Below are 69,045 nucleotides of genomic sequence, written 5' to 3'. Positions count from 1 at the left end.
GACCCCAGTAATGGTCCATTATGCTAAAGTTCTATGGTCCCACATCACTATAATGAAACTAAGCTGTTTAACCTCTGGAGAAATCGGGACCAGAGTGATAAGGGCCCAATTTCCAAAAGACTGGATCTTTCTACTTTAATCCTTCCACTGAAATGGACTGATGCTTGTCGGTTCCTATCACCGCTTCCCGTCTCACATGGAAAATAACTCTGACTGACCAATCTGCTTCTGCCTTGTTTCTGTTTTCATCAGCTAGTGTGGACAAACCCACCTCCTTTGCTTGGCTCATTGGAGCACTCCTGTTATTGGGGTAGAGTCATCACTATACAGTATAATTATACTCTGGTCAATCTCATAGATTGGTTATCTATAGTCCTATATCTCATCTATATCTCATAGCTCTCCCTCACCTGAAAACTAGACACGCCCACCTCAGACTGTTTGAATAAGGTACTCTAAATTCACACAAATGCATTAGCAAAACAGCTAGCATACATAGTAGGACTTTTTCTGATACTTTTTAAATTACTCATTTTATTTATTTATATCTGGTGGTTTAGTCCCTGAGAGCTCTGGGAGGGGGTCCTGTTAGCTGATATTGTTCTTCCTATAGGGTTGCAATCCTCTTCAGCTCCTTCAGTCCTTCCCCTAGCCCGTCCATGCGGGTCCCTAGGCTCAGTTGGATGGTTGGCTGTATCTGCATCTGTATTAGTCAGGTGCTGGCAGAACCTCTTAGGGAACAGCCAAACCAGGCTCCTGTCAGCAAGCGCTTCTTGGCATCTGATTGTTACTTAATTAACCCTAAGGCTAAGCTTCTTAAGAAAGGACTTTTTGCCGGTAGGTGGTGGCGGAGCACATGCCTGTAGTCCCAGCACTCTGGGAGGCAGAGGTAGGCGGATTCCTGAGTTTGAGGCCAGCCTGGTCTACAGAGTGAGTTCCAGGACAGCCAGGGCTATACAGAGAAACCCTGTCTTGGAAAAATCAAATCCAAAAAACCCAAAAAACCAAAAACAAACAAAAAAGCAAGCTCACTCTTTTGGGTTCCCTCTAAATATTACACTATGCCCACAGATCATTAAAGAGCTAGTATCTTTGGAGGAGAGGTGATCAACAATTAAAGAATGTTTGGTATGATGTCAAGCTTAAAGTAAGGGCAAAACAAAGCAAGGCTGGGACAGAGTAATGGGGAAGCTAGTTTATAGGGGTGAGCAAGGAAGGCATCTTGTCTGATGACACAGGTCAGAGGCTTGAATGAAATGAGAGAAGCAATTATAGGGCTGTGTCACTCACAGTCAGGATGCCTCGTATCACCATCAGGATGCCTCCATCACCACCAGGAGGCCTCCACCAGCACCAGGAGGCCTCTACCAGCACCAGGATGCCTCCACCAGCACCAGGATGCCTCCATCAGCATCAGGATCTCTACATCAGCATCAGGATGCCTCCATCAACATCAGGATGCCTCCATCATCATCAGGATGCCTCCATCAACATCAGGATGCCTCCATCATCATCAGGATGCCTCCATCAGCATCAGGATGCCTCCATCAACATCAGGATGCCTCCATCATCATCAGGATGCCTCCATCAACATCAGGATGCCTCCATCAGCATCAGGATGCCTCCATCAACATCAGGATGCCTCCATCATCAACATCAGGATGCCTCCATCAACATCAGGATCCCGACATCAGCATCAGGATGCCTCCATCAGCATCAGGATGCCTCCATCATCATCAGGATGCCTCCATCAACATCAGGATGCCTCCATCATCATCAGGATGCCTCCATCAACATCAGGATGCCTCCATCATCATCAGGATGCCTCCATCAACATCAGGATGCCTCCATCATCAACATCAGGATGCCTCCATCAACATCAGGATCCCGACATCAGCATCAGGATGCCTCCATCAGCATCAGGATGCCTCCATCAGCACCAGGATGCCTCCATCAGCATCAGGATGCCTCCATCATCATCAGGATGCCTCCATCATCAACATCAGGATGCCTCCATCATCATCAGGATGCCTCCATCAGCATCAGGATCCCTCCATCAGCATCAGGATGCCTCCATCAGCATCAGGATGCCTCCATCAACATCAGGATGCCTCCATCAGCATCAGGATCCCTACATCAGCATCAGGATGCCTCCATCAGCATCAGGATGCCTCCATCAGCATCAGGATCCCTCCATCAGCATCAGGATGCCTCCATCATCATCAGGATGCCTCCATCAGCATCAGGATGCCTCCATCAGCACCAGGATGCCTCCATCAGCACCAGGATGCCTCCATCAGCATCAGGATGCCTCCATCAGCATCAGGATGCCTCCATCAGCACCAGGATGCCTCCATCATCAACATCAGGATGCCTCCATCATCAACATCAGGATCCCTCCATCAGCATCAGGATGCCTCCATCAGCATCAGGATGCCTCCATCAGCATCAGGATGCCTCCATCAGCATCAGGATGCCTCCATCAGCATCAGGATGCCTCCATCAGCATCAGGATGCCTCCATCAGCACCAGGATGCCTCCATCAGCACCAGGATGCCTCCATCAGCATCAGGATGCCTCCATCAGCATCAGGATGCCTCCATCAGCACCAGGATGCCTCCATCATCAACATCAGGATGCTTCCATCAGCACCAGGATGCCAGCAGTACTTGCTAGCTGCACTTACTTGGTTCTTAGTCACACTTCTTTTAAGGGCACTGAATTATTTATACTTCTGCAACCAGAAGTATACCAACCAGATTTTAAAATCCAGGAAGAGCCGGGTGGTGGTGGCGCACGCCTGTAATCCCAGCGCTCTGGGAGGCAGAGAAAGGTGGATTTCTGAGTTCCAGGCCAGCCTGGTCTACAGAGGGAGTTCCAGGACAGCCAGGGCTATACAGAGAAACCCTGTCTCGAAAAACCAAATCCAAAAAACCAAAAAACCAAAAAAAAAAAAAAAAAAAAAAAAATCCAGGAAGTGCCTATACTTCATGTGTCTTTAAGTAGCTTTTAGCTGATTACACAGCTCCTATTACTTAGTACCTCTTGGAGGCTTTCTTGTCAGGCCTGAAAATGAACTTGTAATGAGAAGGGCTTTGAGGAGAGCTGAGGAGATGGCTCAGTGGGTGAAGGAGCTTGCTGAGTGAGCCTGACAGCTCTGGGTTTGACTCCACGGTGTCTTCTGATCTCCACATTCACTTCCTGCCCCCAGGACTCCACCCGACTCCCACCCCAGGCTATCATATACAGATACATAAAAGATGAATTAAAATTTTTTCAAAGAATCATTGGCACCACCTGGAAGACCTAGTCGGAAGACAGCAACTACAGTGTAAAAGTAGGAATCTGGAAGTTGAGAAAAAGGATTTGATTGCATCACTGCCTGTGTGGGCTTCAACCTGTCACCCATTAATAGCACTCTGCACATATTTAAACACCAACAGACAAACGGGAATGACAATGCTTCATTCACACAGATTTTAAAATGTCACATGAGCTGGGCGGTGGTGGTATATGCCTTTAATCTCAGCACTTGTGAGGCAGAGGCAGGCTCTGAGTTCCAGGCCAGTCTGGTTTACAGAGTGAGTTCCAGGGCTACACAGAGAAACCCTGTCTGGAACCCCCCCAAAAACAAACAAACAAACAAAAAACCAAAAAACAAAACAGAACAAAAAACAAAAAAAAATCACATGAAATGATGCATATGAAAAATACTTGGTGTGGTGAGTCCAATCCACGTTAGCTGATCAACATACTACATTTAGCTAAAAGAAGAAATAAGAGATTTATGTTGCCATGTGTGCTGGCACACAGTCTCAGTACTCAAGAAACAGATGAAGGAGGACTAGGCTGTTCTGGGCCTGCCTGGGCTACACAGGGAGTGTGGCCTGGTGGCAAAGGTCTGTAATGCCACCTACGTGGGAGAGGCTGATACAGAGTAGTGCAAATTTAAGGCTGGCCTGGGCTACAGAATGAGTTCAGGGTCAGTCTGGGCAACTCAGTGAGACCCTTCTTAGAATAAAGAGTAGAAGGCGGGCTGTGGACAGCTTGGTGGTAGAACTCTTGTCTGGCATATTGTGAGGCTGGGGAACTGGGGAACCGGAGCCGACCCAGAGCCGGAGTGAGGGTTGAGTTGTGTCCAGACCTAGAAGTCCTGTCTCAAGAGTGATAGGAGTGGGACCTCCCTCCCTGCCCCACACCTTTGCCACACCAGAGGAAGTCACAGTCTCAGCCAGGTTTAACAACCCCTCCTGGAGCTCCTCCTTATGCAAATGAGGCGTCCTCAGCCTGCAGCCTGGCCCAGTCTGGCTTTTGTCTCCCCCTCCTCCCCGTCCCCCGTCCCTGTCCCCTGCAATTAAATGAGCTGTCTCATTGCAGCCTGTCTCTGGTGCCTCACAGTCACCTGAGGTCTGTCTGATTAATCCCAGATGACCCCTACCTCCCTCCCTGTCTTACTCTTCCTCTCAGGCCACCAATCATGCTCACAAGAAGACATCATGGGTGGGCGAGCAGAGCAGGAACAACAGCACATGACAAAGGAAAGTAAATGAAAAACGTTTATATCAATGCAAAATATATATATATGACATTGAAATGATATAATTACATAATATAATAAAATAATATAATTACATTATATTACATCAAAACCCTGTCTCCAAAACACAATATATATTGTTTTTTTCCATATATTGGTTTTTTCGAGACAGGGTTTCTCTGTATAGCCCTGGCTGTCCTGGAACTCACTCTGGCCTCGAACTCAGAAATCTGCCTGCCTCTGCCTCCCAAGTGCTGGGATTAAAGGAGTGGTCCACCTCCGCTCAGCTCAATCTAATATTTTATCACTCTAATGATCAGTAGTATTGAATGTTGTGTTGGGAATCTATTCAAACATGATACATAAACAGTCTGTATTCTCCATTGTAACCAGGTAAGACAATGCCATTTCTCCATCTGACTCATGGGAAACCCAAAGCATAAACTGACTGGAACATCTAGCCAAGACAGAGAGCAGCAGGTTTGTAGTGTGAGAACTGACTCCGCCCTAGATGTTCTTAGTTGCAGAAGTAATTTCTAAGACTTTTTTTTTTTTAATGTTGAAGACACTATCTTGAATCTTTCCTAAAGGAAAATTACCATCATAAAAGTAGGACATAAACTGTGTAGTACAGCCGGTCACATCTCAAGGGAGAGTGAACAGAGGGATGTAACTAGAAGTCAGTTTAGATTATTCCTAGATACTATTCAGCTTACAGCATTGAGGTCATTTATTTGGTTATACAACTTCATATCTTGTATCTCAAAGTCTGCTTAGCACTTCTCGGGAGCTATGGATGTCTAAAGTTTTGAAGCTTGCTTAAGTAAAAACAACAATGAAAACCCTAGACAGCAAGCAGAAATATTTTTATATAGTCCATAGCAGGTATGATTAGTTCCAACCACAGATGAAAAGTCTAGCAAAACAATGTTCAGTCATCTAAATCAGGAACTAAAACTCCAAAGATAAAGTATATGACGGAAACAATCGATGTGTTCTCTCAAGTTATTTGAAGTCTTAACATGAGTTAAAACTATAAAGAATGGCCAGGTGTTGGTGGCGCATGCCTTTAATCTTTAAACTTGGGAGGCAGAGGCAGGCAGATTTCTGAGTTTGAGGCCAGCCCCGTCTATAGAGTGCGTTCCAGGACAGCCAGGGCTACACAGAGAAACCCTGTCTGGGGGTGGGGGGGACAAAAACAAACAAACAAAAGAAACAGTGATTACATACAGACAGACATAAAATCTAGCCTCCATATATTTGATAAGATGAAATCTAAAGTGTTGACACTAGGCAAACACATCTGAAATGTTAAAAGTAGTCAATAAGCAGATATAGAGATCAAACTATAAAGAATGGTGTATACTATATGTACGGTAAAAGCACAAGTCTTTTTGCAGGGCACGGGACACTGGGAATTGGATCCTGATTCATAAGCAGACTAGGTAAACATTCTACCTGAGTTATACCATTAGCCCAAAATATGAGTCTTCACTGACAATAGAGGAGGAGGGTTGAAAAAGATACAAAAGAAAGTTACTTTAAAACAAAAATTTAATATTGGTGGCTTTCAGGCTCTTTAGGATATTTTCTTGCCAATGGATTGGTTTTTGCTATAATCTTGTAGCTCAAAACAGGATATTTGTGCTGTCTTTTTCCTTTGGATAGAGATTCACCTGTTTCCTTGGCTGGCCCGGAACTTGCCACGTCACTGAGTTTAAACTCCTGATCCTCCAGCATGCTGGGTTTATCTGGTGTTGGGGGGCTAAAACACCAGTCTAAAACAGGACTTCAGGCTGGATGAGTACTCTATAAACTGAGCTATAACCCAGCACCCTGCTGTCTTTACATAGAAATTAACCAGACATTACAGACGACAGAAAATAAGGGGTCAATTGTTACTATTTTGGCTAGTGTAACAGATTTGTACATAGAAATTCGCCAATGTGTTTAGTTTGTAGGACTCTGTCTACTTTAGAATCTACTCACAGAAGCTTTCGTTTAAATCACCTCGGCCATCCTGGTAAACAAAACCACGAGCGGGCACTGGCTTTGAGTTCTTCCACAGCCTCAATTATGTGTTAGTCAACCCAAGCATCCATTATGTACTCAATAATAGCTATGACACAGCTCTGGACAACAGCAGTACCAAGGAGAGGCAAGCGCAGAGACAGCCTGCTTACACTGCTTTTCCTGGTGGTAACATTTTTAAGCTGCATGGTAGCAGCGAGATCCTGTCTTCCTCATTAGGACCTTTACTCAACACTGTCTTGAGAAACGATGACCTAGTAACTTAGAAGAAAATGTAGCATGCCAGTATAGGGACAAATTTCTGTTTGTTAGAAGTTGTTATGAACATAATTTCATGAATGTGAAGTTTTTGTTGAGAGTGGCTACATTCACTTTAAAACTGCACTGGTGCACATAACGAAGTAAACAAGAGAAATTTAAAACAATGTTCAGGCTTGGGGGCATAGCTCCTTTGGTAGAGTGCTTTCCCCAGCACTCAGGAAGCCCTGAGTTCCATCCCTATCTCAGCAAAAAAAGCGCTCTCCCCACCCACCCCCAGCACATGCCAGCAATCCCAATACTTAGTGGGGGAGGTGGAGGCAGGAGGATCAACAGTTCAAGGCCATCCTCCCCTACACCTCAAGTTCAAGGCCACCCTGCGCTACAGGAGACCCAGAGTCAAGAAAAAAAAATGTTAAAATAGGAGCGGAGGCAGAGGCAGCTGGTCCTTAGGAAGGCACGCGCTTGCTTCTAGATTCCGAAGCGTTTTCAAAGCTGGTTACAGTCCTTACCACAGCACACCCTTGTGAGGTAAGTGTATTATCATCTTTGGTTCATAAATGAAAAAGTTGAGGCACTGGGTGATTAAGTCACTCGCCTAAGGAGTATGAGTCAACGTCAAGAGTCATAGTTGACCCGGTTTAACGACTCCTGACCTTCAGTCCAGGGCTGAGTCAGCGGAGCCCCGAGTGGCTTCCCTGGCTGGCACCTGGACGTAGGCTGTTTCCGTTCACGTCCAAGCAGAATACTGGAACCGATTGGACAGAACTTCCAAACTTTTACGTCCAGCAAGATTCACCCCTGACGCCTTCATCTCAGGACTGGGAACAGGAAAAGCCGACGCGTGCACTCCCCTTACCCAAGCGTTTGAGTGGGTATCGTGGGCAAGCCCGCCCACCCGCTTGGGCAGCGATGGTAGCAAGGGACCACCCGCGTTAGTGGACCGGGGACGGGGGAACGCAGACCGCATCAACGACTCTCCATCGCCGCCTCTTTCAGAAACCAAGAGAAAATGGTGGGAGGCGAAAAGAAAACTAAATAAAAACACAAGCAACTTGTCTTAGGACCTCAGCTAAGCAAATGAAGCCTTCTTGCATGTGCTGAGCCTGCAGTTCTCAACCTTCTAGGAAAGATGGGAGGACTGGGCGACAGAAGGCACAGCAGGAATGCCCCGCAGTGAGCGCAACCGGAGCTCTGCCCGCTGCACCGCAGAGGCCTAAAATCAACTCTGCAGGAAGCGCCCGCGGCGCCGGGAGCCGCGCACCCTCGCCAGCGACCACGTGATCACTTTTTTTTTTTTTGGGAGAAAAAACTTCTTTGCCTTAAGGAAAAAAAAAAAAAAAAAAAAGACTCCACTTCCCAGAAGCCTCTCGTTCCCCAAGCAGCTGCAGTCTTGCGCAGGCGCCGCCAGGGCCAAACGGACACGTCCGTCACGTGGGCAGGAGCCGGCCAATCCGGTTTGAATCTCATTTTTTTCCTCTCGCCCCCCCTTCAGGAGCGGTTGTGCGATCAGATCGATCTAAGATGGCGACTGTGGAACCGGTGAGTATTGCCTTCGGCCCCCACCCCCGAGGTCCCCGCGCTCTGGCTTCCTCCGGTCAGGGACTCCCGCAGGACGGCGTTCTCGGCGCGCACGGCGCCTCCGGCCGCGTCCGGCCCCTGTCCCCCCGGCCTGACCTTCCACGGGCAGCTTCGGCGCCGGGAGGCTGGCGGCGGCAGCGTGGAGCGCACACGCCGTGTGGGGGCCCGGGCACCGGGGCGGTGGGGGAGGGGCGCCGCGCGGCCCCGCGGTGCGGCCGGCGGAGGGCGGCTCGGGCCGCCGGCGCGGGGATCGGCCTAGGGTCCCGGGGGGGCGTGGGGCGGGCGGCTCCTAGCGGGCACCGGGGTTGGTGGGGCGGGTGGGCGGCGAGCCGGCCCGAAAGAGCCGGAGGGAGCCTGGGGCAGCGGCGCCTCGCAGTCGCCCGCGCCCGGCCGCCGGGGTCCTCGTGCTGGCCGCGCTCTGGAGCTGTGGAGGAGGGTGGGCTGGCGGAGCCGGTGGGCGCGCGGGGCCGGGCAGACGGGCGGGGCGCGGCAAGAGGGCGAGCGCGTCCCGCGGGGAGCCGGGGACCTGGGGGCTGTGGCGTTGAGTAGGGGGAGGCACGCTCGGGGGTCGTGTCGCGCACCTCCCGGGGCCGGGGAAGGGGGCCTGCCGAGGGGTGACCACATTGTCCTGGCCTCTCCACGCCGGGACTGGGCTGTCATGGAGGAGGGAAGGGGGAGGAGCGAGGCCTACAGATCGCGGCCGCGGGTCGGCTGGCCGTAGACCTGCCTTTCACACGCGCCGGGCTTCCATTCATTCATCCTCCGGGCGCGGCGCGCACGCCTGCGAGGACCGCGGACCTCGTAGATTCTTCTGCTCTTACGCGACGAAATCGTCTGGGAGATAGCCAACGAACACTAATTTTGGAAATAGTAACTCTGAGGATTGTCTTTTCCTAAGTTGAAAGGAAAAAAATTAAGCCTGGGGGGCAGCGGCGGGAGCCACAGCTTGCGTTTGGGGCAGCCTTTGGACTCCCGAGGATCGAAATTCAGGCGCTTTTTCCGAACCATCACTTAGGGTCCTCAACATTTGCTTTTCCATTTGATGTTTCCTTCTTACTTCGCACTGCTTCCCTCTTAATGAAAGCGCTATTTTGAAATTAATTGAAGCAAGATGCACATAGCACGTTGGTAACTCCAGTAACCAGAAGGAGGTGATTTTTTTGTTTTTGGCATGGTTTGGGTTTGCCAGCCCCTGGCTCACCGGTCATCCATCCCCGGTTTTTTAAGGAATGTCACACTATGTGATAAAGTCTCAGGTGCATAAAGGCATAGACTAGCAGTCAGAAACCTTTGTAGAACACCTTTGCCAGATAGTTTAAAAACTCACCGATAGACTGAATAATTATGGTTAGTTTGCAAAACGGACTTATCCATTGGCTGAATTCAAGACAACTTTTTTGGGGGGGTGTTGGAGGCATGATTTACTTGTTCTTTATTGACATCAGTTTTCCTGGCATTTTGCAAAACTGCCTCATAAGTTGTTAGTGAAATTAACTAACTTTAGAATATCAATGTAAGAACAAGAGGGGAAGCATTTAAATGTAACTTAAAGTTCTGCCATCTTCTTGTGACTGAATCTTCTATCTTTCTCTACCAGTGTTAGAGGAAAATATTACAGGTAATAATAGAGGCAAAACTAAAAAGACTAAAGCAATAAGACAGCAATGTGTTCGATGACATTTCAGTTCCATTTAAGTCTTGGATTGTGCTAAAGCCACAATGTAGTCATTAGATTTTGTTCTGAGTCAGTACTTAAGAGTTGCTGATAGTTTTGGGTGGGTACCGAGTGATATTTAGAATGCAAAGTTATATAAAATGTGGTTTGTGCTTTGTTCATTGTAAGCTCTTATGGAGCCGAACTGCCAGTGTCCAGGTCAGAGGTGAAATGCTCTTCCCAGTGATGACCTCTTTGGATATTGATATGGATAGTGTGTGTAAATTTAAAGACTAGAGAAACCTAGAAACCTAAAATGTGTGAAGGATGAAACTTGGATTGAAACTAATTGGAGACAGAATGCAAATGACATTGTGGTGCTTATTTTCTTTTTACTGTTATAAACACCCTTGCTTATAGGCTGGTCACACAGTATTCTCTTTAGTATTTGTAAGGTTTAGTTTTGGAGTTGAGTGGTGGCTGAGGCCTTCTTTAATCCCAGCACCCAGGAGGTAGAGGCAGCCGGATCTCTTTGAATTTGAACACAGCCTGTTCTACAGAGCTAGTTCCAGGATTTCCTCCAAACTAAAAGATTTGGTTTGGGTGCTTGATTTTACCTCGGGCCTGGTGCATTTATTCAGGTCATTCTACCACTAAACTATACTAGTGCTTTTTCAGTTTTAAGTAATTAAAAAAAAAAACAAAACAAAACAGATGACTTATTCTACTATTGGATTACAATTGAAGCTTGTTAAAATTAAAAATCTTATTTGGTTATTGCTCTTTTCATTTAGCTTGTGAGCTTTTGTGTGTTTGTTTTGTGTTTGTGTATTTCTGCTTAATTGTAAGCACTGACAGCGGAGGCTCTCAACCAGTAGGGTGAGCCCCTTTTGGGGTTTAAAAACCCTTTGATAAGAGCTACCTAAGACCATCAGAAAACACAGATGTTTGCATTATGATTAATAACTATAGCAAAATTAGTTAGGAAGTAGCAATGAAAATGATTTTATGGTATGGGCCACCACAACATGAGGAACTGCATTAAAGGGTCACAGCATTAGGAGGGTTGAAAACCACTGACATTGAGAGTTATGAGCTGTTGGTTTTTCTCCCCCACATATCCAACCTTTGATAAGCATTTGCCTTTTAGTCTATGGAATTTCGTAGTCATTTTCATTTTGATGTCTACATGGTTGTAAGTATTTGAGCTTAGTTATAAGTAATGGCTTGCAAATTGAGACGTTCAAAGGGGGAGCATTAGGGGAAGTGCATTGTTTCACAGAACTTGTGGACAAAGGGTACTTACTCTCCTGTTAAGCTTGGAATTGTGGCAAGGTCAAAATAAGACTGAGTAAAGACGGCAAGACTTTTTTCTTCTGCTGTACTTTTTCCTTGTTATTAAAGAATACTTTCATTAGGGACTAATTTCTTGTAGTTTACATTTTTGGTTTGTGTGTAGCCATTGTTGGCTTGGAACTTACTATTTAGACCAGACTGTTTAACCAAAAACTTGAGGTGGGGGTGGGTTCTTCCTGCCTTCCCAGTGTTGGGATTTACAAGTATACACCACCACACCTAGTCCAGTTCCTTTCTTTATGCTTAGAAATAAGACTTAAAAACACAGGAGGAGCCTGCTGTGGTGGTGTTCACCTGTAATCTGAGCACTCAGAAGTGGAGGTAACAGAATTTAGAATTTAGCTCGGCCTACATGTCAAGATCTTGTCTCAAAGCAAAATAAAATTCAAGGCAAAAAGGTCCAGTGAGATGACTTTCAGGGGAAAGGTGTTGGTGGCCAAGCCCGAGGATCTGAGTCGGAGTGCTAGAATGCTCATGGTACAAACCAGAGGACCTTTTGCAAAGTTGTTCTCTGACCTCCAGGTCCACACCAAAGCAAGCACATGCACATAGAAAAATGAACAAGTAAATATATACTTAAAAAGATTTAAAAGGGGCTAGAGAGGTGGCTCATCAGTTAAAAGTACCTCTAGAGGACCCGGGTTCAGTTCCTAGCACCCACATGGCAGCACATAGCTGTCTAACATGCGTTCCAGCTCCAAATTCCAGGAAAGCCCTCATGCCAGGCGTGCATGTGTTATACATAACTGTAGGCAGGCACCCTGCCCATACATATGGGGAAAAAGCTTTGAAAGAAAACAGGAAAAGAATAAAATTCTATAAAATGTAATGTTTATCAATGAAAAGCTCATGGTTTGGTAAGCAGACTTTGACAATTTTTTTCTTTAGTGAGGAACCTATTTTCTTAATTATTACTAAACAAATGTCATTTGGGTGTTTATCCCAAATTTCTCTTCATTTTATACTCTGAATCTGTATAATTGTTTGACTTAGGGAAATTAAACCTGAATGTACAGTTTACACAGTTACCTAGAATCACGTAAAATGAATCAGGTTGGCTTAATCCAGATTGACCATAGAAAGTCCTGAGCAGATAACATTTTTATGAAACACTTAAATTTCTAGAACAGCACTTCTCAAACTGAGGGTTGAACACAACCCTTTCACAGAGGTCACCTAAGACCATTGGAAACACTTCATAACAGTTGCAAAATCACAGGTATGAAGTAGCAATGAAATAATGTTATGGTTGGGGTCACCCGGGTCATGGGATCAGGAAGACTGTGAGGCGATGTAGAAGGTTAAGGAAGGACCAGCAACCCTGGACCTTTCTCCTTTTCATGCTCCACCACACTAGAGGTGGCTCTTCTGTGACATTGTGAGTTGTCCATCTTTCTCAGGGAGATGGCTGAGAACTGGAAATGAGCTCGGCTTATATAGTTTCATTCAAATTTCTCTGTGCTGGAGAACATGGAAATTTCTCAATCCTGAAAAATAGGAAGCAAATATCCTAAAGTGATCCTGATTTACAGATGATAGTTTTTATTTGTGTGGACCTAATGTTTATACTCAATCAAGGTTCTGCAAAATAGGCACCTCTGCATACACTCAACTGATCTATTCTACTGGAAAATTCTTGACTGTCTTGTAAGTCACTGGCTAATAATAAGCAATGGGAAGCCGGTGACCACCGCCTCAGGTGCTGTCTCCTTTTCTGTCCTTAACATAAAAATCACTTCTAAAGAGTCTAGTCACAGCCAAAGAAGAAAAGATGGCCTTTCATCTCAAAAACAATCATTTTTGTTTTATAGTCAGAAGCAAGTAGTTGTCGGTGTGTGTTTGTGTCTCTGTGTTTCTTTTCCATCTGTATTGTAATTTAAAAAATACATATCCATGGAAATTGATGGGAAGCTTAGTCACACTGTGTTGAGTGAATTTGTCAAATCATGACAAGCCTGACTACTATTTCCAGGAATATGGATTTAGTGTTCTAAACAAGTAACTTAAAGGGGGTGAGGGTTAATTACTGTTTGTAACAACTGTTTACTTTTATAGTAGCTTTTTTTTTTTTTTTTGGATTTTTTTTTTTTCCGAGACAGGGTTTCTCTGTATAGCTCTGGCTGTCCTGGAACTCACTCTGTAGACCAGGCTGGCCTCGAAGTCAGAAATCCGCCTGCCTCTGCCTCCCAGAGTACTGGGATTACAGGGTTGCGCCACTACCGCCCGGCTTGTAGTAGCTATTTTTAATGTAGGCAAATCTTTATTAGTGTGTGTCAGGCATCCCAGCAGGTACTGGAAGATAAGTGGAAGTGTTCTTATTTCACAGATGAGGAAACCAAGGGATCAGAATGACTTGACTTTTAAGGCAGCCACTTCCTGGGGTGTGAGTGTGTGTCCCTGTCCTTAAGCATCTGTCTCCTGGGGATGCAGGGTAACTTCTAAAAGGGAGCTTGATATCAACAAAGTTACAGGGACTTTGCTGCAACTGAAAGTTTGCTAAACTGAAAGTTGATTAGCCAACACAGCATGTTGAATCAAACAATAAAATAGAATTTTAAGAAAAGACATGGAGACAGCTCTGGCCTCATAAAGTCCTGTAACTGTACATAACCTGCATGTCCTGCTGTATACTTGGGATGCTATCTAATACAATACAGAATGCACAGATATGTCCTGTGTTATTTAGGGAATAATGACAAAAATCATGTGCAATTTTAGAATGGGTTTTACCTTAAATATCATCTGTGTAAAGTTTGTTGAATTTGTTGATACCAAACTCACAAATATGGAGAGCTCTTTGTATAATGGACATGGTTTTGGTACTTGGTCTAGAACTTTGTAGGTAGATTTTGAAAGACAGCAAGTGATTGTCTTCTGGCTTCTTGTTTGTCTCTTAGGATATTTTACTAGTGGAACCAATTTCACTGAATTTAAAAAGAGAAAAAAACCCCACAAACTGTTGTAAGCTAGGGTTTACTGGCTGTAAGCTAGGGTGAAACAGTCATATTTGGGAAAGTCTCAGCCATAGTGCAGTTTAGCATTTATTTGAGCTTGTTATTGCAATGTGCCTAGCAGAAATTGGCTACAATGCTCACTCCTTGCTTTGTCAGTGTCCTAATATTGCCATGTGAATTCTTAGGGACAGTAGCTTGCTACTGTGACGTTTGTTTCCAGTGTCATAGAAGGCAAGAATATCTGACCCTTAATAGAAAGGTGAAAAGAACATATTTCCTCCATGGTTTAGATAAGAAGTTTGTAGGTAAGGAATTTACACTTCTGTAAATTTTATCTTACTAAGGTTATATAGGTGCTGATTGAATTAGGACTCACACCAAAGCAAACTCTCAAGCTTTATTGATTTGCTATTAAGGAGAAATAAAAACTACACCAAAATTTAACCAAAATTATAATGTCTAACCTACTTTTCAACAAAGCTTGTATGTATTAAAATTGACGCTTAGGTCATTATTAAACATGAATTTGTTTTTGTTTTTTTTCAGAGACAGGGTTTCTCTGTGTAACCCTGGCTGTCCTGGAACTCACTCTGTAGACCAGCTCAAACTCAGAAATTCACCTGCCTCTGCCTCTCGCCTCCCAAGTGCTGGGATTAAAGGTGTGCGCCACCACTTCCCGGCTATGAATATGTTAATATAAAACCATTCCTCTGAAAGTCTGTACCGTATAGTTTGAATGGTAGGTTTATGAAGTATATATACATATAATGCATATATTACATATAGACATATATACACAAGTATATATTTTTCTTTTGACCTTGTATAGTTTTTTATCTTTCTGGCTTGTGAACTTTGTAAAATGGTATTTAGCTTTTATTTTGCTTTTATACTTTTTCTTATATTACTAATCTGTGTTCATGGTCCAAATTCAAATAAATTCCTTTAGCATTCTAATGAAGTCTGTGGTCATATTCTCTAGATTTTTTTTCTCTTTGTGTTGCTATGGATATAATCCATTTCAATATTTTCAAATGCATTATATAAAATGTTACAGAAAAAACCCCCAATTATTTCAATGTATAAGTTGCTGTAAAATGCCTAGGAGTACAAGGGGGAAATCCAATTATACTGATGTATGTTAAGATTGAGTTAATGTGAAACATTAAGTACATTGACAGCCTAAGTGCTGTCTTTTGTATCATTACTTTGATTTTTATTTTATTTATACCTTGTGCATGTGTCTCTGAATGTATGCCACGTATATGTTGGTACCTATGGAGGTCAGAAGGTGTTAGAATCTCTGTAATAGGAGTTAGGGATAGTTGTGTGCCACCTGGTTGGATGCTAGGAACCAGGTCCTCTACAGAGCAGCAAGTACTAAGACATCTCTTGAGCAAGTACCCCATCCTCCACACCCACATTTGTTGTTGTTGTTGTTGTTGTTTTGGTATTTTTCTAAGACAGGGTTTCTCTTCATAGCCCTTTGCTGCCCTAGAACTCATGCTATAGACCAGGTTGATTTTGATCTCAGAGATCCACTTGCCTCTGCTTCCTAAATGTTCTGATTAAAGCTGTAAACCATTACTTCCAGGCCTTATTTCTGTTATTGAGTCAAAGTCTCACTGTATCTCTGACTTACTCAGAATTTGAGATCCACCTGCCTTTGCCTGTTGAGTGCTGAGATTAAAAGTGTGTGGAAGATGATCGTTTAGTGTTGTATGAAAATGATATTGTTCTCTGAGTTAATATTTTTTCTTCTTTTTGTAACCAAATGGGTAGTTTAAAATTCAGATTTTGTACAGGGATGTAAAGTGGAATATCAAATTGAGCTGGAGTTAATCCATTCCATTCTGAACTGGTTTGCATGCTTACAAACCAGTACAATATCCTTAATAGATGTTAGTCACGTACACTCTTCTGGCCTATTGCATTTTTGTGTAGTAGTTATTGTGAAAGTTTTATTACATCATATTTATATTACATTACATATTTATTACATCGCATAGCTTTAAATTATTTTTGTATTGATCAACACTGAGGCTTTTTCCAATTATTTAGGATTTCAAATATTGCTGTGATGAGCAACCTTCCCTATATATGAGGTTTTATGTAAAATACATGTTTTAACAACAAATTGAAAAGTTAAAGTGGTGCTGGTTAACTATATTGTAGGTGCTGTTACCCTAAATCCTTCAGCTCTCCTTTAGAAAGTTAATGCTCAACATGGAAATGAAGGGCTAGAGAGGTGGCTCAGTGCTTGAGAACATTTGCTGTTTTTTCAGAGGACATGGATTTGGTTTCAAGCATGGCAACTCACCACAGTTAGGGCATATAACACCTGCTCCACAGGCACCAGACACTCATGTGGTGTGTCTCTCTCTCTCTCTCTCTCTCTCTCTCTCTCTCTCTCTCAGGCGCATATGTGGGGCAAAGCATTTATGCACATATTAATGGAATTTGTTTATACATAAATACTTAATGCATATGAACATATATGATTTAGAGTAATAAACCTGGAACCAAAGTACCTATCACTAAGAAAAATAACGTTATTTTTAATCTGTTGTCATATTCTAGTACTTTTTTAAGAAAAGCCGGTTTTGTGTATTTTATTTTTATTTATGTGTATGTGTGTGTATATGCGTGTGGGTACCAGAGGAGGCCAGAAAAAGGAAGGTATCTGATCCCCTGTAGCTGGACTTACAGGTTGTGAGCCACCATGTGCATGCTAGGAATTGAACGTGGATCCTCTGGAAGAGAGCAGCTGGTCTTAACTCCTGAGCCATCTCTCCAACCTCATATTGTTACTTTTTGTCTACCTACTGTCTTGACTAATGACAATTGTTCCCCTTTTCTCTTGCTGCACAGCTTTATTATTTTTGGTTTTTTGTTGTTGTTGTTGTTGTTGTTTTCAAGACAGGGTTTCTCTGTATAGCCCTGGCTGTCCTGGAACTCACTCTGTAGACCAGGCTGGCCTTGAAGTCAGAAATCCGCCTGCCTCTGCCTCCCAGAGTGCTGGGATTACAGGCACGCACCACCACCGCCCGGCTAGCTTTATTATTTTTAATTACAAGTCTTTATACAATGTTTTGATCATGTTTTTCCCCTCTTCTGACTTCTTGAAGATTACCCCCACTTCCCTGCCCACACTGCATATCTTTTCCTCTTTCAATAACTTACTTCCATTAAAATGAAAATCAAAACAAACAGAAGACTGACCTATAAAACAAACAAAAATGTCCAAACAAAGCACAACAAAACAAAAAATTCATGAAAATACCATTGAGTTTGTATTTGTGTTGGCCACTTTCCTGGGTGTGGGGCCTGCCCTGGAGTATGGAATATCTGTCTGTCTGTCTGTCTGTCTGTCTATCTATCTATGCTCTGGAGTATGGAATGTCCTTCTGTCTATCTAATCTAATCTAATCTATGTCCTTGACATTCTTTTGAAGAAAACCGATTTCCCATTGTCAGCCAGTATCGATTGTAGGTAGCTTCTTGGTTCGTGGTAGGAGCCCATGCCTGCTTCTCCATCTTAGTGCTGGGGGCACTCTGTCACTCTTGAACCCATGCAGGCCTAGTACTTGCTGCCTCAATCTTTGTGGGTTCATGTATGCATCGGTCCTGCTGAAGACACTCTTGGAATGTTTTCACCTCTGGCTCTTACAGTCTTTCTGCCTTTTCCACATAGATCCCTGAGCCTTTAATGAAGGAAGGCTTTAATGAAGACATCCCATTCAGGATTCTGCAAATTGTCCAGTTGTGGGTCTTTGTTAATTCCCATCTACTGCAAGAAGAAACTTCTCTGATATGGGTTGAGTAAGGTACTGATCTCTTGATAGCATGCAGTGTACCTTCCTGTACCCTGATGCTCCTCAGTAGGGGTAGGCTTCTAGTTAGGCACAGCCGGACCTGTGTTCAGTGGTTTGCAAGTGTTGTCTTCAGCAGTAGAGCAATCAGGTTGTGGAGAGCGACAAGGAGAGCCTTGGCAGTAGTCTGTGATATTTGGGGTGGGGGCTGGGTATCTTTAGGATCCCTTTGGCATCCCTTTGGCCAATGTCTCAGCAAGATGTAACCCATTCCTGTCACTGGAGGTTTTATTTGTTGAAATAAGGTCTGCCTGTTTCTGCCTTCTACGTTCCACTAAATTTGGGGATTAAAGGTATATGCTACCACTGGAGAGATGGCTCAGTGGTTAAGAGCACTGACTGCTATTCCAGAGGTCCTGACTTCAATTCCCGGCGACCACATGGTGGCTCACAACCATCTGTAATAGGATCTGATACCCTCTTCTGGTGTGTCTGAAGACAGCTACAGTGTACTCACATAAGTATTCCTTAAAAAAATAAAAGTATATACTACCACTGCCCAGTCCCTTAGGTTTTGTTTGTTTGTTTGTTTGTTTTTTGTTTTTTTGTTTTTTTGTTTTTTTGGATTTGGTTTTTTCGAAACAGGGTTTCTCTGTATAGCCCTGGCTGTCCTGGAACTCACTCTGTAGACCAGGCTGGCTTCAGAAATCTGCCTGCCTCTGCCTCCCATGGTGCTGGGATTACAGGCGTGCGCCACCACCGCCTGGCAGTTCGTTTTTTTTTAAATAGTAAACTCCATATTACATATATTTCTGCTTTTATTAGTAGTAATAAAAATGGAATTTAATCTAGGGTACTTGTTGAGTAGGCAAGTGGCCTACCACTAAGCTCTCATTTTTATTTTGAAACAGGATATGTGATGCCTCAGTCCGGCCTTGAACTCACTCTAGCCTAGGCAGGCCTTAAACTTGACATTTTTCCGTTTCTGGAATTGAAACTGAAAGGCCTGTAAGTCCAGGCCTGGCTTAGTTCTTTAGCTCTGGGGCTAAAAATCAAAACCCTGAAAACCTCTATGGTGTATAAGGAAAAGATGCTGCCATTGTTGGGTAGACATTCTGAAGGAAAAAAAGAAGAATGTGAGTATAATTTTGGGCTTTTAGTTTGGCTTCATTTTCTGGATGACTCTTGTGTTATCTGACTGGTCTGTCTTATTGGCCAGGCAGAGGGTCTTCAGTAAGAGAGTAGTCCGTAGGAATGGGCCACTCTTACCTTGTTTTAAGGTTACATTAAAGCTAGGTTCTTTTAGTCTAAACAGCAGGACTGAAAGAAAATGACTCCGTTGATGCAGTCAAAATGAGTGATGGGTAAATTGAGATCTGGGCCAGGCAGACCACAACAGTTGTGTGTTTCAGTTTTATTTTTATATTTTACACCACTTTTACCCGAATGTAGGGCCTTACAGATGCTAGGCTAGGGCTCTGTCATCGAACTGGTGTTTCGAGTGTGTTCATTGGATAAGGTTACATTATGATGGGTATCATTTGCCACTTTCACCTAAATTATTCGCTGCTTTCTTTCATCTAATGCACTGTGTTCCTGGTTCCCTTCCTTCTGACTTGGTGGGAGTTGCTCCAGTCTATTTGTCTTCTTCCTGTTTGGTTTCTTGTCTCACGTTGTTAGCATCTCCCTTTTTTTTTTTTTTTTTTAAAGAAAAGGTACATGAGCTGGTGGGGGTGAGGGTCCTGTGGTATAGCCTCTGAGATCCCAGTGTTCCAGCAGATAACCCCACCCACCTTCCATGATCATGCATACAATTCAGAGTGTCACGAAACATTAGACAGAAAATAGGCGATTGGGAAGAACTGCTTACTCACTGGGAGTGGGAGATAAGAGAGGGCAATGGGGTGGAAATGTCAGAGTAAGTGAATAAATGAGTGTACGGAAATGGCTTTGAGACTTGGTAACCGAGCAGTATTATACCTGTAGTTTGGTGTTTCTTGAGAAAGTGGAAGCCATTCTGTGGTCAGCTTGTATTGTAGCTATTCACAAGTCTTCATTCACTTACTGTGATGGCTTGTTTGCCCTTGCATGTTTTCATCCATTGTACTGGTACTTCCCGAGCTTTTTATAATTTCAGTTATTTGTGGTTGTCAGATAATTCTTTTTTTCCTTGTAATTCTCAACTATTTAACTATTCCACTATTACAGCCACAGAAAGAATAGCCACTACAGTCACTTAAATCCTTGTTCTGAAAAGGTTTTACACTACTAATTAAAATTAAAGGAATTGTCAAATAGGGACTACAGCCGGGTGGTGGTGGCGCATGCCTTTAATCCCAGCACTTGGGAGGCAGAGAAAAAAAAAACTACAACTGGATTCGGGCCATGGACTCCCTGTACACATACTTTGTAGTATTCTTTCCTAGTCCATCAGAAATTGGTAGATCTGAGATTGCATGTGATGTTATCAGGAAACTACTATAGTACTGAATGCAGAGCTTGGAAAACAAAAGTTGTTAGATGTAGCATTGCTTACAACCACATGATGATAGGTGAGCAAATACATCAGACCACAATTTATTTCTTTTTCTGTCTCTTTGGATGTTTAATTTGGTGCTTGACGTCAGTATCCATTATATTCCTCATTAATAAATAGTTCATCTCCATATTACTTTCTAGCCATTCATTAATTTATTAAAGCATAAAAATACAGAATGCAAGGTCAAAAGTATTAAAGCTGCAGAACAGGAAAGAAGGGAGCAAGACTACACAGTGAACGGATCCACTGTTGGGTTTTTGTCTTGTGGGGGGGGGGGGTGGATAAAGTGATTCCTTCTACTGGCTGGCAACCCAGAGGTATTAAGTAGACATGATTCGGAGAGGAGAGGAGAGCAGGATGTATACTATTTTTTTTTCCTCTTTTCAAAATCATAACATACTCGGTACAATCTCCACAACTATTTGCAGAATAGAAAGCCATGTATTTTCCTGCTGTGAAGAGACCATGATCGAGGCAACTCTTATAAGGACATTTCATTGGGGCTGGCTTACAGGTTCAGAGGTTCAGTCCATTATCATCAAGGTGAGAACATGGCAGCATCCAGGCATGGTAGAGGAGGAACTGAGAGTTCTACATCTTCATCTGAAGGCTGCTAGCAGAATACTGGCTTCCAGGCAGCCAGGACGAGGGTATTAAAGGCCACGCGCACAATGACACACCTACTCCAACAAGGCCACACCTCCTAATAGTGCCACTCCTTGGGCCAAGTGTATACAAACTATCACACCATGAAACCATACAATTAGTTTGGTTATTTATTTAAAAACTGTAAAGGAAGGGATGGAAAGGTGGCTTGGTGGTATAGACTGTTCTTTAATAGAGTACCTGAGTTCAGTTCCCACATTGATACCATTTGTAACGCCAGCTTCAGGAGGGATCCAGTGCCTCTGGCTTCGGTGGGCAGTGCATTCATGTGCACATAACCCACATTTTTTGTTTGTTTAGTTTTTAAAGAGGATTAAAGTTTATGATTCTGGAACCATTCCAGATACAAGGACATGCAAGGCCTGTAATAGAAATGCCCATAGGTTTGTCCCTGGTAAAGTCCGTGGACTGACAGTGGAAGGGAGACTTTGCCTCTTATCCATTCACCTAGGACCAGCAGTAATAGGCGCTGCAACCCATCTGATGAGGAAAGAAGGTTCAGAAAACGTTACATACTCAGAATTACACAAACTGAATGGCAAAGCTGGCAGTGTGCATAGCATGGCTGTGGGTATGGGTCGAGCCCAGCACACCACAGAGTCGTGAGAAACTTGTGTTGTTGATGGAAGTCAGGTTTAGTGAAGCACACCCGGCACGTGCACGGTCCAGACTCTTCTGACCTCAGCTGCCTAATCTTTTTGAGGCCAGCTTTTTGAGACCTTGGCTCCAAACAAAGGAACTGCTTTTCAAAATTACACATACTATGAAAAATGTATGTGATTGATTTTAGTAGATACACAGTTACTGCAAACTGCAGTAAGCATTTCCAAATGTTTGTTTTGCATTTCACTAGCTTAACCTCCCTGTAGACTGAGTATGTAGACCAGCAGTAAGTGTGCTGTGCAGGTCGAATCTTGATTAATGCCAGGAAAGCCATGTGCTTCTTGTACACGTCAAATGAAGATAAAGAGTTCCATGGTTTAAAAAACAGAGTTCCATGATCTTCCCTAGAATTAGAGAGCATCAGCTCTTCTGGGATGAAGGTGGTAGACACAGTAAGGGGCCTGGAGGGCTGGTACTCATTTCCTGTAGAGATGGTTTAAATGCATGTTCACATTTCGAGTTGGCAACCATGTGAATAGTTAAAATCTTATACCAGGTTTTAAGCATACCAGGATTTTGTGAACAGACATTGATGTGCTGAAAGTAAGACTTTAAAATTTCATCACATTTATTAGAGAAAACAGCTGCAGGAAACACTTAGCCAAATAACATTAGGGCTGTGACACATTGATAGTATTAACTTGTTGATGTGCTAGTTTTTACAGGATATTGAAAAAAGGCTTGAGGCTTTGCAGCTAGTTATTCGATTTGCCCTGCTCTGAAAGGCTTTTTCCTTTTTTTTTTTTTTTACAACTTTCTGCTGTTGGCACAGAGGCTTACTAAAGTACAATCAGCTGATTAAAGCCAGGTTTCCCTTTGTGTTTGAACTGACCACATTTTTCTCTTCCTTTACTTGCCATTGGTATTTAATCTCTTTGACCTGCTAGTTAGTGGTTCCACTGCTTACCCAACAACTGAGGTGTACTTTTAGCTTGCCGTCTGAGACCTTCCTAGTCACTGCAGTATGCCACCCAAACGCTACTTTTGCAAGCCACCCCCACTTTCAGGGACTTTGGTTATGATCTTCTAGATTGAATACAGCCCCATCCTATGGTATTATTCTTTCTTAAGGGCTGCCCTTGTGTAATACTTATGCATTCTGTGGCCTTTCAAGGGCAGGCTGTCCATTAGGCTAAAAATGTGTTAGATTATTTTGAGGGTAACTATCTATTAAGTTAGCCTTTATTTTTTTTTGTCCAGATTTTGTCCACTTTACTTGAAAAAAAAAAGACACTTCTTTTATGATTTACTTTTAAAATTTTATGTACATTGGTGTTTGCCTCCATGTATGTCTTTGTAAGGGTGTTGAATCTCCTGGAATTGGAGTTATAGATGGTTGTGGGAGCTGGGAGTTGAATCTAGGCCCTCTGGAAGAACAACCAGTGCAGTGCTTTTTACCCCTGAATCATCTCTCCAGCCGTGAATACATTTATTTTTGAGACAGGGTTTCACAGAAGGCTGAGCAGCAGAGGCTGGCTTGGAGCGTCAAGTCTTGGTTTAGCCTACTAAGTCTTTCAGTTACAGCTGTGAGCCACCATGAAGTTTGAAGTTTATTTTAAACATTATATAAGTGTAATACAGTTCTATCATCTGTACTCTGTAAGAAACAACCTTAAAAATAAGTTCGTATTTAGCTGCATGTTGTGACATATAATTTTAATCCCAGCATGCAGGGTGCAATAGTAGGCACATCTTCCAGTCCAACCAGGGCTACCCTGTCTCAAAAAGTAAAATTAAGGGCTGGAAAGATGATTTTTGTGGTTAGAAGCGCTGGCAGCTCTGGTTTGGTTCCCAGCACACACACTGCCATCTGTAATTTTAGTTCCAGGGGATCTGATGTGGCTAATGTGCACCTTGCACATACATATGTGCAGGCAGAACACTCATACACATAAAATAAATCTAAAAACTTTAGATTGGATAATTTGTATCTCAGTGCTAATTGTGGTTTAATCTTTGCCTGGTAACTGTTATCTGAATTGTCTTTAGACTTTAAAATCTTTTGAGTATTAGTCACCTAAATTCTTTACTATGTAATATTTGATTAATTGATGGATCTTGAGCTTAATACAGAGGCTCAAGATTGTATTCTCTTTGAAGAGTGAAGTTTTATTTTTGGAGGCTGTTAGTCTATAGATAGATGTCTCGACACTCTCAGGATTTGTTTTAGTATTTAAGACTTACACCTTAGGACATGGCTTTCTTCTGGTTTAGTCTGAAAGTTGAAAGGGACTCTGACTATATGGATTTGAGTTTCCCTAACACTGTGCCTGAGACTTTGACTGTGTTCTCTCTAAAGTACCCAAAGCTACACTATGAACACGCCTGCAGTCTCCATGGGGCCTAGGATTTATCTATACATGGCTATGTGTGGCTCACTTTTCTGCCACTCATTCTGTTTGGTGACTTGTTAGCAAGTCCATCACCACTATTCCTCTCTTTAAAACCATGAAGCCCCACTGTTTGTCTGCACAGCACTGTGATTCTAAGCTGGTCAGGGAGAACATGCTGGTTGGTGATTATGCTCTGAAGACTTAAATTGGCTAATGAGAACATCTTAAGAATGATTTTGTTTATTAAGGAGTTGACTACCTGTAAATTTTAGGGCCTTGGTTAGTCTATATAAATGTTTACATTTGTTCAGTTACTAAGTTCATAATTTATGAAGTGCCATGGCCCACTGGTAATCTAGTTGTGAGCAAAGTCAAACATAGTTGATGCCACATTCTTTCTCTATGTTTTATGTTCACTTCTGTGTAAGAGAGTGGGGTAAATGCCAAGGGAATTTAGGAGCCTTCTACCATGTGGGCTCAGGGCTTGAAATCAGGTGCACAGACTTGGCAGTGAACAGTTTTACCTGACCAGCCTCTTTATTTTTAAAATGAAGTCTGTCTTAGTGTGTTTGTTTATTGTGGTATATGCATGAGATGGTGTGTGTACCCTCAAAGCTAGCTGGCCCATAAGCTTTTGGGTGGTTCTTCTGTCTCTTTTAAGTGCTGTTTAAGACATACACGACAAGACTTTACATTTGATACCTAGAGCTGGAGTCCATAAATAAAAATATTAAAAGTGGAAGCTGAGAGATGACTGAGCATGTAAGGGCTCTGGCTGCTGCTCTTCCAGAGGACCCTGGTTCAATCCCCGGCTTTCACATGGCTGAAAATAACAGCCTGTTCTGGCCTTCAGTAAGCATTGCACTCTGGGAATGCACAGGTATACTACAGGCCAAGCACTCAAACATGTAAGGATAAATCTTTAAAAAGTGGTTTTTAGTCTGATAAACAAATACAGTTGATGTGTGTCTGGGAGTTGTGTGCCCTGTGTGTTCCAGCGTTTGCCTTAGCTTCTAATGCGTGTCTTTGGCTATTTGTTAAGATGAGTTTATAGCAGGCTGAGGAAATAGCAAGGGGAAGGTGGTAGGTACTTCAGTTATTCCCAGGCTCTTTTCCTAGTGTAGGTGACTTATGCTTTGCCTAAAAGAAGACTGAAGTTCAAGTCGGTGTCCACCTTCTGTCTTTATTGCCTGTTGAGAATTCCAAACAGTTGTTCTTTCAAGCAGTGAGTCTGACATGCTGTTACCAAGAACTTCTGCAATGCTGACTTGATTACTTGAAAAAATGACTTTTATTTTTCATCATTTCCATGTAGTTGTTAAGCTTGTCAGAGTATAGCTTTAAACCTTCCTCCACTCTACTGCAGTAACACAGAGTACTTGTTTACTTTTGGTGGACCTGGGAATAGAGCACGCTGCTCCATGCATGCTAGACATGCTCACTGTTGGCCTATGTCATCAGCCCGTATGCAATATTTTAACATCTGTTAAGAACGTCGGGTCATTAAACTTTATGCATACTCTCTGATGATTTTTAAATGTGCAAATAGGGGGGTGTGGTATACATTTTATAAAATCACTTAAATTTCAGAAACCTTTTTGTCATGAGGAGTGGAGCACCTGATTATCCTAGTGGTTGGTCTGTAGTTTGTCATAAGAGATCAGTTGTTCTCATCTGTTGGATATGGCATTGCTGTCGTGGTTATATTTAAAAACTTAAAATCCTACTTTATATTATCTTCTATTAGGAAACCACCCCTACCACTAATCCCCCACCTGCAGAAGAGGAAAAAACAGAGTCTAATCAGGAGGTTGCTAACCCAGAGCACTATATTAAACACCCTCTACAGAACAGGTAAGCTTTCTGCTGAGTAGTTTTCTGACTTAGGTAATAAGGGTGTGGTGAACAAGATAGGTTTACGGAGAAAAGTTAGGCATGGCTGGTTTTAGATAGGCTCGGTTGTCAGCCTGTTGTTAAAGGAGGAGTGCCTCTGGAGGATACAGTCACACACAGGGCAGAGTGGAGGGCTGTGAGAGCCAGGGCCACGGCTTAGTCACGGTGTCAGATGTAGGTTGCAAAATACAAATAGCAATTTAGCTTACCTTTTTGGTGTTATTTTTTAGATTTGTTTTTATGTGTATGGGTGGTGTTTAGCCTGCATCTGTGATTGTGCACCATATGTGTACAGTGGCTGTGAAGGCCAGAAGAGAGCATTAGAGCCTCTGTAACTAGTTACAGATAGTTGTCTGACCCACCGTGTAGGTACTGGGATTTGTATATGAATTCTCTGCAGAGTAGCCAGAGCTTTCAACCACTTAGTCATTGATCCGGCCCCTCTTTCTTTTATTAAAAACTTTACAGCTTAGTAATGTTCATTACATTTACATTGTTGTATAACGAAACCCTTTTCATCTTTAAAAAATGCATTTTAGAGCCTGGTGTGGCAGCACATGCCTTTAATCCTAGCACTGAGGGAGGTGATGGTCTTTAAAGTCCAGCCTGGTCTGTAAAGAGAGTTCCAGGATAGCCAGGACTACAAAGAGAAACTGTCTTGGAAGCCCCCCATCCCCAATGTACTTTATAAAAATATTAATTCCTGTGTATATGTGTATAAACACTGAAGATTTCATGTGCCATAGCACACATGTGAGGTCACAAGACAAACCAAAGCTGGCTTTTACATGGTTCTAGTTACCCAAATTCAAAGCCCCACCTCAAGTGCTTTTCCCTGTCCTGTGCTGTTTCCTTGGTACCATTTAATCTTTTAAGCTAAAATTAGTTTATTAAATAAATTGCCAGCACCACTTTTGCCTTCCAAATCTGATTATCTTAGGTACTTCATGTAAGTAGAACCATGTATGTGTGTGGGGTATTTCACATAGCCTCATGTTCTTGTTATACTGTGTCAGATTTCCTCTTTAAGGCTGGTTAATTTTCCATTGTATGTCAGTTTGACATTTTATACCATTTTCCTACTGATGGACACTATACTCTTTGATAATTAATTTAGCTACGAATATGGATAAACGATTTTTTGTGTACTGGCTTTTATTTTCAGGTGGGCACTCTGGTTTTTTAAAAATGATAAAAGCAAAACTTGGCAAGCAAACCTTCGATTGATCTCTAAGTTTGATACTGTTGAAGACTTTTGGGCGTAAGTAACTTTAAGATACTTATACTTTTAAGTTGTATAGTTTTTTATTTTATATCATCCATAAAATGAAAGATGAATATCTCTTCACAATGTTTGAATTGGTAATTATGCTTTATTTTACATTGTTGAGTACATACAAAAGCCCTGTTTGATCTCCAGCACCCTTACAAACAGCATACAAAGAAACACATTCATTATAGTCAGCCTTTAGGTTTGATTACTCTGTATTCCGTGAGAATCTTCTTTTATTGTCCTAGAATTTTTTTGATAGCTTTTTGGTTCTCCGTCTCCTTTGCAGTCATCTTACATATATTTATGTCATAACTGGGTGCTAGAGAGCCTTATTAAACACTCCCATTTCTGCAGACAGCTTTTAGTATAATATCTGGAATTTCCATGTTCAGGATATCAAAAGGTGAGGCTCATTAAACTTAACTTTCAGAGATATAAACTCAGAAGACTATCAAGACAAGGAGAGTGTCTGTAATCTTAGTTCCTTAATTTTATTGTAATTTATCAAAGAGTAATCAATTTTTTTTTAGGTTTAGTTTTTAAGAAGAAGATAACTTGGATCATAAACTTTTCAGGATTTACAAATAGAATATAAACTGAAAGTTTTTTTTCAAGAAGTGTGTGCTTGTTTGAGATGGATTGTAACTGAGTTTGAGGATGTCCTAGCATTCTAGATCCCCTGCTGCCTTTGCCTGCCAAGGCAGAGCAGATAAACCCTGCCTGTGCCTTAGACGTTTTGAAATTGTTTATCTTAAAACAATAGTTTTTTTTTTTTTTTTTTCTGAGTATCAAATTTAGGACAGTGAACATGATAGGCAAGTGCTGTGCCGGTGAGATGCATCCTAGCTCATCCAGAGGTGATTGGTCCTGATCTTTTCAGAACATATAGATAGGGAAATGTCTACTGTGAGAGTATGAGAGGCAAACGTTGAAGAAGAGTTACCCCGAAGTTACTATTCTATACGTTTATATTAGGCTCATACATGCTAAGCTCCGTAACTAACATTTTCATGTAACTCTGAGTCTATTTTGGTCATATAAAAGAATAGGTTGTAGTCATTAAATTCATAGCTGTATATTTTTTTAAGGGCACAATCAGTATTCAGTGTGTTTCCAATGTCTGTACTGATATTTGCCTGTAATAGATATTTGGTATTCATTGCATCTCTGAAAAAAGCAGCACATAGAATAATTAAAACTGTCAAATTCACTTTTTTCTAAGAATATTCTGGGTTTTTTTTTTTTTTTTTTTTTGGTTTTTGTTTTTAATGAAACAAGTAGATTTCAGCTCTTCTAATTAATACAGGTAGCTGTCTGATTACATTGTAGTTCTTGAAAGGTTCAAGTGGGTTTTGTACCGTCAGTGTATTTACTGCAAGACGTGAATAACTCTACAGCCTCCTTTACACACTCCCAAAGTTCTCCAGTTTCTTACTAAGGAAAAAGAAAGGGTTTGAATCCTTGTCCACTCACATGTACACTTGGACTGCGTTTCTGGCTTTACCTGTTTGTATAAGCCCGGCTTCCAGGACTCTAATGGAGTGCAGCCCCACAGGGTAGTTAGTGTAAGCAAGAGCACTGGGAACCGGAACTGAGAGATGGGAAGGAAAGGACCCTTCACCTTCTGGATGAATTAGGCCACTTCTTGATTCCTCACTCCTTTCTAGAAGATTTTATTATAGAAACAATTGTTCGGTCCTTTTGCTTTAGTCTGTGTAATCTTAAGATCTTAAAGTTGTAGTTTGGGAACATCAGTCATTAGATACTTAAGTTGTCGGATTCAAGGTGGATTATACTGTGGAATGTGGTAAGAAAGAAATAGACTTCTTAAAATTGTCTGAAATATTTCTAGACAACGTTAAAGTCAGCACAGGAGAACATGCCACATGTACTGTCATTCAAGGTTTGTAATTAAGATAAACTCTGCTGTCTATTGGAGGTGGGCAAATACAGTCACCAAAGTATAATTCAGTTTTACTACACAAGATCAGTGATACAGCCCTTCTGCCTTTCAGAAATGTATATCAAATATCTCAAAAACCTTTCTACGGTTTAAGTATTTGGGCAATAGCTCGACACTGCAGATCTACTGTTGGAATATGCCTGTGATCCTGGCCTGTGCCTGAGCTCCCCATACTCAGGGAGAACCACTGCTGTGTTTACACTGGGACACTTGCAGCGGTGATAAGCCATGCAGTACTGATGGTTTGTTTTAATGTTCTTAAGTGCACATGGCTGCATTGAGTTAACAAATGTATTGGAAATATTGTTGTTGGAATAGTCATTTGAGATAGTTGTTTATATTAGTTTACATTATAAATTTCTTTGAATGTAATCATTATTTAGACCTGTTTTGTCCATTTCAGAAATTAACTACAGAGTCAAAAAAGAAAAACAAATCTACATACTTTTATGTTTTTTCGTATTTTCCAAATGTGTGTGTGTCTGTGTAAGCACCCAAACCCTGCATTACATATTATGTTTTTAATTATTATTTTCTTTTACCTAGTCTATACAACCATATCCAGTTGTCTAGTAATTTAATGCCTGGCTGTGACTACTCACTTTTTAAGGTATGCCTAATCAATGATTGTTTATATTTATTTCAGGACCAGACCATTCAGGTATTTGTAAAAACTGGCCACAAATTCAGGCAGTTGGCTTTACCAGGCTTGAATACAGTGCTCTGTGGTATGACTTCGTTACTCATGGGAACCTCCTGGGATTGACTTTGAGCCTGCTAACTGTGCAGCCCTTCCTGGATATACTTGAATAGACTGACTTTGTCAGCTAATTTTAAACCCATGAGATATTTATAGACAGACCTTTGTCAGGTGCTAGGATAGGACATTAATTAGCTCATATTACATAGTTTTTTAATGTAGCTTCTACAAGGTTTCTGCTCGGAATTTCCAGAACCTTTAGGTGACATGAAGCCTTGCAGTTGGAGAGTTCAGCGAGGAGGTGGGACACTGTGCAGTTGCATGCCTCTGGCATGTAGTTCTTGTGTATGTTTAAAAGCTGTGCCAACGGCAGGGGTTCAGAGAATGAAAGAAAAGCTGTCATTGTTGCTTGCTGATTCTAATATTGACTCTCAGACTAAGTAACAGTGTTGTCTAATGCTGTTCTTATCCTGCAGGACGGTATTGAGCCTATGTGGGAAGATGAGAAAAACAAGCGAGGAGGACGATGGCTGATTACACTGAACAAGCAGCAGAGACGAAGTGACCTCGATCGCTTTTGGCTAGAGACAGTAAGGCTTTAGGATGGATTCTCCTCTCTTACTTAAGGCGCCTGTTCTAAAGAAGTCCTGTGCTCATGTGGCATCACAGGCACTAAAACCACAACGAAATAGGAATTAGGATGGCCCTTGTGCAAGGATGGCATGTAAATTCTTGAAGCGTTTTGGGTTTTGGACATGGCTGAGAAGTATGTTAAGGAAAATGAGCCAGACTTGGGACGAAGAATATGGTGTGTCTTATTTCATGTGGAACTAATACATATGTGTGTTTGTTACATAATCTGTATTTGTAGGACAGTGAAGAAGGAGATGGCCCAGATGGGATAAGACAGTGAAGCACCGGGGAGGTGGGGATCAGATCTGGGGGGGAGAGAACAGGCTAGAGGGGCAGAGTCTGGAAATGCCGTGAGGAAACCCACACCTTATGCTAACCTGACAGACTGTAGAACACAAATGCATTCATACTTATGAAGGGAGGTTCTTAGTGTGGTTAAGTGTGACCTTCCCTGTTGAATAAGTCACCAGCCCTTGTTCTTTAAAGACAGGGTTTTACTACCTAGCTAGGCTGGTATTGCAGCTCAGGATCCTGCTGCTGCCCCCCAGCCTTTTGATTGCTGGGATCTATAGGCATGTGCTGTTTGGCAAACAATTTTTATCCATCCTGTGCATATCATATACATGTGAGTCCAGTGAATGATTTCTATCATTCTACAAGTCAGATAAAAATATGATTCACAAACTAGGTGCAGTGATGCAGGACATTAATCCTAGCACTTGAGGGGCAGAGGCAGGTGGATCTGTGAATTTGAGGCCAGCCTGCTCTATAGAGAGTTTCAAGACAGCCAGGGATATATAGAGAAACCCTGTCTCAAAAACCAAAAAAAAAAAAAAAAGTGAAAGACATTAACTTTACAATCAGGTTTTTCCCCTCTAATTTCATTCATCAAAAATTAGGATTTTTTATTTTGTGATTAAAGGTTTTACAACCCATTTATAGCATTGCTATAATTGAAAATTATGAAAATTTGAAATTAGTAAGGCAAGTAATAAAATTATTGGTTAATATTATTTAAAACTAAAGAATGTGTTACAATATACTTTAGCCCTTTGGTTTTATGAGCTATACTAACTATAAAATCATAGACATTTTCTGTGGTCAGGTTCTAGATCATGATTTTGGGACCGAAGTTCATAGTAATGCTTTTTTTAAATTAAACCACTTAGACTCAGTATTGATTTACAGTTAGCACTTATTAAGTGAGTAAGTAACTTACCTTTTTTTTTTTTTTTTTTCCCCCTGGTTTTTCAAGAGAGGGTTTCTCTGTGTAGGCCTGGATGTTCTGGAACTCACTCTGTAGACCAGGCTGGCCTCGAACTCAGAAATCTGCCTGCCTCTGCCTGCCAAGTATTGGGGTTAAAGACAAGCACCACTACTGCCCCTCAGATCAGTATCATTTTAAAGCAGAGATTTAATCATGCTTTTGGAGAAAAATATGAATAAATACCATTTTGGAATGCCGTAAGACAATGGTTGTCAGCCTTTCTAATGAGTGACCCTTTAAGACAGTGCCTCCCTTATGTTGTGACCCTAGACCATAAAATCATTTTTGTTGCTACTTCGTTACATAAATTTTGCTACTGTAATGAACTGTAATGTAAATATTTGTGTTTTCTAAGGGTCCTAGGCAGCCCCTTTAAAAGGATCATTCAACCCATGACCTACAGGTTGGGTGCTGCCGCCATAGAAGGACATTTTAGTTTTGTAGGGTGAAAGAAGTGTGATGGGTTTGGTTACAGTTGCTCAGTGTATTTAATGCCACTGAACTCTACTCTGAAACTGTTAGAAAATGGCGATTAATGGAAACATTATATTTATTATATTTATAACTATTCAGTCATTGTGATAATTGTCAACAAACTAAGCATCTGAGCAGATGGATATTAATGAGATCACTTTTGTGTGTGCCTAACTTGCAGAAAGAGTTAAAACAGTTGAATTATTCTTTTTAAGCCAAGGGGAAAAACAATGTAAACAAGTAAGATATAGACATTTTAAAAATTGGTTCTTGGGGCTGTAGAGCTAGATGGCTCAATGTTTTAAGAGCATTGGCTGTTTTTAACTAAAGGAAATGATTAATGTTCAATTCTTAGTATCCACATGGCAGCTCACAACTGTCTGTAATTCCAGTTCCGGGTGACTGACACCCTCACAGAAATAAATGCAGGCAGAATACTAATATATATTAAATACATTGGGGTTTTTGTGTGTGTGTGTTGGTGTTTTTTTGTTGTTGTTTTGGCTTTTTAAATCAGTTCTTAAGCTGATCCGTGATTCCCAGGTAAGGGTGCTTGCTTCCCAGTCTGAGAACCTGAGTTTAATTCCTAGAACCCACCTGGTGAGAGGGAGAGAGCCGCTGCTGCGCCTTGTCCTCTTACTTCCTTGACCTGCCGCAGCATATGTGTCCTGTTTCCATTCACAACAAAACTGAGTCAGCTCTTACCCATTTGCTTTCTTTTTTTGTCTCTAGATCAGGAAGGCTTCAAACTTGGGAATGCCTGACCAACTTAAGATGTCAGTTCTTGATTTAGAATCTGTTTTAGTTTTATAACTATACATAGAAGAGTCTTGTGCTTTCTTCTAAATTAATGATGTATATATTCAATGTAATTTGTTATTTTTTTGTTTTATTTTTAGCTGCTGTGCCTTATTGGAGAATCTTTTGATGACTACAGTGATGATGTGTGTGGAGCTGTTGTTAATGTTAGAGCTAAAGGTGATAAGATAGCAATATGGACTACTGAGTGTGAAAACAGAGATGCAGTCACACACATAGGGTGCGTTGTGCTCTCCTCCCTGCTTCTTTGACTAGTAACTAAATCCTTTATGAAACTGTTATTCTCTTTGTAACTGTTTTCATGAACACTTACATGTTTGGATCCTGTTAATGTTGAATATGTTTTCATTTGTGTAAAATGGCTTTTGCAACAGTGGTGTATGCACTATCTGGAGCAGGGGAATTTCCACAAAAGTAGCATGTCTTAGTTTCTGTCCATATTTAGAGCCCATTTATAAGTCTCTGTATTTTGTTTTGGTAAATTTTACTTTTTACAATTCATACACACATCAGTTTTGCTAGAATTCTCTTTTGATTACATGCAAATTAGTAAGAAGAAAGTGCTGGAATTAGTAAGAATCCAAGTGCTGGATTAAAGGCATGTGCCACAATGCCCAGTCCCTTTTTGACCTTTTAAGGAGAGATTTCTCTAATATTGCAGATGAGCTTTTTAGATAAAGCCTCTGAATTGTAGTTGATAGTCATATACTTAAACCCTGTTTAGTATACATTTTATTTTTAAAGTAGTCACAATTAATTTGAGAATTTATTGGTGAAGTTAGTACATAAAGCAAAATAGAATCCATATGTAAATATAATTTTTATTTTATTTTTTTTGAGATAGGATCTTGGTATGTTAACCAAGCAATTGCTGTGAGCCCATGAACTGATCCAGATTTGCTCATTATTGATTTAGTAATTTTTAAAACAAATCTCGTGGGATTACAGGTGTCTGTAACATAATTAAAGTATGGTTGTGCAAGTAAAGACTAATTTTTAATTTTGCTACTTATACTGAAAGAAAATGATCACATTTTGATTTGCATTTTTAATGTAAAGATTAATATATGATGTATTTATAAAATACACTTAAAGACTTTTTTAAATAAATATTAATGTTTCTTGTCTCCTGTGTCTTGTAGGAGGGTATACAAGGAAAGGTTAGGACTTCCTCCGAAGATAGTAATTGGTTATCAGTCCCACGCAGACACAGCTACAAAGAGCGGCTCCACCACTAAAAATAGGTTTGTTGTTTAAGAAGACACCTTCTGAGTATTCTCACAGGAGACTGCGTCACGCAATCGAGATTGGGAGCTGAACCAAAGCCTCATCAAAGCAGAGCGGACTGCACCGAAGTTGATTCCATCCAAGTGTTGCTAAGATATAAGAGAAGTCTCATTCGCCTTTGTCTTGTACTTCTGTGTTCATTCTCCTCCCCCACCCCTAATTTTTTGCTAGTGTGTCCACTATCCCAATCAAAGAATTACAGTATACGTCACCCCAGAACCCGCAGATGTGTTCCTGACCTGCTCTGTAACAGCCGGTTAGAATTACCATGACACACACATTTGCCTTTCCACAGTATTCGAAAAAGAACTTGCATTTCTATTACCTTAGCAGGAAAGATCTGATTTTGTTCCACTCCAGGCAGGAGCGGACTTTGCTGGTGTGAGAGTCTGAGTACAGCTTTCTAGCAACCTTCTGTTTCCTGTCACAGCATTGCTCTTGCTGTCCTCTTGCTGAGGGCTGCTAGATTTAATTTATTTGCTTCCCTCCTTGATAACATTAGTGATTCTGATTTCAGTTTTTCATTTGTTTTGCTTTTGTTTTTTTCCTCATGTAACATTGGTGAAGGATCCAGGAATATGACAGAAAGGTGGAATAAACATTAAATTTGTGCATTCTTTGGTAATTTTTTTGTTTTTTGTAACTACAAAGCTTTGCTACAAATTTATCCATTTCATTCAAATCAGTGATCTATGTCTGTGTGATCCCTAAACATAATTGTGGACTATAAAAATGTAACACCATAATTACATTCCTAACTAGAATTAGTATGTCTGCTTTTGTATCTTTATGCTGTACTTTAACACTTTGTATTACTTAGGTTATTTTGCTTTGGTTACAATGGCTCAAGTAGAAAAGCGGTCCCATCCATATTAAGACAGTGTACAAAACTGTAAATAAAATGTGTACAGTGAATTGTCTTTTAGACAACTAGATTTGTCCTTTATTTCTCCATCTCTAGAAGGCATCTGTACTTCGTATTGCAAGGCAGTCTCTTGTGTCTCCTTAGAGTGTCTTCCCATGCACAGCCTCAGTTTGGAGCACTAGTTTATTATGTTTATTACAATTTTTAATAAATTGAATAGGTAGTATCACATATGTAATTAAACTGATGTGGCTATCTTTTTTTAATAAAGTTAAGGCACAGTTTTTCAGTCTTAGGTTAAATAATGTACTTTGAATATGTTAAAATTCATGAGAATTGGGATTTTGGTGTATCACCATTTGATAGGAACAGTGGCTGTAAACTGATTGTTGAGTTTAAGATGTTTTTACTTAATGGCCAGAAAATTAGCTTAAGGAAAGTATAGAGGAACATGCGTTAGGAACATTAGTGTTACTATCTGAATAAAATACAATAAACAAGTATTAAGAACTATTTATATTGGTCAATTGTTGCAGTATGGTTCTCTGTAAACTTGAAACCTTTATCTGTTCTTTGTATCATTTAAAGCAAACAGGAAGACATTTTGTCTGCAGTACATAGTTGTATAGTTCAGATCCTGTGAGAGGAGGTGTGGCAGTTTCACGGAAGGGTAAGCTGAGCTCTGGGTAACAGTGGGAGCCACTGGCTGAGAAAAATGCTCTGTAAGTGGTTCTTATGGATTCATCCTTTTCACACTGATAACTTGATAAAGATCCTTATAAAATAAATATGAAATTAATAGCATTGCTCTTATTATGTACTTCAAGAATGTACAACTGACTGCTCTTGCTGTTGCAAGTGTTCCCTGTTCAGTGCTTTGAAAATATTGATGATCACACTCTCAGCATTCTGTGTCTAATGTCTACTGTGTGGACCAGTCGGGGATGTTCCATCTTTTGACATTGCAACATGATGTGGTCTGTGTTGGGCTGCATTCCTGGCCGATTGATACAATGTATAGTCATTAAAGTGGCTGGTGGTGAGACTTTGTTACCAACAAGTAGGATTCTAGTAGTTGTATCTATTAGGGATTAATGCTCATATTCCTTTAACTCATTTGTAAGAAGTATCACCTTTAGAAGTGAAAAAAAATATAATACAGTTCTAAAGTTAAAAACTTTCAGTAGGATATATTTCTGTTATAGAAAGTTGAAATAGTTTGTAATGGATGAATAATTATAATGGAAAGATAAAAAACTGGACAGAAGGATTTAGTATATACTTTATAGGAATTAAATAACTACAGCACTTAATACGATAGGCAGTGTTCTAGTCATGTCACATGTACATAATATATGTAGATATGTCTCCTTATAAATGAACAAGGATTAAGATTTAAATAATATTACAGCGTCTTTCAGATACAGAGTATGAACTTGAGTCCTAGAATTTGCTTCCAATAACTCTTAATCACATACTTTCTGAAGATATAAGACCTAATAGGTTGTAGTAAATTACTTCCATTTTGTAAGCTAGGCATACAAATAACCAGTAAAGCTAGTCACAAATAACCATGGAGACCAAGGTGTAAACCATGGAGATAAAGGTATAAAGGAATAATTTTATTGGTGCTCTAAATCACCACCTAAGAGAAATGGTAGTGTTCAAATTGATAGGGATAGAAGTTCTTGAATGTTGGAGTTGCATTTAAAAGGTTAAATTTAGTAAATGGCCCGTATGGTTGGTACACATATAATTAGTCCTGAGATGGAATGACCACAACGCCAACCTGGTTACATAAACCCTTTATCAAAAGACAAGGGCTGGGAATGTGCCTCATCGAGAGTGTTTGCCAAGCATGTGCTATGTTGTGTATGTGACTGCCAACACTCTCAGGAAGATGAGGGGTAGTGTTGGGTCTCTGTGCTAACATGCATCCCATGTTTCTCATGACTGTCTTCAGTATGAAGTATTATGGGGCAAGTGGATGTTCTCATTTAGCACCAGTCCTCTAATCAACGTGAAGAATACACGTCAAATTGATAATTACACCCTGAGCTCCATAGTGCTAGTTCTAGGACAACTAAGGCTAGAACCCTGCCTAGAAACATTGAATGAATCTCCTGTGGGAGGATGCCTGAAAGCCAGCACATGCAAATGCCACTCTGTAACTCCTCCCTCCAGGTCTAAATTACTAAGCTCTGGTCATGCCGGTCATATGTTTGCTTTGGATTTTCTTGATGTGTATGCATGGTTTGTATTGTGCATGGTGTCTGAGGTCAGCAGAGGGCATGAAATCCCCTGCAACTGAAGTTAAATAAGCACAGTTGTGAGCCACCATGTGAGTGCTGGGAATCAACTGGATCTTATACAAAAACAGTAACTGCTCAGAACTTCAGAGCTATTACTCCAGGCCCATGGTTTTTGTTTATGTGACAGTATGTTTATTTGGTTGTTTTTCTGACACTCTATAGCCCTGGCTGTCCTGGAACTCACTGTAGACCAGGCTGGCCACTAGTCTTCTAAGTGCTGGGCTTAAAGGTGTGCCCCAGCACTGCCTGGTAGTACTTTGATTTTCTTTCTTTGCGGGGGTGGGGGTGGTGGTGGTAGGGGGGGTGGGGGGGTGGGGTGGGGGGAGGGAGGAGCTTGGTGTGGTGGTGGTGCATGCCTTTAATCCCAGCACTTAGGAGGTAGAAGCAGGCTAGCCTGATCTACAGAGCAATTTCCAGGAGAGCCAGGGCTACATAGAGTTTATTTATATATATTTGGTATTTTGAGATGGGGTTTCAATGCAGCTTTGGCTGTTCTGGAACTTATTCTGTAGACCAGGCTGGCCACCTGCCTCTGCCTCCAGACTGCTGGGATTAAAGATGTTCACCACCACCACCACCACCCAGTTTTGTGTTCTCAAATTAAGGCTCCCTGGTCCAGATGGTAACAAATATTTAAATCAGTGTTTCTGCCTAGCAACCCACTTGTAAGAAAATGAAAACACTATCTTAAAACTTAAAAAATTGATAGAACTTGCTTATTACCTGTTTGTTTGTTTGTTTATTTATTTATTTTTGTGGGTATTCTTTCTTTTCCTTTTTGAGTTTAGGTTCTACATAGCCTAGGATGGCTTTGAACCTGCCTTGGCCTCCCAGATGTTGGGCTTACACCTGTGTGCTAGCACACCTGCCTGCTTTGGCCTTCTGGTTTGTTCCTTTTGAGACCTAGTATCATTTCATGTCCCTGGCTGTCATGGAAGTCAGGTCATCTGATTGCAGAGTATTGAAGTTAAATGTATTCACTACTAACCTTGCTTGCTTTTTCTTTTTCTTTGGGTTGGGGGGTTCTCTAATTGACAAAATAGGGCTTTAATAAGATTTGCTGGAAATTTCAGGGAACAAATTGTACAGAAAATACTTGGTATGTGTGTGATCCCAGCACAGAAGAGACTCAGGCCAAAAGACTGACATTTCCAGCACATAGCTAACTCTACTGCATACTTACATAATACATAATGTATACTATACATAGCTCCTGTTTCAAATGGAGTTTAGGTTCAGATTCTTCAGAGGCTTCTTACATTCTACATTTCTCAGACAATACTTAAAATGCCATTTGTCTTTTTGCCATTTAATGTTCTGCATGGTTTTTCATTTCTAAAAAGAAAATTAGTCTACCAGTGACTTCTAATGAATCTGCCTTTTAGAGCTTAGCGTGGACACAAATCACCTGTAGCTTTGCCTGTGACTGTCCAGGTGTTGCCAGGTGATTGGTATGGCAGTCTTTGGGAAGCTGTGATAGGAAGTATGATGTGTGCGTCAGTGGTGTCAAGTAGGAGACGCTGGCCATGTGTGGCTATCTCTGCCAGTTGGTCAACAGCCAGATCTCTAGGGCTTGCTATTTGTGGGCAGGGCAGTCTTGCGTACTTGAGGCAGCATCCTCCACCATCCCCCAGAGTTCTGCTCCACATCTGTTGTTTCTCAAGTGGGCTTTTAAGGTCTTGAATGGCATTGAGTTACTTTTGGACAAGTATCTGCAGAGCAATTAAGAGTTGCTGTTTCTTTTGAGTTTGGTTAGTGAGATGCGCCTGGGGGTTGCCATTGTCTGCAGAGATGAAAACATAAAGCATTGTTTTGTAAAATGTTTCTTACAAGTTACAATAAAAAGTACATTTTGGTTTATGACCCCATTTGTATACCTATATACTAAATATGTATCACAAGTAACATGTGCAATGAGTTCTGAGGTTTTCCGACAAGTCTGACACCATCGATATCCATGTGGTAAACCATAAAAGGTATCTATGTGGTAATGGGGCTGCAGAAGTTCTAAAGAAGTCTGTCTTAGTGTTCTGTTGCAGTGAAGGAGCTCCATGACCACAGCAAGGCATTTCATGGGACTTGGCTTCAGGTTCAGAGGCTTACCTCACTGGCAGGGAACATGGCTGCAGGAAGAACAGACAGATTCTAAGAGCTCACCTAAAAGCCTAGTGACTTGTAACCCCATAACTGAGAGGTGGACACAGAGGTGGCCCTTGTGTCAGCCAGTCGGTCTAGCCCAGACAAAAAGACCCTGTGTCCAAAAAAAAAAAAAAAAAAAAAACCCTTCTGGGAGCTGACCTCTGACCCACAAATACAAAATATTTTTTAAAGGGGAACGTTCTTTTTTTTTTTAATTGAATATATTCATTTACATTTAAAATGCTAAACCCTTTCCTGGTTTCCCCCCTCCCCGAAAACTCCCAACCCCTCCTCCTACCCCCTGCCTCCAAGTATATGCCCCTCCACCTGACCCACTCCCACCCCCCCTCGATTTAAAAGAAACATCTTATAATGAGGTTTTGAAGCCATCCTGAAGGAAGGACTTGTCTGAATCAGTTGTGTGGAAAATGGGATATCCATTCCTTCCCTTTTTTATGGTATATCCATCCCTTTTTTACATTGGCATCCTACCATGACAGCATACTAGCGCTTGGTGCATGTACATGCATGCAGGCAAGCATTTATACACATAAAAACACATTGTTTTTTGAAAAGCATGTTATTTTATTGAAAAAGTAACATTTTATGATAAAATTGATTTACAAGGAAAATATTTCTGACAAAATAGAAGAGATATATAGAAAAACCCATTAAAATTGACAATTTTTATTGAACATCTTTTTAAAAGATTTATTTATTATATGTAAGTACACTGTAGCTGTCTTCAGACACTCCAGAAGAGGGTGTCAGATTTTGTTATGGATGGTTATGAGCCACCGTGTGGTTGCTGGGATTTGAACTCAGGACCTTTGGAAGAGTAGTCAGTGCTCCTAACTGCTGAGCCATCTCTCCAGCCTCCTTTCATTGAAAATTAAGAGTAGCCAGGCGGCCCAGCACTTGGGAGGCAGAGGCAGGCAGATTTCTGAGTTCAAGGCCAGCCTGGTCTAAAGAGTGAGTTCCAGGACAGCCAGGGCTACACAGAGAAATCCTGCCTCGATAAAACAAAACAAAACAAAAAAACCAAAAAAAAAAAAAAAAAAAAAAAAAAAGGAATTAAAGAGTAAAATGGTAGACATAAAAAACATTGCTAAATTAATTGAAAAAGGTAGAAACACTTTATGATAGAGTTGAAGATTTATGTGGAAAATATTTCTGGTAAAATTGTAGAAAAAAAATGTAGAAAAACGTTAAACTTAAAAATGATCACGGAGCCGGGAGGTGGTGGTGCACGCCTGTAATCCCAGCACACTGGGAGGCAGAGGCAGTCGGATTTCTGAGTTGGAGGCCAGCCTGGTCTACAGAGTGAGTTCCAGGACAGCCAGGCCTATACAGAGAAACCCTGTCTCAAAAACAAACAAAAAAAAAAAAATTGTCATGGAAAATTTTTATAGATATAATAATGATAGGCATAAAAGGATTCCTAAGTTGATTGGAAGTGGAATTATAAACATTTTCTGATAAAAGTTGAAGATTAACATGGAAAATATTTCTCATAAAATTGAAGAAATGTATAGAAAAACATGTTAAAATTGAAGATTATTATGGAAAATTATACAAATATAATGGTAGGCATAAAAGTTCTAAGCTGATTGAAAGTAGAATTATAAACATTTTCAGGTAAAATTGAAGATCTACATGGAAAATATTTGATAAAATTCAAGAAATATAGAAAAACATGTTAGAATTGGCTATTTCATGGAAAATCATACAGATAAAATAGTAGATATAAAAGTCCTTTCTAAATTAATTGAAGGTGGAATTAAAAACATTTTGTGATATAATTAGGGATTTACATGGAAAATATTTCTGATAAAATAGAAATATATAGAAAAACATGTTAAAATTGAAGATTGTCATGAAAAATAATAGATAAAATGGTAGATATAAAAACATTACTAAATTAATTGAAAGGAATTACAAACATTTTCTGGTAAAATTGAAGATTTACATGAAAAACATTTCTGTTAGTCTATGTCTTTTTATTGAGGAATTGAGTCCATTGATGTTAAGAGATATTAAGGAATAGTGATTGTTGCTTCCTGTTACTTTTGATGTTATTATGTTTGTGTGGTTACTTTCTTTTGGGTTTGCTGAAAGAGTACTTTCTTGCTTTTTCTAGGGTATAGTTTCCCTCCTTGTGTTGGCATTTTCCATCTATTATCCTTTGTAGGGCTGGATTTGTGGGAAGATATTGTATAAATTTGGTCTTATCATGGAATATCTTGGTTTCTCCATTTATGGTGATTGAGAGTTTTGCTGGGTATAGTAGTCTGGGCTGGCATTTGTCTTCTCTTAGAGTCTGTATGAGATCATCCCAGGATCTTCTAGCTTTCATTGCCTCTGTTGAGAAGTCTGGTGTGATTCTAATAGGTCTTCCTTTACATTTTACTTGACCTTTTTCCCTATTGCTTTTAATATTCTTTCTTTGTTTAGTGCATTTGGTTTTTTGATTATTATGTGCCGGGAGGGATTTCTGTTCTGGTCCAGTCTGTTTGGAGTTCTGTAGGCTTCTTGTATGTTTATGGGCATCTCTTTCTTTAGGTTAGGGACGTTTTCTTCAATAATTTGAATAATTGAATAATATTCTTTCAATAATATTTACTGGCACTTTAAGTTGTAAATCTTCACTCTCTTCTATACTTATAATCCTTAGGTTTGGTCTTCTCGTTGTGTCCTGGAGTTCCTGGATGTTTTGGGTTATAAGCTTTTTGCATTTTGCATTTCCTTTGACTGTTGACTCTGTTTTCTATGGTATCTTCAGTACCTGAGATTCTTTCTTCTCTCTCTTGTATTTTGTGGTTGATTCTTGCATCTATGACTCTTGATTTCTTTTTAAGGTTTTCTATCTCCAGTTGTCTCCCTTTGTGATTTGTTTCTTTTTCCACTTTAGATGGCTTTGTTCAGTTCCTTCACTTGATTGTGTTTTCCTGTAATTCTTTAAAGGATTTTGTGTTTCCTCTTTAAGGGCTTTTACCTGTTGACCCATGATCTCCTGTATTTCTTTAAGGGAGTTATTTAAGTCCTTCTTGAAGCCATCTATCAGCATCATGAGATACGATTTTAAATCTAACTCTTGCTTTTCCGGTGTGTTGGAGTATTCAGGACTTGCTGTGGTGGGAGAATTGGGTTCTGAGTAGCCTTGGTTACTGTTGGTAGGGTTCTTGTGCTTGCCTTTTGCCATCTGTTTATCTCTGGTGTTAGTTGGTCTTGCTGTCTCTGGCTGGAACTTGTCCCTCCTATGTGTCTGTAAGCCTGTGCCTGTATTCTTGGGATACCAACTCTCTTTTGGCAGGGTCTGCACAGAAGCCTGTGAAGCTGCCTGGACCAAATGGTAGCCTGAAGACCTCTGTCCCAGCTGCTCCACTGATCGTCTGCCCTGTGGGCTCCCAACTGCTCTCCTCCAGAGAGAAGGTAGAGACCTCACCTCTGCACTCAGAAGTGAAAGCGCTTCTGGAAGATCTCTCTCTCTTGGCAGGCCTAGCACCATAAAAACACTTTGTTGTTGTTGTTTGGCCTTTTGGATTTGGATTTTTCGAGACAGGGTTTCTCTGTATAGCCCTGGCTGTCCTGGAACTCACTCTGTAGACCAGGCTGGCCTCGAACTCAGAAATCTGCCTGCCTCTGCCTCCCAAAGTGCTGAGATTACAGGCGTGTGCTGCCACCGCAACCCGGCAAAACACTTAAATAAACTTTTTGTTGTTGTTGTTCTATTTATTTCAGAACAGACATTTCTATTTTGCCTAACTGATGATAATCTTCAACTGTCACTACCTTTGGTCCTTGGATTATCCAGGTTTGAGCAGAGTGAGAGCTTTCAAGCTGCCTGGCTTCCCTTTTGACATGTTTGAACTCATTCTTTGAATTTACTTTTAGGGTCCAGATGGGTTTCCTAGGTTCATCTGGGCTCATCTTGTGCTTGGCTTACTCTGGCCTTGAAATTGTTCCTCCATGGGGGTCTCATACTTTGAGCATACAGAATGTAGGCCATTGATGGGCTTGAGCTAAGTGTCACTGCTTGTTAAGTTTTCTTCGCAGATGGAGCTAGATTGGAGTATATATTGTACATACCCATCTACACTACTGTTCCTATAAGCCATTATACATATACGTTGGCCCTGCCCATCTTTAACTCATTAATGCAAAGTCATGTGATTCGTTCTTACTTTGGGCCCGTGACTGCATCCCGTGATTGCATCCAGTTGTCACCCTTCTTACTTTTTCCTCTTCCTATCTGCCCCCCACCCCCCTGTTTCCATATCCATTTACTGCTTCCATTTCTCAGATCCTGCTTTATGTGACCAAAGATTTCTTTCCTCTTCGCCTCCCCACCTCTTTTCTCTTGAGATAATATCAACTGCTAACAGACTAGCTTGAAAATAACCATTTCATTTCTTGACTAGAAGTTTCCACGCTCTGGAGGAATGCTCGTCTGGCGGTAAGTTTTCGCTGCTCTTTCATTTGATTGCTGACAGTATCTTCATGCCTTTTCAACTTTGCTGTTGCCAGACTTGATTCTGTGTGCACAAGGCAGTCCTGCCTGCCATCTTGCACATGAATCTCTCTGAAGTCTGTGGCTGGGCTGTCTCAGCCTGTTCTACGCACAGCATGAGATGCTCTGAGTAGTTTAGACCACTCCCCACCCATGCTGGTTCCACTTAGGAGGTTTTGATTTTCTGTGTGGCAAAGGTAATATATAGTCTATGGGAACTACGTGGAGTTCTGATCTCCTGGGCCAGGGAACTGCAGTGAGAGGCCCTCTTGAAATACTCAGCCTGGGCCAAAACTCATGCTCAGCTACTGTCACCGTTGACGGAGTGATGCATTCTTCTGTGTGTGGGCAGGCTTTCACTGCACGCGCTCTCTCCCTCTCTCTCTCTCTCTCACTGTGTGTGTGTGTGTTTTAAAATCCCATAACTACAAAACACCCACCTGTGTGTGAGAGAGGTCCTACACTTCATTGTAAAGTAGGCTTTGTGTTAAATGTTTTTCCCAACTGTAGACTTAGTTGCTTTGAGCAGGTTTAAAGGTCGAGAGACTGGTTAGTTAGGTTAGGTGTGTTTATGGACTCGAGATGAATTGTGGCAATTCTACTGTGCATTAATATTCCTTAGCTGTCCATGTTTGGTTCCAGGTCCTGCTTTTTCCAGGACTCATTTGTCCAGTTTCCAGAGGAGAAATGGCACAGTGAATGGCATGCCTTTCTCACCTGAAGGCCCTTTCCTCTCATTGCATTAGGGCTTAAGGAAGGGAGGGGGCTCACTCTGCACTTACTGTACTGAATGTTCCATTGGAGGTCAGCGGTCTTTCAGAAATGAATTTTTTTGCAGCCCTAGGTTCTCGTACGGGGCCTCCTGCTGTGCCCTTCCACGCAGCGTTTTTGTTTTTCCCAGAATCTTCTTCTGTGTCCCTCCCTGACTGTCCTGGAACTCACTGTAGACCAGGTTGGCCTCCCTCACAGAGATCCCTCTGAATGTGCCACTGTGCAAGGTTAGAGTTTTTACCTGCTTGGTTTCTCCTTCACTTTTTCTGTATTTTGCTTAAAACTATTTGGATTCATCATTTAAAACATTTCTTTTTCTGAGTAAATCTTCAAATGCATTTTTAATTTTTCTAATTCTTTAATTAGAGCTGTTCTGGAACTCATTATACAGACCAGGCTAGGGTGGTTTTGTTTGTTTTTTAATGGTTTATTTTATATATGTGAGTGCACGTAGCTATCTTCAGACACACCAGAAGAGGCCATCAGATCTCATTACAGATGGTTGTGAGCCACCAGGTGATTGCTGGGATTTGAACTCAGGACCTCTGGAAGAGCAGTCAGTGCTCTTAACCAATTAGTCACCTCTCAGCCCTCACCAGGCTAATCTTGACTCACAGATCCACCTGCCTCTGCCTCCACAGTGCTGGTATTTCAGGGCATGTTCCACATGTATGCAGCACCAGCGAAGGTCAGAGAGGCCATAGGATTCCCTGGGAATGGAGTTACAGTTGTGAGCTGCCTTGTAGATACTGGAAATAGATCCCAGGCTCTTGAAGAGCACTCAGTGCTCCCAACGGTTCTCTGGCCTCTGCGGGCATTGTTCAAGCCCCCATAAATGCAAGCAGTGGGTTATCACCAGGTTAAAGGAGACACTGTCACACATCTGTGTAACTTCACACAGACTGGCATTGCCCCAGAAATAGAGACATAAACTGGAGTGGACAGGCACCTGCACGTCATGGAGTTTAGGGCCTGCCAGGGAAACAGTCCATAAAGGAACACCGTGAGATAAACATTTCCTAAAAGGTACGTGGCTGGAAAGGCAGCAGAGCGTGGTAAGCAGCCGGAGCGCCGTGGAAAGGGATCTGTTCTCAGTCGGGTGTAGGCAAGTTTCAAAATAACTGGTGTCTGGGTAAAGATTTGAATTAAACCCATGCTGCTGTGGTAAGAACCGCGATGAGGTGTTAACTGATGCTCTTTTATCCTCAAGTCAGATGGACGAATGATTTGCTGGCTGGAGAGGCTCCAGAGGACCTGTGATTGGTTCCCAGGAGCCCACGCCAGGTGCCTCACAACCTCCTGCCACCCCAGCCGCAGGGCCTCTCATGTCCCTTTCTAGCCTCTCTGGACACCCACACACGTGTGGGCATACACATAACTAAAGGATAAATCTTAGAATGATGAGCCGTCAGCTAACATGTATATACCTACTTAGAGTTATGTGCGTGGTATTGGTTTGAAATACTTGCATAAGAGGGAATAGATTTACACTTCTGCCTATTAGTACTGTTTTCTCGATCATTTATATTCTCGACCCATTTTTCTGTCAGGTTTTGTGTGTGCATGTATGTGATGTGTATTCATGTGTGTATACACATGAGTGTGTAACATGCATATATGTGCTTATGGAGGTCAGAGGTTGCTGTTGAGTCTTCCTGAATCAGTCTCCACAATTGGCCTGCATAGCTTTCGACTTGAACTGACAAGAGGATACAAGGGAATGAAGAAAGGACAGACAGACACATGGACAGAAAAGCTGGGATCGGATGGACCATGCACTCTGATGGAAATACACCAGGAGAAGTCCAGAAACTCAGTGTTTATTTTATATAGGTTTTTTATTGTATATAGGCAAAGGAGGAAGCAGGCTTGGCTAATCTCGGTGGGGGAGTTGTATAGGGGAGCAGTCTCAGGATGTAAGCACCCAGAAGGAGGCAGCTGCAGACAGCATCTGTGCAGAGTCACCGAGTACACATGGACCAGGGAAGACTTTGTTAGGCTGCTATTCCCACAGGTCTGAGGCGGCGACACTACAGTACTCAGGGTGGAATTGGATTCTCTCATTGAATCAGAAGCTCACCAGTTCAGCTAGTGTAGCTGGTCAGCGTCCCAGGGACTGCTGGTTTCTAAATCTGCCTTCCCCCAGGTCCCCAGTGCTGGCAGTGTAGCCATGCACCAACACTCCCTGCTTTCTGTGTGAGTGCTGGGATCTGAACTCAGATCCTCAGATTTGCGCAGTAGTCGCCTCCCTGCCCATGTTTCCTCAGCACTGCAGATCACATCCTTTCAGTTATGTTTTTTTTTTTTTTTTTGCAATGAGTGCTTTTTTTTTTTTTTTTTTTTTTTAGATTTGGTTTTTCAGAGACAGGGTTTCTCTGTATAGCTCTGGCTGTCCTGGAGCTCGCTGTGTAGACCAGGCTGGCCTCGAACTCAGAAATCCACCTGCCTCTGCCTCCCAGAGTGCTGGGATTACAGGTGTGCGCCACCACTGCCCGGCTCTCAGTTATGTTTAAGAGCTAATTTGTTATATGTTTTTTTTTTTTATGTAATTAAGTTTTTTTTTTATTCGATATAATTTATTTACATTTCAAATGATTTCCCCTTTTCTAGCCCCCCCACTCCCCGAAAGTCCCGCAAGCCCCCTTCTCTTCCCCTGTCCTCCCACCCACCCCTTCCCACTTCCCCGTTCTGGTTTTGCTGAATACTGTTTCACTGAGTCTTTCCATGTTATATGTTTTAGTATTACACTTTTATAGATAAATATCACATTAACTTCAGTTAAGGAGGTTTTCACTCACAAATTGTGGATTGTGTAAAGTTACATATCTTCTGTGTCAGCAGAGGATACAGATTGATGACCACTGTGTCTATATATATGTCTATTTTTCTGTGTATAATGTCTCTTCTGTTTATAATTTTTGAATATGATACACACATTGGCTGAGGGCAGCAAAATCCACCTTATACTTGAAGAATCAAAAGGGTTGTTTTTGTTTTGTTTTTGTTTTGAGACAGAGTTTGTCTATGTAGCCCTTGATGTCCTAGAACTCACTCTGTAGACCAGACTGGGTTCAAACTCAGATGTCCACCTGCCTCTGCCTCCTGAGTGCTGGGATTAAAGGTGTGTGCCTCTACACCCAAATAAAGAAAAGTTCTTCACCTCTGCACGTCCATTACTCATCTATAAAATGTGATTATAAAAAGAATACCATGGAATTGTAGAAAGCATGTCTGTGGGAGTTAGCATTCGAAAATGAAGATCACCAGCTAATGGTATAGCTGGGGGAGACGATCAGAGAGATACCTGCAACATTTTAGTATACCAGGGTCTGCTACCAAGCCAAGATATCATACCTACCTGAGTGAGAAAAAAAAATCAGAAATGAAAGTGTTTAGAGGCCATGGCAGCCACTGACCCTGTCTTAGCAAAACAGAGTACTTGAAAAAGTACTCAAGCTTGACAAAACAGACTTTTCTTTTTTGGTTTATCAAACTCCTTTTTGCTGGTAGGTAGTAATGCTCTCTCTGTCTCTCTCTCTCTCTCTCTCTCCCTTTTCTCTGTCTTTTTTCTCCTGGTCTCCTGCTTTTTTCCCTCCAGTAGGAGTTTGTATGATTTTTTCTTTTTCTTTTTTTGGATATAGGTCTTAGTAATTAGTCCTGGCTGACCTGGAATGCATAGAGATCCTCCTGCCTCTGCCTCTCTAGTGCTGGGAGTAGAGATGTTGCATGCCATCACATACGGCAAAGCTTGTGTGATTTAATCGTTGGACTATGTGAGGTCCTGTGAGGCTTTGGGTGTGTATTTTCTCTAGCAGCCCCGAGACTGTTTTCAGACATAAGTCTTCTGATTTAACCACTGATGTTCTCTCACCTGTACTTCTTAAACTGAAGGGTTTTTAATTCTTTAAACTGCCCTTAGGTTTGTTTGGGGCCGTTTTTATCTTTTTCTCATGGTTCTAGATTGGCTTTGGTTTAACCTTTAAATATAAGTAATTAGAATTTAAATACTGACCATTTCCACATCCCCCCCCCCTTTTGAAGTTTTAAAAAAAGTGTTTGCTTTGTGGCTTGCAATCCTTTCCTTAAGCAGGTCCTACTGTTTGTTCAATGTAGCATCTCCTCCCCATGTGAGTGGGTTGTTAGAAGTAATCTATGAATTTATAGGTGTTCTAGTGGTTACTTTATCTGCTGGTGTGCATGTGTATGTGTGTGTGTGTGTGTGTGTGTGTGTTATCATGGGACTTGTTTTCCTTGATCTGGCCAAGAAGTCCTGCTGGCCTGGTACCTCTGGTGTGACTCTGAGAGGCTCTGCTGTTTCTGTCTGGGAGCCTACTGGTATCTAAGCCAGAAGATGATTTATACATTATTGAGATGCTCCGATGTGGGGCAGGAAGTATTCAGCAATCTGTCAGTTCCTTGTGGCCAGAGATACCAAAAGGGATGCTGATGATACCCAGGTGACTACTGTTCCTCCTAGAAAACTATAGTCTACAGAGCAAGTTCAAGACAGCCAAGAATACACAGACCAATCCTGTATTGAAAAACAAACAATAAACCCCTCAAAACCAATAAATACTACTAGATGATTCTTGTCATTTAAAATTGCCTTCATGCTAAGGATACAGCTAGGTGGTAGAGCCTTGCATGACATATAGGTTTAATACCCAGCACAGTGCACACACACACACACACACACCCCATTTAACTTTTAAGTTTTTCTTTTTTCTTCCCGAGACAGGGTTTCTCTGTGTAGCTCTGGCTGTCCTGGAACTCACTCTGTAGACCAGGCTGGCCTCCAACTCAGAAATACACCTGCCTCTGCTTCCCAAGTGCTGGGATTAAAGGTGTGCGCCACAACTGCCCAGCTTAAGTTTTTCTTTTAATTAGGAAAATTTACAGTGAGGCCTACCATTAATGTTTGTAGAGTTCAAACAAGTTCAAATGAAGACCCATATACAATATGTTCAGTTTTAAAATGTTTTAATAAAGCCGACAAATCTAAAACATTATGTTTTCTTACTTTAGTAAAGAAATTTGTTTTTTGTGTGATGAATTATGTCAGGAGACTGAATTTGGCTGTGAACGTGTCTGAATTGTACCTGTGATGTTGGGCTGAGCAAGAGAGACACATGTCTTTGGTTAATGTCTGTTTCTTTGCTACAGTTCTCCCAGGATCCTTATTTATTTTGATTCTGATTTTTATTTATTCTGCCATTCCCTGGTTTTTATATCTTTAGAAATTTTTATATTGAGGATTAAAATTATTTTCATGTATTCAAAAAGTTGATTTTTCAACAAATTATATATGTGTTTTGTTTGCATGTATGTCTGCACCCTAAAGAAGGGCATCGGATCCCGTGTGTCTAGAGTTATAGCTGACTGTGAGCCACCATGTGAGTACTGGGAATTCAACCCAGGTCCTCTGGAAGAGTGGTCAGTGCTCTTAACTAATGAGCCATCTCTCCAGGCCCTTCAAAACGTTGTCTTTTAAATTATTTGTTAAAATTAAGACACATCATGAATATAATGAATGTTTTAGTTTTTAAGTAAAATTTAAGTAAACGTTTAATTTCCTGAAACTCTAGTTTCTCTACATTCTAAGTGTTATTACATGATTCATATAAATAAAACGATGTAGCCTGAATGCTCAGTGTTTATCCTGTTGTTCATATAAAGGACCAGCAGTACACTTTACATATTCCCTTTCACCTCGGTTCCCTCCCTCCCTCTCCCTCCCCCCTCCCTCTCTCCCTCCTTCCCTCCCTCCTTCCCGGGGTTCTATTGCTGTGAATAGATACCATGACCATGGCAACTCTTACAAAGAAAACCATTTCATTGGGTACTAGCTTACACTTTAGAGAGTTAGTCCATTGTTATGGTGGGAAGCATAGGTATGCAGGGAGAGGTGGTGCTGGAGAAGAAGCTGAGAATTTTACATCTGGATCCTTATGCAGGAGGAAGAGACTCTGAGCTTCTGAGACCTCAAAGCCTGCCCCAGTGACACACTTCCTCCAACAAGGCCACACCTCTAACAATCCACTCCATAGAGACTCTGGGAGCCATTTTTTCTTTTTTCTTTTCTTTGTCTTTTTTTTTATTGATATATTTTTTATTTACATTTCAAATGATTTCCCCTTTTTTTCTTTTTCAAATCACCACACTTCTCCAGCTCCCTTCATTTCCCTCCCTCCCTCATACCCTCCCTCTCTTCCTCCGTCCCTCCGTCCCTTCCTCTCTCCCTCCCTCTCTTTCCCTCCTTCCCTCTGTTCCTTCCTTTCTGCTAGTGACCAAACTCAGGGCTTTTTTCACGCCATGTAAGTCTATCACTGACCTATATCTTCAAACTACGTTTTGTTGTTGTTGTTTTTGATGCAGTCCTAGGTTGTAGTTTAAACTTGAAATTCATTATGTAGTCCAAACTAGATTCCTGTTCCCCCTGCTTCGATCTCTTGACCGCTGGGATTACAGGCCTCTGCACCATGTTCAGCCGCACGTGACTTCCAGAACTATTTAGAAACAAACAAGAGTAATGTGAGTCCTGCTAAGGTCATCTGGTGTGACACCCAGTGTGACCACTACTGGCAGTTCATGCTGCATTTTCAGAATCTCCTTTCCTTTGGCCTCTTGCCACAGCAGCTCCTCACATTACCCAGAATCTTCCTAATTCTCTGATTTGTTGTTCAGTGGTTCCCGCGTGTTTCCACAGGTCACGTGTAGCCTAAGGCTCGGTAAGGGCCCCATTGAGCTGCTTAGTAGGTGCTGCCTGTCACATAGTATGTCATCAGCTCATACTCTGAAGCCTCGGCTGGGACAATGGAGCTGGATGGACTTCTTTGTTGTGACCTTGTATTTTTCTTTGCACCTATCAGGCAATCTGTGGGGTAGCCCTTTGCTCTATGTCTGTCTTCTCCAATAACTTTTTACCTAATGCTTGGGCATTCTTGTTTGAATTCTAGGATTGACACTTGTATAAGGGACTTCATTCAAATTGTTCCCTCTATGTATCTTAGATGACATTTTTCCTACAAAGAATTTTCCTTCATTAATACTGAAAACTTAAGTTTCTTTCCTAAACTCAAGGTCAACTTTATTTATTTATTTATTTATTTATTTATTTATTTATTTATTTATATGGGCATTTTGTCTGCATGTATGTCTGTGTATCATATGCATGCTTTGATGATGATGATGACTGTGTTTGTACATGTACCTTGGGGCTTGTGTTGCCGTCAGAAAACAACTTTGGAGAGTTCTTTCCTTCTACCATATTGATCCAAGGAACAAACTCAGGTCATCAGGCTTGGTGGCAAATGCCTCATGTGCTAAGCCATCTCATTGGTCCCTTGTTGGATTTTTGCCCAATTTTGCTGTGCTTATTGAATGAGTTTGCCTTTCTTATTTTCTTTTGCTGGGACAAGACATAATGACCAAGGCAAATTAAAGATAGAGTTTATTTGGGGCTTTCAAGGCAAATTAGAGATAGAGTTTCAGGGAGTTAGAGTCTATGACCATCATGGCACGCAGGCAGGCAGGCAGGCAGGCATGGTTTTAGAGCAGTAGCCTTCATCTTTGTCTGAAAGTGGGAGGAAGAGAGGAACAGTGTAGTCTTTTAAGTTCCAAAGCCAGGTCCTAGTGACACACCTTCTCCAACAAGGCACCTCCTGATCCTTCCTAAGCAATCCCACCAACTGGGAACCAAGCATTGAAGTATTTGAACCTACAGGGCCTGTTCTCGTTCAAACCACCACAGAGACAAAAGAGTTGCAGTCCCCTCCACCCCCTTATTTTCTATTCTCTAAAAGGGTTTGGAAGGTTAGGATTATTTCTGATTGAATGTTTGAAACAACTCATTTTATTGCCTCTGGCTTTGGACACCTTTTCTAGATGTGGTAGATTCATAATGATGGACTCTTACTCCACTGAAACTGGACCTTTGCTTTAATGGAGTCTTTAAATTGTATTTTTTTTCTGCTGAAGTTTGTTCATTGGAACCAGAGTTTCTAATGTATTTCCGTAATCGTCAAGCACATCTGCTCATCTTTAGTGTTTTAGACTATGATGAGAGATCATCTGAAATTCTTGATCTCACCATGCTGTCTTCTTGATTCGATCCAGCAGATTCATCAGTTTTATTAATCTTTACAAAGAACCAACACTTGCTTCATTAATACTCTGGTATATTTTTTTCCAGCCCATTTATTTTTTTATCTTTACTATTTCCTTCCTTTTAGTTCATAACTTCTGAAGATTTGTGCTGAGCTGTTTTATCCTTAGTCCTTTTTTCCTAATATAAAATCCCTTTTTTTCCCCCTGGGGAATCTTCAGGGCCATGGGACTGACGTACTGCCTACTGTGCTTAAAAGGCACTGGCTAAATTCTCTTACTTTAAAATATAAAATTCAATGCAATATTAATCAAAATGGAAATTGTGCAAAGTAACAGTGATTTAATTATGTATGGAAATAAAAATTTAAGGATAGACAAGGTAATCATGAAAAGGAACTTCTTAAGTGAACTTGTTTGGCCAAGCATTGAGATTTCTTTTTACATGTTGGGAATTTTAAATGGTGAGCTTTGGGTACAGAAACCAGAAAACAAACCAATAGAAAAGAATGCAAAGCCCAGAAGTAGACTGATGTATTTATGAACACTTGATTTTTGACAAAAATAACATTGCATGAGTTGGGGAAAGATGGTTTGGGCAAAATGTGATACTGTGTGCAAAAAGTTCAGTCTAACCTCATAATGCTCACAAACAAAAGGCAACTCTGGTGTGATAAAGAAGAAAAAGGAGTGTACTCAGAGGCCGGCTGCAGGGAGGCAGCTTGCACTGGTGAGTCCTTCTGACCTGGCAGAGCGGAGGATCCAGTCCGGAGGCCTCTGGCAGGAGCCTTCTGGTCGCCACCTCTGGATCCGGAGCAGCCTGGGCCACTCGCCCCGTCCGCAAGCAGTGCAGAGGGCCAGTGGTGCATCCGGAGGCCCGCTGCAGGGAGGAAGCTTGCACGAGTGAATCCTGCATTGACAACAAGACCAACTAACACCAGTGAGATCTAGATGGCAAAAGGCAAATGTAGGAACATTACTAACAGAAATCAAGGCAATATGGCAGCATCTGAACCCAATTCTCCATTAACAGCAAGTCCTGGATACCTCAACACACCAGAAAAACAAGATTTGGATTTAAAATCACTGGTCATGATGCTGTTAAAAGAACACATGAAGGACATAAATAAATCTCTTAAAGAAATTCAGGAGAAAAATGATCAAAAGCTAGAAGCCCTTACAAGGGAAACACAAAAATCACTTAAATAAATTCAGGAAAATATGGGTAAAAAGATAAGGAGGAAATGCGAAAATCACTTAAAGAAATACAGGAGAACTTTGATCAACAGGCAGAAGTCATGAAAGAGGAAACACAAAAGTCTCTTTTTTTAAATTTTATTCGATATATTTTTTTATTTACATTTCAAATGCACAAAAATCTCTTAAAGAATTACAGGAAAACACAAACAAGCAAGTGAAGGAGCTGAGCAAAAACATCCAGGATTTAAAAACAGAAGTAGAAACAACTAAGAAATCTCAAAGGGCGACAACTTTGGAGATAGAAGACCTTGGGAAGAAATCGGGCCATAGATGCAAATATCAACAACAGAATACAAGAGATAGAAGAATCTCAGATGCTGAAGATACCATAGAAACCATGGACTCAATGGTCAAAGAAAATGCAAAATGCAAAAAGCTTGTAACCCAAAATATCCAGGAAATCCAGGACACAATGAGAAGGCCAAACCTAAGGATTATAGCCATAGACGAGAGCGAAGATTTACAACTTTAAGGGCCAGCAAATATCTTCAATAACATTACGGAAGAAAACTTCCCTAATCTAAAGAGAGAGATGCCCATGAATATACAAGAAGCCTACAGAACTCCAAACAGACTGGACCAGAACAGAAATACATCCCGCCACATAATAATCAAAACCTCAAATGTACTAAACAAAGAAAGAATATTAAAGGCAGTAAGAGAAAGAGGCCAAGTAACATATAAAGGAAGACCTATCAGAATCACACCAGACATCTCACCAGAGACTATGAAAGCTAGAAGATCCTGGGCAGATCTCATGCAGACTCTAAGAGAACACAAATGCCAGCCAAAACTACAATACCCAGCAAAACTCTCAATCACCATAGATGGAGAAACCAAGATATTCCATGACAAAACCAAGTTCACCCAATATCTTACCACAAACCCAGCCCTACAAAGGATAATAGGAGGAAAACACCAATACAAGGAGGGAAACTTTACCCTGGAAAATGCAAGATAGTAACCTTTCATCAAGCCCAAAAGAAGATAACCAATCAAATATAAAAGATAACATCAAAAATGACAAGAAGTAATAATCACTATTCCTTAATATCTCTTAACATCAATGGACTCAATTCCTCAATAAAAAGACATAGACAAACGGACTGGATACAGGATCCTACATTTTGCTGCATACAGGAAACACACCTCAGTGTCAAAGACAAACACTACCTTAGAGTAAAAGGCTGGAAGACAATTTTACAAGCAAATGGTCTCAGGAAACAAGCCAGAGTAGCCATTCTAATATCAGATAAAATTGACTTTCAACCTAAAGTCATCAAAAGAGACACTGAGGGACACTTCTTGCTGGTCAAATGAAAAACACACCAAGAAGAACTCTCAATCCTGAACATCTATGCTCCAAATGCAAAGGCACTCTCATTCATAAAAGAAACTTTACTAAAGCTCAAAGCACACACTGCACCTAACACAATAATTGTGGGTGACTTCAACACTGCACTTTCCTCAATGGACCGATCAGGAAAACAGAAACTAAACAGGGACACAGTGAAACTAATTGAAGCTTTGGACCAATTAGATTTAACAGATAGTTATAGAACATTTCACCCTAAAGCAAAAGAATATACCTTTTTCTCAGCACCTCATGGTACCTTCTCCAAAATCGACCATAAAATTGGTCACAAGACAGACCTCAACAAATATAAGAAGATGGAAATAATCCCATGCCTCCTATCAGATCACTATGGAGTAAAAGTGGTCTTCAATAGCAACAAAAACAACAGAAAGCCCCCATACACATGGAAACTGAACAATACTCTACTCAATGATACCTTGGTCAAGGAAGAAATAAAGAAATAAAAGACATTTTAGAATTTAATGAAAATGAAGACACAGCATACCTAAATCTATGGGACACAATGAAAGCAGTGCTAAGAGGAAAACTTATAGCCCTGAGTGCCTCAAAAAGAAAATGGAGAGAGCATACACTAGCAGCTTAATGACACACCTGAAAGCCCTGGAGCAAAAAGAAGCGAATTCACTCAGGAGGAGTAGAAGGCAGGAAATCATCAAACTCAGGGCTAAAATCAATCAAGTAGAAACTAAGAGAACCATGCAAAGAATCAACAAAACCAGGAGCTGGTTCTTTGAGAAAATCAACAAGATAGATAAACCCTTAGCCAGACTAACCAAAGGGCACAGAGACAGTATCCTGATTAACAAACTTAGAAATGAAAAGGGAGATATAACAACAGAAACTGAGGAAATTAAAAAAAAAATCATCAGCTCTTACTACCAAAGTCAATACTCAACACAACTGGAGAATCTGGAGGAAATAGACAATTTTCTAGACAGATACCAAACACCAAAATTAAATCAGGATCAAATAGATCATCTAAACAGTCCCATAACCCCTAAAGAAATTAAAGGGGTCATAGAAAGTCTCCCAACCAAAAAAAAGCACAGAACCAGATGGCTTCAGTGCAGAATTCTATCAGACCTCCAAGGAAGACCTAACACCAACACTCTTCAAACTGTTCTACAAAATAGAAACAGAAGGAACACTACCCAACTCATTCTACGAAGCCACAATTACACTGATACCAAAACCACACAAAGATCCAACAAAGAAAGAGAACTTCAGGCCAATTTCCCTTATGAATATCTATGCAAATATACTCAATAAAATTCTTGCCAACAGCCGGGCGGTGGTGGCGCACATCTGTAATCCCAGCACTCTGGGAGGCAGAGGCAGGCAGATTTCTGAGTTCCAGGCCAGCCTGGTCTACAGAATGAGTTCCAGGATAGCCAGGGCTATACAGAGAAACCCTGTCTCGAAAAAACCAAATCCAAAAAACCAAAAAAAAAAAAAAAAAATTCTTGCCAACCGAATTCAAGAACACATCAAAATGTTCATCCACCTCGATCAAGTGGGCTTTATCCCAGGGATGCAGGGATGGTTCAATATAAGGAAATCCATCAGTGCAATCCACTACATAAACAAACTCAAAGGAAAAAAAAACATATGATCATTTCATTAGATGCTGAAAAAGCATTTGACAAAATTCAAATTTTCATCCTTTCATGCCAAAAGTCTTGGAAAGAACAGGAATTCAAGGCCCATACCTAAACATAGTTAAAGCAATATATAGCAAACTGGTACCCAATATCAAACTAAATGGAGAGAAACTTGAAGCAATCCCACTAAAATCAGGGACTAGACAAGGCTGCCCTCTCTTCATATCTTTTCAGTATAGTACTTGAAGTTCTAGTTAGAGCAATTAGACAACATAAGGAGGTCAAAGGGATACAAATTGGAAAGGAAGAAGTAAAATTATCACTATTTGCAGATGACATGATAGTATACTTAAGTGACCCAAAAAACTTCACCAGAGAATTTCTACAGCTGATAAACAACTTCAGCAAAGTGGCAGGTTATAAAATCAGCTCAAGCAAATCAGTTGCCTTCCTATACTCAAAGGATAAGCAGGCTGAGAAAGAAGTTAGGGAAATGACACCCTTCACAATAGCCACAAACAATATAAAGTATCTTGGTGTGACTCTAACCAAACAAGTGAAAGATTTATACGACAAGAACTTTAGGTCTCTGAAGAAAGAAATAGAAGAAGATCTCAGAATATGGAAAAATCTGCCATGCTCGTGGATTGATAGGATTAGTATAGTTAAAATGGCCATCTTGCCAAAAGCAATATACAGATTCAATGCAATCCCCATCAAAATCCCAATTCAGTTCTTCACAGACTTAGAAACAGCAATTCTCAAATTCATCTGGAATAACAAAAAACCCAGGATAGCTAAAACTATTCTCAACAGTAAAAGAACTTCTGGGGGAATTAGTATTCCAGACCTCAAGCAATACTACAGAGCAATAGTGTTAAAAACTGCATGGTACTGGCACAGGGACAGACAAGTGGACCAGTGGAATAGAATTGAAGACCCAGAAATGAATCCACACACCTATAGTCACTTGATCTTCAACAAAGGAGCAGAAAACATCCAGTGGAAAAAAGATAGCCTTTTCAACAAATGCTGCTGGTTCAACTGGAGGTCAGCATGCAGGAGAATGTGAATCGATCCATTCTTATCTCCTTGTACTAAGCTCAACTCCAAGTGGATCAAGGACCCCCCACATAAAATCAGACACACTGAAACTAATAGAAAAGGAACTGGGGAAAACCCTTGAGGACATGGGCACAGGGGAAAAGTTCCTGAACAGAACACCAATAGCTTATGCTCTAATATCAAGAATTGACAAATGGGATCTCATAAAATTACAAAGTTTCTGTAAGGCAAAGGACACCGTCAAAAGGACAAAACGGCAACCAACAAATTGGGAAAAGATCTTCCCCAACCCTATATCCGATAGAGGGCTAATATCCAATATATACAAAGAACTCAAGATGTTAGACCCCAGAGAACCAAATAACCCTATTAAAAAAATGGGGTATAGACCTAAACAAAGACTTTTCGCCTGAAGAAATTCAGATGGCCGAGAAGCACCTTAAGAAATGCTCAACATCATTAGCCATTAGGGAAATGCAGATCAAAACAATCCTGAGGTTTCACCTCACACCTGTCAGAATGGCTAAGGTTAAAAACTCAGAAGACAGCAGGTGTTGGCAAAGATGTGGAGAAAGAGGAACACTCCTTCACTTCTGGTGAGATTGTAAGATGGTACAACCACTACAGACTGGAAATCAGTCTGGCGGTTCCTAAGAAAACTGGACAAGACACTTCCGGAGGACCCTGCTATACCCAGAGGATTCCTCAGCATACAATAAGGACACATGCTCCACTCTGTTCATAGCAGCCTTATGTATAATAGACAGAATATATATAATAGACAGAAGCTGGAAAGAACCCAGATATCCCTCAATGGAGGAATGGATACAGAAAATGTGGTATATATACACAATGGAGTACTATTCAGCAATAAAAAACAATGAATTCATGAATTTTTTAGGCAAATGGTTGGAACTGGAAAATATCATCCTAAGTGAGGTAACACAATCATAAAATAATACACATGGAATGCAAACATTGATAAGTGGATATTAATTAGCCCTGAAGCTCTTAATACTGAAGATACAATTAGCATATCAAATGATTCCCAAGAAGAAGGAAGAAAAGGGCCCTAATCCTGGAAAGGCTTGATCCAGCATTGTAGGGGAGTACCAGGACAGAGAAAAGGGAGGGGGAAAGATAGGAGAATGGATGGAGAGAAGAGGACTTATGGGACATATGGGGAGGGAGGGTAACTGGGAAAGGGGAAAGCTTTTGGAATATAAACAAAGAATATAGAAAATAAAAAAAAAAAGAAGAAGAAAAAGGACAGGCAAGCAGCGAGGCTTTGAGAAGATGCATCTTTATTTCGGCCGGCAGTGCAAAAGTTTTAAAGACAACAACACTGCTATTAAAAAAATAATAATTTGAAAACATTAAAATTAAGTGTTCATTTTATAAAAGGCCACTAAGATAAGTAAAAGGTAAGGAAAAGAAAACCATTGATACATATATCTAATCAAAGACATAACCAGACCTTAAGAAGAACCATTGATACATATATCCAATCAAAGGCACATAACCAGACCTTAAGAACTTTTACAGATTGGGTGGTGGTGGCAGACTCCTGTAATAACAGCACTTGCGAGACAGATGCAGGTGAATGTATATATATGAGTACACTGTCTTCAGACATACCAGAAGAGGGTATCAGATCCTTTTTATAGATGGTGGCTGGGAATTGAACTCAGAACCTCTGGAAGAGCAGTCAATGCTTTTAACCACTGAGCTATCTATCCAGCCCCAAAGCAACTTTCATAAGGATAACACTTAATTGGGGCTGGCTTACAGGTTCAGAGGTTCAGTCCATTAGCATAAAGGCAGAGGCATAGCAGCATCCAGGCAGATGTGGGGCTGGAGGAGCTGAGAGTTCTATCTGAAGGCAGCTAGGAGAAGACTGGCTTCCAAGCAGTTAGGACAAGGGTATTAAAGCCTATGCCAATGGTGGCATACCTTCTCCAACAAGGTCATACCTCCTAATAGTGTCATTCCCTGGGCCAAGCATATACAAACTATAATATTTCACTCCATGCCCCCCATAGACTTGTTCAAACACATAAGTCTATGGGGGCAATACCTGGCCACAGCATAATAAAAAAGTACATTTAGTCCAACTTTCAAAATCTTCCGTAGTCTATAGCAGTTTCAACAATGTTAAAAGTTCAAAGTCTCTTCTGAGCTCCATCTAATCACTCAACTGTATTCCCCAAAGCAAGACAGGAAACCAGCTGGGCAAACTTCAAACTCTGCATCTTCATGTCTGATGTAAAAGTGGTCTTCAGATCTCCAACTTCCCTTTCATCTTTGTTGACTGCAACAAAGTTCTTTCTCCTGGGATAGTTCCTCTCCCTGTTAGCAAATTTCCTCAGCAGGTATCCCATGGCTCTGGCATCTTTAACATCTTGGAGTTTCCAAGGCAACTTCTGTGTTTCTTGTTTCAGTGTCTGTCATCCACACATGAACTTCCGGGGTCCTCCAAAGGGTTTGGGTCACTTCTTCAATGCTGCCCTCTGTAGCACTCTAGGCTCTGGCTGACCCCACTTCACTGCTGCTGCTGTTCTTGGTGATCGTCCCATGGTACTGGCATCTCCATTAACCTGGGGTATTCACCTACAACCAGGCTTCACCAATAGCTTCTCACAGGCTCTCTTCATGGTGCCAAGCCCCAGCTGCTTTGCGTGTCCTGGACCTTTAACGACATCTTCACCAATGGCCTTCCTTGGCCTCTCACAGTGCCAAGCCTCAGCTGCTCTCCTTCACCCCTTCATACCTTCAAAACCACTGACATATTACCAAGTCCAGCTTCATCATGAGGTACAACCTTGGCTATATCTAGGACGCAGCTTCTTTGTGCTCTCAGAAAACATTTCCCAGATTTCACCTCAGTGATACTGGTTTCTTCTTAATCATCACTAATTTCTTAGCCCCAGCTAACTGGCATCAATTGTCCCAGGAGTCCCTTTTATTCTCGACTCTAAAGCCAGAGCCACATGCCTGACGCTGAGGAGTTCTGGTGCTTGCTGGGGCTAGAACCTGAATGCCTTTATTCTATTCCCAGCTTTCTGTTTTCCAAGTCCCTCACTGCTTATACTTGGCTGTCCTGGAATTGTTCTGCAGTTTGACCTCTAACTCAGAGATCTGCATGGCTCTGTCTCCTGAGTGCTGGAATTACTGTCCTGTGCCACCAGGCCTGGGCCTAAGCTTTTCCAGGCCACTGTTTCTCCAGCCTCAAGATCTGGATCACAAGTGTGCCTTCCATTTCTGGATTGGAGTTCATTCCAGATTAAAAGTCCAAACCATTCCTTGTTCAACTGCAAACCCAAGCAGTAAGCTTAGCTGAGTGGGATCTTGCCCTGAGCTCATAACTCCTTTAATCTTTTTATCCTTTTGAACACAGGATTCAGCTCCATTTCAGTTTCTGGTGTCCCTATATTACTTGAACCATACAGTTTATATTTTTCTTTTCTAAACTTGCTACAAAGAGTTCAAAAAACTCTTCATGAGACTTAACCAGGGAACAAAGTCTCTGTTGGGCTTTCTTGAGACTTCCGTTGTTAGTGTAATTAATATAAATCTCTTTATCTTAGACCTAGGTAGACTCCAGACAAGGGCAACAGCTGAAGGGGGCGGTTCTGATGCTAAGGTCCTGTTCTACAATTGGTTCTTGACTTGCCAGTAAAGAAAGCAGGGGGCCAATTGCTGGGCAAAAGGTACAGGCAGGACTTCCAGGTCCCAGGAGGAGAAAGGCAGACCCAGGAATGAGAGAGGACTATCTGCCAGGCTTTGAAGGGAGAAACATACAGCAACCGTGTGAGGCGTTGCGGGGAGCTGGGGCCTGTGGCCAATCCTACAGGTAGGTGACCAAGGATGCTTCACAGGGGCCAGGTGGGACTAGCTGCTGAAATTTAGGACAGATGGAGTGACAGAGGTAATAAACTGCTAAGGTCCTGCTTTTCCAGGTGGGAGACAGCAGCTCCCAGCAATTGTGCCAAAAAAGCAAATTGTAATGGAACAAACTTTGTCTATTGTCCAAGCGACAATTCAAGGGAAGCCAGGTGGGGACTGGTAGCTCTACCCACTTCCCAGAGCAAAGGCAGGTAGAGCAAAAGGAAAGAGGGCTAAGGCTCCAGAGTACGGTCACCTTCCAGAGCAAAGGCAGTAGCTTAAAACTACACACAACAAAAAGCAGTCACATTCTTCTCTAAAATATCACGAGAACAATCTCTTGGCCACATATTAAAATTCATCTCTTGTGAAACCTCTAGAGTCAGGTTTCCAAAGTTCAAATCACCCTCAACAACAATCTTCCATATTCCTATTAGGATAGCCCACTTAAAGCATTCCACTGCTTTCCGAATCCAAAGTCTCAAATTCACATTCTTCCAAACAAAAGCATGGTTAGGCCTCTCACACCAATACCCCAGTCTCTGGTAACAACTTTTATCTTTGTTAGGGTTTTACTGCTATGAACAGACAACATGACCAAGGCAAATCTTATAAAGTATAACATTTAATTGGGGTTGGCTTACAGGTTCAGAGGTTCAGTCCATTATCATTAAGGCAGGAGCATGGCAGCTCATAGGCAGATATGGGGCTAGAGGAGCTGAGAGTTCCACATCTTCATCTGAAGGCAGCTAGGATGAGGGTCTTAAAGCCCATGCCCACAGTGACACACTTACTCCGACAAGACCACACCCACTCCAACAAGGCCACACTTCCCAACAGTGCCACTCCCTGGGCTAAGCATATATAAACCATCACACCATGACTCAAAAAACAAAGAAACAAAGAACTCTTACAAAGCCAGATGAGGTAGCACAAGTCTTTAAATCCAAGCACTCTGGAGGCAGAGAAAAATAGCTCCTCATGCAAATCAACAAAATCTGAGAACTTACCAAATCAATAAGACTAAGGTCCCAGCATGGTGGCACACACCTGTTAGACCAATACTTTGGAGGAAGAGGTCAGGGAATAGAGAGAATGAGGAGTTTGGGGTCACTCTAAGCTACGTTAGCAAGTTTGAGATTAGGCTGGTATTCATGAAATCCAACCTCAAAAAGTCAGGGTGGAAGGCTGAGGAGGTATCTTAGTGGGAAGGCGCTTGCTGTGAAAACTTGATTATTAGCCAGGTGGTAGTGGCACACACCTTTAATCCCAGCACTTGGGAGGCAGAGGCAGGCGGATTTCTGAGTTCGAGGCCAGCCTGGTCTACAGAGTGAGTTCTAGGACATCCAGGGCTATACAGAGAAACCCTGTCTCTGGGGAGGGGGGGGGAATGGAAAAAAAAAACCCCAGAAAACTTGAGTATCTAAGTTCAAATCCCTTGGAACCCACGTGAAAAGCTGGGTGTGGCTGTGAGTGCCTGTCACCCCGGAGCTGTGAGGCACAGAGACAGGAGGATCTCTGGGGCTGCTGGTGTTGCTCCAGGCTCAGTGATGGTGGGGAATGAGGGAGCAGGACACCGGACATTCTCCTGTAACTTCTGCATTCGTCCATGGGCATGTGTGCACACAGACCACACACCAAACGCACACCCACAACATGGTCAAACACCCTGAGAGGCTTCGGAAAGAGGATGCTCACACGGGTCACACACCTTGAAAAAGTGATGAATCTCTTTGGCATTTAGAAAAATGCATCAAGAGTGAGGCACTTGGTCTCCCACAGTCAATCGAGTGTCCTAAAACAGTAGTAGTGGTGCACACTGGTTATCCTTTAGCCAGGGAAGCTGAAGTGGGGAGGTCACAAGTTCAAGACCAGGATTCTATATCAAGACTTTGTCTTAAAACAAATCACAACAGCAAAACCAGAATTTGGAGAGATGGCTCAGTGACTAAGAGTTGTTTTTTTGTTTTTGTTTTTGTTTTTCTGTTGCAGTGATCAATACCCTGACCTAGAGTAACTTACAGAAAGTTTGTTTTGGTTAATGGTTCCAGAGAGAGTCCCTAACAGCAGGAAGGCAAGGCCACAGGAGCAGGAAACTGAGAGAGCACATCTTAACTCTCAAAGCAGAGAGCAAACTGGGAGGGGGCAAGGCTTCGAACTCTTAAAGCCTGCCCTCATTGACGACTCCCTCCAGCAAGGCTCCACCTCCTAAAGGCGCCATGACTCCCCTTACGTCACCACCTACCGAGGACCAAGTGTTGAAAAGCATGAGCCAATGGAGGGGATTCTTATTAAAAAGACCGCCACCGAATGTGGACTGCTCTTGCAAGGGATGGGAGTTTGGTTTCCAGCACAACTATCAAACCTGTAATTCCAGCTCCAGGGGATTTGATATCATTTTCAGGATGCCAAGCGCATCAGCGCGCGCGTGCACACACACACACACACACACACACACACACACACACACACACGAGGGAGACAGAGGACAGAGGGAGAGAAAAAGAGACAGAGAGACAGAGACAAAGAGGAGAGAGACAGATGAGAGCCAGAGACAGATGAGAGACAGTGGCGAGTTCTTTAGCCTTTGCCTTTTCCAGCTTGGCAATGCGAGCCACAGACTTAGGACCCAGGACGTTGCCTCCCCAGTGGCGGTGGATCTCGTCAGATCTGGCATTGTAATTGGTCCTAATAGCTTCCACCAGCTTAGCCAGAGCACCCTTGTCTTCCGAGTTAACCTGTGTGAAGGCAGCAGTGGTGCGTGCCTTCCTGTGGACCAGACGCCCCAGCCTGGCCTTTCCCTTGATGATGCAGTAGGGCATGCCCATCTTTCCACACAGGGCAGGCAGGAAAACCACCAGTTCAATGGGGTCTACATCACAGGCAATCACCACCAACAGAGCCTTCTTGTTCCCCACCGAGGTGGTGACTGTGGTGACTCCTGCTCAGAGGACAGGCGGTCTCTCAGTTGGGACGTCCCCTTTGCCAGCGGCTTTCTTCTCAGCACGGGCCAGCAGCCTTTGCTTCTTCTCCTGCTTTGTCTCTGACCTGTACCTGTGGGCAAGCTTAAGCAGCTGGGTCGCTGTTTGCTGGTCTAGGGCCTGATTGAATTGGTAATGGCAGGAGGGACTTCGCGCCACTTATAGAGGGTGGCTCTCTGTCGCTGCAGCCTGATGTAGCGGGGCCATTTGACGAAATGTCTGAGATTTTCTTTTGGGCTGGATGTCCTGCGCAATGCTGAAGTTCTTGGGCCTTTTCTCAAACAAAGGATTGGTCACCTTTTTGGCCTCTTGTTTCCCCACAATGGCAGGGTCCAGGGCTACCTTTTTCGGCTTGGCTTTCTTTCCTTTGGGCATCTTGCTCATCTGGAGAGAGAGAAAGAGAAGGGAAATGTGGGTCAATTAACGGTCTTAAAAGACTAAAGGGCTGGAGAGACAGCTCAGAGGTTAAGAGCACTGACTGCTCTTCCAAAGGTCCTGAGTTCAATTCCCAGCAACCACAGGGTGGCACACAACCATCTGTAATGGGATCAGGTGCCCTCTTCTGGGAAGACAGCTACAGTGTACTCATATACACTAAATAAATAAATAAATAAATAAATAAATAAATATTTTAAAAAAGATTAAAAAACAAATAAAATTGAAATGATTGAGAAACGCACCTGATGTTGACCTGTGGTCTCTAAACAGGCATTACAACATGTACACACAATGAAAATAAATAAATAAATAAATAGTTAATTAAAAACTGCCTCAAGGTAAGGGTTCTTCTGACTGGTCTTTGTAGGCTTTCTTTTTTTAAAGATTTATTTATTATTATATATAAGTACACTGTAGTTGTCTTCAGACACCAGAAGAGGGCATCTGATCTCATTATAGATGGTTGTGAGCCGCCATGTGGTTGCTGGGATTAGAACTCAGGACCTCTGGAAGAGCAGCCGGTGCTCTTAACTACTGAGTCATCTCTCCAGCCCCCCCCCCCCACAGGCTTTCTTTTAAGTATTGCTATTTATTTGACATTTTTTCATTCTTTTCCCACTTTACTGGTTTCTTTTCCCTTTTCCCTTCGACGATACACATTTATTCCCTTAAATATCATATCCTAAAGGGAAAGCTAGAATCCAAATCACATAAAATCCTTTCAAAGAGACCAGGCCAGCGAGGGAAGGGCTGGTTTCCCTGGGGAAGGAGTGGGGGGAAGGGCAGGGGAGGGGCGCGTGTCCTAGCTGCCGGTTTGAATCTGGAACTTTGAGCTGCTTCTGCTGTTGCCTCAGTCCATCAAGGAGGCACTTTGAGTCAATTATCCTTAGAATGTTCCCTTCCGTGCCACTGTGACTTGGTGACATTTTCCTTGGCAGCTTCTCATGACCTATTTTAGGAGCTGTTTTAAAAATATATTTGGTTTGACACTTTAGATAAACTATTAGAACAGTGTCAGTCTGGGTAGAAAAAGTTATGAAAAGTAATAGAAAGTGGACAAATAAGACATGGTTTTTGATTTCTATAGTCACCAAGAGCCTAGCCCCTTCCTCTGGCAGTGACTATGGGGCACACATTTCTGCCTCAGTGCTGGTTAGACTCCAAGCCTCCTTCCCTACTATCACCCGTTAGCCGTCCTGGCCTGACCGTGATTCCACTGCTCCTTCCCCATGAACACCTCTGCTTTCCACCGGGGCGTGTCCCTTCCACACCTTACACCCACGAGGGTCTTCAGGTTTTGAGGTCCCCACACCTCCATGGCTGGGGCTTCGTCATGTCGTGGTGTGTCAGACCGTGTACTCTCTCCCACTGCGCACTGGACCCCTCTCTGCAGACAGACAGCCATTTGAAGCATTGGCTCTTCATCCCTGCCACAAAATGAACGTCAGTGCTTGATGGCTCACACTTGGAGCGAGGACTCTCTGGAACTCACTGACGGTTGCTCTCTCCAGCCGTGGAGATGAGAAGCAATGGTAGGTCACGTGGTTTTCCACTTTAACTGCCGGTTCAGACACAACAATGGTAATGAGTGTGTAGTCTTCTAAGGTGGAGTTCAGTATTAGGGAAGCTTCCAAGCATTGCCTGATGTGAAGAAATCTAGGAATATTAAAATATGGAAAAATAATGTGGACAACTCTTGGAGATGTGCTGAGTTAGAGGGGCCAGGAACAGAAGGCTATAGACTGGCATTTAGTTTGTGTGAAAATTACTCTGAGTGCATGGACTTACTTGTACTCACTATAGTACATGTGTGCGTGTGGGTGTGCATGTGTGCACGCACATGCATGTCTTAGAGGTATCTGATTCTTCTGAAACTGGAGTTAATAGGTGGTGTGAGCTGCCCAAGGAGGGTGCTGGGAACCAAATTCATGTCCTTTGGGAGAGCTGGACGTGTTCCTACCTACTGAGCCGTATCTCCAACTCCAGTTTTTCCATTAAAAAAAAGAACACATTTCTATTTCTAGATTCTCAATTCTATTTCATTGACGGATACACCTGGCCTTAAGAGAGGGCATCGAAGCTTTGATTAGTACAGTTTTGTTGGAGATTGAATTTAGCAGCAATATAAGCAACAGCTTCCATTTATGAAGTTCTGTGTGTCTTGTAAAAGACTCTCCCAGAGCGGCCCAGAGAGTTGCTATACTCGGAATGTAGACTGGAATCTTTTTTACACACTGAGGTAGGATGATGTAAGGTATGAAGGAATTGTGAAATGCCTTTAGTGCTTACTGAGACAGCATGACCTTGTCCAGACCTGTCAGCCTAGGAGCTTTAAGTACACAGATACACAGTCACCAGCAGGATAGAGGGAGGGTGCTTGGGTGGAAGACATGAAATTCCTGTTAAGTCTCTGAGAACTTCTCAGAGCCTCTTGGTCTGGAAGCATAACCACTGTGCCCCCTGACCCATTTCCTATCAATTCTACTCCTCATACTTGGCTCCATAGTAACTCCTCAAAGAATAAAGTGACTGTATGTTCTTGGTGTCTAAGACACAAACCCGTTTAAATTTTATTTTTTTGTATTTGTATTTGTTGGGTTTTTTGTTTGTTTTTGGTTTTTGGTTTTTCGAGACAGGGTTTCTCTGTGTAGCCCTGTGTGTGTGTGTGTGTGTGTGTGTGTGTGTGTGTGTGTGTGTGTGTACAGTACCTGTAGAGGCCAGAAGAGGGCAGTAGATTCCCTGGAGCTGCCAGCCATGGGAAAGAAACCAAACTTGAGCCCTCTGGAAGAACAGTATATACTTTTAATTGCTGAGCCATCTCTCTAGTCCCAACAAATGCATTTTTGAAAGGGTTTTTTTTTGTTGTTGTTGTTGTTCATTTAAATAATGGTCTTAGGCAGAATGCTTCTCAGCCATCCGAGGTTCTTCAGGTGAGAATTCTTTGTTTAGCTCTGTACTCCATTTTTAATAGGGTTATTTGGTTTTCTGGGGTCTAACTTCTTGCGTTCTTTGTATATATTGGATATTAGCCCTCTGTCAGATGT

At 41.7% G+C, this 69,045-nt stretch overlaps 1 protein-coding gene and 1 pseudogene across 1 annotated transcript; one reads left to right on the top strand and one right to left on the bottom strand.

Annotated features, from left to right (window-relative positions):
- The first annotated feature begins 8,321 nt into the window (after positions 1-8,321).
- Eif4e (eukaryotic translation initiation factor 4E) lies at positions 8,322-36,071 on the top strand. Its single transcript, XM_052179143.1, has 7 exons — positions 8,322-8,368; positions 26,132-26,238; positions 27,443-27,538; positions 30,060-30,123; positions 30,690-30,803; positions 33,487-33,626; positions 34,549-36,071. The coding sequence occupies exons 1-7, from the start codon at positions 8,351-8,353 to the stop codon at positions 34,661-34,663; spliced, it is 654 nt and encodes a 217-aa protein (XP_052035103.1). The 5' UTR covers positions 8,322-8,350; the 3' UTR covers positions 34,664-36,071.
- A 28,672-nt stretch (positions 36,072-64,743) lies between these two features.
- Positions 64,744-65,938, bottom strand: LOC127682501 (60S ribosomal protein L7a-like; annotated as a pseudogene).
- Positions 65,939-69,045: the final 3,107 nt, after the last annotated feature.

The sequence above is a fragment of the Apodemus sylvaticus genome, chromosome 4, assembly GCF_947179515.1.
Source record: "Apodemus sylvaticus chromosome 4, mApoSyl1.1, whole genome shotgun sequence".
In the NCBI taxonomy this organism is placed as follows: domain Eukaryota; kingdom Metazoa; phylum Chordata; class Mammalia; order Rodentia; family Muridae; genus Apodemus; species Apodemus sylvaticus.
The sequence above is the reverse complement of the archived record's forward strand: the minus strand, read 5'-3'. Positions and strand labels throughout refer to the sequence as shown.

What these genes read in the sequence shown, in the direction of transcription:
- Eif4e (XM_052179143.1), top strand. An exon ending in AAACACCCTCTACAGAACAG is followed by an intron (nt 26,239 to 27,442) that starts GTAAGCTTTCTG and finishes TTTTATTTTCAG; the next exon opens with GTGGGCACTCTGGTTTTTTA. An exon ending in GATGCAGTCACACACATAGG is followed by an intron (nt 33,627 to 34,548) that starts GTGCGTTGTGCT and finishes TGTGTCTTGTAG; the next exon opens with GAGGGTATACAAGGAAAGGT.